Genomic DNA, 70,626 nt, shown 5'->3' on the forward strand with positions numbered 1-70,626 from the left:
GTTAATCATGAGTTTGTAATTATTGATAAAAATATTAATTCCTCCTGTAAAAATAATTATTCAAATGTGGCATTTGTGCTGCAATTATGATGATAATACACGAAGAACGTACGTTTAGTGGTAACAAGTAGAGTTCATAAGCTTCTTTACAGATGGGAGAGAACAAATATAGGGTTCCAAATCTACCAATATAATGTTATATATAATTAGAAAAAAAAGTAGATTTCTTGTGAGACGATCATACGAATTTTTATCTGAGAGACGAGTCAATCTATCGATATTCACAATAAAATAAAAAGTAATATTTTTTCATGGATGACCCAAATAAAATATCTGTTTTACAAAATATCACTCGTGAGATCGTTCACATAAATTTTTACAAAAAAAAAAAAGCAAACTATGACCTACTAGTAACAAGTTTTTGGAAAAAATATCTCTAATCAGTATTTACTCTATATATATATATACATATATATATATATATATATATACATATATATATATATATATATATTAAAAATAAAAATGTTAGGATTGTGTAAAAAGTAAAAGAATCTAGGATGATGCCATTTATGGTGCGAATTGACGGCTATAACCTTCTGAGTACTGACGTTTTTGATATTTTGGTAAGATTCCGTTGACATCAATTGAACTGACGTTGTTAAAAAAAGTCACCTTTCCTTGTTCACTGTAATACAATTTTTACTTTTGCAAACCATTTTTTCATCTGGGATTTCTGCAATATTAATTTATATATAATGTGACAGCAGTCGTACGTGAAGCAGCTCATTTGCAATCATATCATCAACCACATATGTATATATATATTATATATATATATATATATATATATATTATATATTCTATCTGTATGTGTGTATCATCCAGATGTCAATGACCCTTTTGGCTTTTATCCATTTGCATGATATATATATAGACACACACATAAAGCACAAGGATCTATTGGACAGAGGTCATCTGTCAAAATTTTGGATACATGAAGGTCGGGCTCGAACCACTTAATTGAAAAATCATGTCATGAACAAAACGATCCAGTATAGATACAAGTGCGAACTAATTTGGGCCACAGCCACTAGTGAAAAAATTTCGTTCATCTCCACGGTAGGCATGCTTATCGATTCCATCGGACCAGTTTCGGACCGATTCCTACCGGTTCTCGGTCAGGTGAGTTCGGAACCAGTCCGAACCAACCGATTTCAAACCGATTCCGGTTCCAAGATGAAAAACTTGGAACCAATCCAAACCAAGACTGGTTCGACTTCTAATAAACCGGTTCCGATTCGGTTTAAACCGATTCCGAACTCTAATTTATTATATTTTACTATATAATTAAAATTAGTAATATTAATGGATAATTTTTTATTTAGTATTTTGATTGCAAATAATTGTGATTACATAAAAAAAAATCTAACAGAATAACTTAAACATTTATTTTTACAATTGAACATCTAAAATTCATCACGATTTATTAAAATATATTTGGAATATTCTGGATCTTCGTCGGAACTTGAGCTTTGGAATTTGTTGATCGCGCCAGAGGTCCTATTCTTTTTTTCTGCTGCAAACCAATCTTGTAGGCACATTAGCATGGAAAGTGTTTCTGGCTTTAAATTAGTTCTTTGGTCACCAATGATCCTTTCACATACTGAAAATGCTGATTCGGAAGCAACACTTGAACTTTGAATAGGTAGGACATCTCTTGCAGTTGCAGATAATACTGGATAAAGTTTAGAATTTGCTTTCCACCAATCAAGAACATCGAAATTATCCGTAGTCTCAATATATTGACTTAGATTAATTTGGATCTCATTGTAATTGGTTGTTATCACCGATTTTCCTTTGAACTTTTGTCGTTTCAAACTTTGAAAGAAGTTCAGTGCTCCAATTTGCTCTTATATGCCGGCATCTCCTCCGGCTGCGCACTCGGTTCATCACATTGTTCACTAGCATACAAATCAAACAATTCTCGGAGAGAATGCATGATTGACTTCTTTTGATCGTCAACATTCTTCCCAAGAAATTTAGCATAATATTCAAAAAAACATGTCTAATCCTCCTTAATTTTGAGTAGGATCAAGTAATGTTGCTAAACCATGCACAATTGGGATAGTTTCTCAATATTTTAAAATTTTGTTTTCCATATTTGAAACAAAATCACGCATTACAGAATCATCGCGATATTCAATAAATTTATAAAACATATTGAAAAGAAAAGGTAGAAACATGGTTGAAGTAGGATAGTTAATGCCAGAAAATTTTTCAGTTGCTTCTTTAAAAATTTCTAACAAAGAAACACATTTACTCAAAATATTTCAATCATCGTCACTTAGCATTAAAGATTGTGTTGTAATATTATTATAATATGGAGTAACTAAATCTTGAAAACGTAATAAAGTATGAAGCAAGTGATATAAAGAATTCCATCTAGTTTCAAAAGGAAGAGAAAATTTTTTAAATTTAATTCCGGTTGATTCGACTAGTGTTTTCCAGTCACGTCCATATCTTCTTTCAAGTAATAATTTCCCACATAATTTGAATTTTTCTATTACAGTGGACATTTGTTCATCACATGCACATTTAATACATAAGTTGATAATATGACACACACATCTAACATGAAGCAAATTACCTTCTAAAATTGGTTTTAATGAATCTTTAAGATATTTAATTGCAAGAGTATTGGCACTCGCATTATCTAACGTTATCGGCATTATTTTATTTTGTATGCCATGAATCTTAACAACATTTAAAACATATCTGGCTATAGCGTATGCGTTGTGAGATGATTCTAAATGATCTAGCGCTAAAATTCTTTTTTGCATAGTCCAAGTTTCGTCAATCCAATGACATGTAACAACAAGATATGATTCATATCTTAAATTAGTTCAAATATCAGTTGTTAAACTAACTCTACAAGAAATATTTGAAAGATGTGATTTTAGTGTTTCTTTATATTCTTTGTAAATATCAAAACAATATTTCTTAAGTGTGTGCCTAGAAATATTGTGAAAACCAGGTTGAATAGTACTAGTAAATTCAACAAAACCTTCTTGTTCAGCTATTATAAAAGGCTGACAACATTTGGTAACAAACTTTACGATGGCTTTCCGAGAAATTTTTTTTGTATTGTAAAAGCTTTACCACTAAAAGGATTAATTTGTTGTTGTATTGGTTTCCTACCGAATGGTTGTAGCGTATCAGGGTCAAGTTTATGTACCTTAACTAAATGTTTTTTCAAAGTACCGGTACCACCACCCGTTTTGTAAGAATACCTCGTTTTGCAAATTTTACAAACGGCAAAAGAGTTATTCGTACCTTGTTGTTCAATATCAAAGTGATCCCAAACTTTGGTTCGCTTTGCACGGGCTGTCGTCGTGCTCGTTGACATTGTGTTGCTTGCTCGAGTAGACGATGGTGTCCCTGCATCTTTGTTGGGGAGTTCAATGGCTTCTTCATCCTCATGGCCAGGTTCGACTTCATCAAATTCGGGGATGTAACCAAAATGTTCACCAAAGTCGGGAGCGTATTCGCCACCACCACCACGACGGTTTGAAAATGATGCCATTGAAATTCGAATTATTTATTTGAGTAAATTGCGAGATAATAAATAAATAACAAAAAAAATAATACGGATTATAGATAAAATTATAACACAATTATTGAATATATTTGGAGAAATGATAGCAAAGAAATATATCGATTGTAGAGAAATGAGAAGTTGAGAGAAAACTGATATGTGAAATATAAAAAATGACTTGTATTTATAGATGATTTTGAGGGTTAAAAAAAAAAAATAATTGCAGTTTGTGGGGGCCAAATGAAAAAAAAATGGGACATTTCAATAGCCGTTGAACGGTTACTGAAATGTGCCCACGGTTGCTGTAAATGCAGCCGTTGGCTGCTGCATTTGGCAGCCTTTGGGCCAACGGTTGCATTTGCAACCGTTGGCCCAAAGGCCTTTTTTTATTTTATTTTTTAAAAAATTTCGGTTACCGGTATGGGTCCGGTTCCGGGTCGGTTCCGGATTCGTCCCGGAACCGGTTCGTAACCGGATCCGGAACCGTTGAATCGGTTCAAAAAAATGCTGAACCGGTTCAAACCACAATTTAATGGATTGTACATGGTTTCGGGTCCAGTTCTCACATACCGGATCCGGTTCCGGGCTTATATGACCGGTTCCGAGTCGATTCCGGTCCGTTAAGCATGCCTACTCCACGACATTGGCCAAGAGGTGTAAGAAAATTTCTGCGTCATGGAGTCGATGAACTATGCTTCGATTGTTTTTTTTTTTATGAAAAAAAACTCATCATGTATCTACGTGAACACCGACTGGAGTGACGTTTGATTACTAGATGCGTAAGACGTTACTTCACAATGCTCATATAAGTACTCACAGATTGCGTTCACCATATTAAAACTATATATATGAAATAATGGAGCGAGTTTACAAAATCTGGAGACGCATCCGAACCAGCTTGTAAACAAACTTAACTAAGTCTAACCTATCACCTAACGGGGCGGATTTGCTCTTATTTTTTCTTATTTGAATAAATTGAGCTAAAGAGTCATTTTTGTGAGCGTTGTCTCACATTTTCAATGTTTTTTGTTCATTACTTTTGAATATTGAAAAGATAGTAAATGAGATATAATTAATGAATTAATGAAACATTTAAATGATTATATTTTGAAAGAAACGAGGGAATGTAGAAAATAAATTTTTTCTATATACATTATCGTGGAATTAGATTGGACAGTATTTTGTTTCAATGTGAGGAGATATTGAAAAAATAAAGATTAGTATATTATTTTCTTTAACACTTAAATTCTGGATCTATGTTTTAATAAACACATATTATTTGCGCAAAATAAAAAAAAATATTTTAATGAATAAAAAGAAATTCAAAACAGGACGAATAATTTTAAAATAACTTCAAATATATGAAGCATATGAGTATTAAAGTTTGTTTATAAAATCTTAGATAGTGTTAAAATAACTTTAAATAAACCTAAGAATTTCAAATCAAATGTAATTACTAAAATCTTTCAGTACAACCTTCTTTGAGGAAGAATGAATGAGCGTATGAATATTAAAGTTTCCGAATATCCATAAAAATTCTTAGGTTTATTTATAATTTAGTTTATCTTCTCTTAACCACCCAAATTAATAGTAATATGTTCAAATCAGTTTCAGTAAGCCTATTTCTGCATATTTCACATTGATTGACTTGCTGAAAACTTTATCAACAAGAAGAAAATTTCAACATTGTTAACACAGTCGCAAAAAAAAAAAAAAAAAAAAAAAAACTTATTCACTTTCTCTAAATTTCGAATCTCGATTCTGACAAACCTATATTATATTCTTAAAACCAAGATTGTAATATTAGAAAAATAGATCGAAATAAATAAGTATTTTAAAATGGCTATTTTCGGGGATGTTTTTATCTTTTCTTAATGATAAAAATAAAATTTTGAGCAGTTGTGAGAATCCCATTTATGATTTGGACCAATCACCAACAATATATCAACAATAGCAAGTTGGCATATGAGTTTTTTGTTGATGCAAAGGGTGTTTGGCCGTGGAAGCCTCTCATCACAAAGAACTGCATACTACCGAAACACCGCTTCAGTTTGTGGTTGCTCGCACATGACAAGCTGTTGACAAGAGATAGATTGGGGCATGTCTTGGATCAAAGGTGCGTGTTATGCCTCAATGATATTGAATCTGTAAAACACCTATTCTTTGAATGCCCTGTAACTTCGAGTATTTGGGATGCTGTTCGTGAGTGGTTGGACATGAAGAAGTTAATGAAATCTCCGGCGAGCATTTTACGAGCGTTCAGAACAGTGTATAGAGGCAGATCGGTACTCAACAAGATGAGGATAACTGCACTATCGGCCACCGTTTATCATATCTGGAATCAAAGAAATCGTCTCATGTTCGAAGATGAAAAGATGAGCGCAAATGATATTCTCTTCAAGATCAAATTACATACATATCGTTGTGTGCCGGAAGCTACTCATGTTTTATATGAGTCGTAGTATGATGTATTAAGACTGTCTTGTTTGATTTTGTTTGATTATGGTTTTCTCCTGGGGATGCCCAGCGTATCTGTATTGCAACTTTTTTACCAATTTTAATGGAGTAATTCATTAAAAAAGAAAAGAAAAAAACAATAGCAAGTTGGCCCGTAAATATTTTTTAAAAATTGTAAAATATATATTTTATTTTATTTTATGTTATTTTATTTTTAATAACTTTTCACTTTCACAATAAAAAAATATTTTATAATATATATTTTATTTTTAATAAATTTTCACTTTCACGATAAAAAAATATATTATATAATATAGATTTTATTTTATTTTTAATAAATTTTCATTTTCACAAAATATAGTCAATGATCACTTAAAATTTTCAATAGATGGACTGCTTTCATGAACAAAACAATAATGTTGTGGGTACCTAATAAATTAAATTTGGAAAAAACTTGTGTGAAACGGTCTCATGGGTCATATTTGTGAGACGGATCTCTTATTTGGGTCACCCATGAAAAAGTATTACTTTTTATGCTAAGAGTATTACTTTTTATTATGAATATGAGTAGGGTTGACCCGTTTCACAGATTATGATCCGTGAGACGGTCTCACATGAGACCCACTCATTAAATTTTTAGCAACTTGTTTTCTTATTTGGAATTTAATAAATTTAAATTATGAGTCACGATAAGATAATAGTCGGTGGCCCTGGTGGTTATATAAAAATTAAGTATTAATTGCCCCATCTAATTTTCGTGTCAATCAATTAAATATTACAAAAAAGTTATATAATATCAATAATAACATCTACGTATGACCAATTGGTAACATTTTCTAACTCCTACCAAAATTTTATTGGACGAGTCTGTCACACAAAACTTATTTAATACAGTTTATTTGGTTGACTTGAGTTGTAGACTACTACATTTAGTATACATGTTTATCCACGACACAATTAAAGATAATGATTGCGGAATATCATTATCAAATAATAATTACCCAACACAGTTCAGAAAATAATTGTATATTTCAGGCTCAATATAATATCTCGAGTTCATCTAATTTTTAATATATTATAAAATATTAAGGTTAGCTCTTAAATAAAATAGTCTGTGTTTGAACTTAATACGAAAAACACATATTAATTAATAATTTATATGATATGGTTATCCATCCCTTGTTAACAAAAAGAGTAGGTTTCATGTGAGACCGTCTCACGGATTTTAATCTGTGAGACGAGTCAACCCTACCCATATTCACAATAAAGAAGTAATACTCTTAGCATTAAAAATAATATTTTTCATAGATGACCCACATAAGATATCCGTCTCACAAATACGACTCGTGAAACCGTCTCACACGAATTTTTGCCTAACAAAAAATAACTAAAATTTCGTTAATTTTTTTGTTTAAAAAAAACCTGATGCAAGACACGTCGATATATTTTACTAGATATGTAAACGATCAGACCTAACAATATATAAAATATATCATAATATTGGATTATTAATAAATCGAACAATTATCACACAAACTAAATGCACTGATAAATGGTGATTGTAAACTTTTAACGACATATTTAAATTCATTAACAGATAATTAATTTCACTACTTCCAAAATTATAGTTGATTAAATGGTAGTTAACAAGGCACGTGGCCCGTGGATACAGCACGTGACCCCAGCACATGCATGCAATGAAATTACAGTGCACGAATACACGGTGATTTCGCTGCACCTTACTTCATCCAATCAATCACATCCCTCTTTAATTAATATATTTGCAGGATTGTCCTTGCAAAGTCACAGCTCTCTACTGTGATTAAATACAGTAAAGTATTCTAATCTCAACGGCCGTTATCAAGTTTATGACATTCTTATGTCTATATTGTGTTGTCGACATGTTCGAGATCACGTCTAATAGTCTCGATACATTTTCGGGTCGGCTGTGTCCGAAGCTTATCATCCGACTTTGTTTTTCAAACATGAATTGTTGCTTTTTCTCTTGAAAAACGGTCTATGTACATTGTTGTATAGAGTAGATTCCAATATTCATAAAGGGGAACTCGATATTTTGGTGTGACTCTAGTTATTTTGAAATTGAGCCAATCACCACGTTGCCTATTGGGAGTCAAAACTCAAAAACACCAAAAAAGATCCAATCTTTTTGTATAAATTTTATTGTAATGTAATTTGAAATTTTGGTTTTTAATTAATATTTTTAATGAAAAATTGGTTGGTAGTTGTAACTTAAATCTGCCATCATCCTAACCCTACTGCCTATGGCCAACTCTAATAAACACCCTTTAAACATAATTAATTAAAAAAAGGACTAATATCTTTTTTCTAGTAACTTTTATATTTTTGGGTTTTGGTTAATTGGTTTTTCAATTTTTTGTCTTGATACATTATTTTTTCATATTTGACTATTTTGGTATATTTTCGTCAATTTTCGTTATAAAAAGTTGATTAGATATTTGATTAGATATTGATTGAAGGCAAATATTTGTCTGACACGGTTTCACGGGTCGTATTTGTGACACGGATCTCTTATTTTAGTCACCCATGAAAAAATATTACTTTTTATGCTAAAAATATACTTTTTATTGTGAATATGGATATGGTTGACCCGTCTTACAGATTATGATCCGTGAGACGGTCTCACATGAGAGTCACTCTTGGTTGAAATTGATGTGATTAAAAACTGAGTGGGTCTCATGTGAGACCGTCTCATGAATCTAACCTATGAGACGGGTCAACCATACTCATATTCACAATAAAAAGTAATACTCTTAGCATAAAAAATAATACTTTTTCATGGATGACCAAATAAGAGATCCGTCTCACAAATACGACCCGTGAGACCGTCTCACACAAGTTTTGTCTTAAAAACTTGAAATTATTTGATTTATTTCATATACATTTCCACAACGATGTCACTTGATATCTAAGACTAATCATTTTTTTTCTAGCAATAAATGATGATCATGGCAGAAAATAGATCAAAATAGACAAATATGAAAAAATAATGTAACAGAAAAAATGAAAAATTAGTAACCTAAAACCCAGAAATGATAAAATTATTGGAAAAATAATTAACCAAGGAAAACGGGCTGCTCTGTGCACATCTTGCCCTTAACTTTTAAAGAGAAGGAACCATTTTTGTCTCTGTAAAAAAAATGCTGTAGAAACACAGAGTTCAGGTCTACTTCTCCTGCTTGCTTTGATCGAATTCATTCGAGAAATCCTCATTTGTGGGGTACCCAGAAGGCCAGTTAATTGCATTTTCGGTCTTGCTTTATTTCAGGAGTTCGGTGGGCATTTTTGTTTACTTTTCTATTCTCGTTTTGCAGTTCCTGTAAATGGGTGTTTTCTTGGGATGGATCCGCAGATGGGTAGAGGAGGCAGCGGATGTGTCTGAGATTAGTTTGAATACATATTACATTTTTTAGTTTAATATATCTTGCTTGAGATTTAATTACAGCAATTGATTTTACGATATAAATCAGAGATTAGAGGATCCAAGATTTTTTTTTTGGGGTTTGTATTATAAGGAGTTGATGTAGTGAAAGTTTCGGGGAGTATAGTCATCCAGATTTCTTTTTTGGGAACAATTCATTTCCTTAGGTACATGCTTATCAAGGGTGGAATATAGTGATACAGTGCTGATTTGTTGCCGATGGAGTCAAGAATGGGCCAGTATGACATCATGGAGCAGATTGGCCGTGGAGCCTTTGGTGCAGCCATTTTGGTACACCACAAACTGGAAAGAAAAAAGTATGACCTACAATGAAAAAAGTTCATTTTATTCATATCCAAAATTTTTGCAGTAAAATTCTTTAATGCGTTATCCTCATACTTTTTTCCCTGTGATTCTTGGGAATGGAACACAGGTACGTGCTTAAGAAAATTCGATTAGCTCGACAAATTGAAAGATGTCGGAGATCAGCTCATGAAGAGGTTAACTAATGTCATTGCTTCATTTCTAAGGATTTATTGTTTGTGCTAATGGTTATCTTAATTTCTCTTTTCGTTGTGGATCATCGACATCTCTACTTTTGATTAGGTTTAGCTTAACCATTTGGAATCTTAACGAGTTTACTTTTGTATTTATCGTAGTTATTTCTTTGTTTGGTATATAATCATCTCTTAAGTTTTAATTTTGCTGTGAATTTCATCTTCTTTATGCAATCGAGTGTTATTAGTGTGCATATTGTTCATGGTGTCGTAGAACTTAGTCTAAAATGTGAAGATTCCTTTTTGGCTGTGCAAAAATCTAGATGGCATTAATTGCGAGGTTACAACATCCTTACGTTGTTGAGTTCAAGGAAGCTTGGGTTGAGAAGGTGAGTGGCCTGGAAGCTTCTAATTGCTAGTTCCATTATAGTCCCAGAATCCTCTTTCATGCAGTAAATATGAGTTATATTTATTATTTTCCTCCTGATCTCTTTGTTTCCCAATCCTAAAGCAGGGTTGCTATGTTTGCATAGTCACTGGGTATTGTGAAGGAGGCGACATGTGAGTTTTTGGTGATAATTTGATTGGGAAGTACTGTTGCTTATTTTAAGCTGTTTTTGCTTCCTTATGTTCTATGCGCTGTTGATATTTCAGGGCTGAACTAATGAAAAAAGTAAATGGGCAGTACTTCCCTGAGGAGGTTTGAGTTGTTTTCATTGGAATAATGTCTCATTTTTCTCTTTATTCATGTAACTCTCATTTTTTAATAATAGACGTGATCACACATCTGATATGTTCAGCTAACCATACATTTTCTCATTGGTAGTTGACAATAATGTGTTCATCATTTTACACTGTGCAGAAACTGTTGAAGTGGTTCACTCAATTGTTATTGGCTGTTGAGTACCTGCATTCCAAATTTGTTCTCCACCGGGACCTCAAAGTAGCAATCTAATTTGATGCAATCTTTGGTCTTTATTTCTCTGTTAAATTTTATGATTATTCGTATTAATCTTGACAGCACTTTCTTGGCAGTGTTCCAACATCTTTCTCACCAAAGATCAAGATGTCCGTCTAGGTAATTTGGATTTGTGTTTTTTTTTTCCTTTTGCCTTGTGTTTGGATGAAAGATTTTGCCATTGGTTTGAAATGCTTAAATTCATTTATCATTTTGAAATGACACACGTTTTTTTAAGATAACAACACGTTTTTTTTTAAGATAACAACACATGTTTTCAACAAAATGAAAATAATCAATTTCAAATATGTAGGCTACATTAAACTATTCATGTTATTCATATTGATATGATATGATGCTATGCAATGAAGGTTTTTTGAATAATTAACCAATCTTTGAATTAGAATAAAATGTTTGGATATGGCTTAGTATGACATAATCCCTTAGTTTTTACTTTTTAATTCTGTTTTGAGCAGGTGATTTTGGACTTGCTAAAACTTTGAAAGCAGAAGATTTGGCTTCTTCGGTAAATAGCTATCATGCAAACAATTCCCCTGGAAAATTTAATAAATTATGCTTATGAAGTGGAGCTTGTTGTTCGGTGCAGGTTGTTGGAACTCCCAATTACATGTGTCCAGAACTTCTTGCTGATATTCCATATGGTTTTAAATCCGATATTTGGTCCCTTGGTATGATATTGTCCATTTTCTCTTCTTCAATACCATCAAATGAGTCTAACTGGATTCTAATGCTGTCATTATACTTCATTAAAAGCCAAAGCCTTTGTTTCTTCTTTTTTTTTTCCGGGAGAAGACCATGGTAGTTCACCCTTTTTGAGTTTTGTGGGCTTTCTGTAACCCTGGAAAATGATTTTACCCTTAGTTGAATCATGTCACTGCCCTCAAATATGAAGTCCCTTCTTGCATTGTTTTCTTTGTAAATCAGGTTGCTGCGTGTATGAAATGGCTGCTCATCGTCCTGCATTCAAGGCTTTTGTAATATCTCACTACCTCGTTTCATTCTTTTTCTTCCCTCTAAGTTTATTTCTGTGCTTTTTCCCCATTTAATTCTTAGTACATCTGCAAGCTTAATAGCTGTATGAATGTTTCAGGACATGGCTGGCTTAATAAGCAAAATTAACAGATCATCTATGGGCCCTTTGCCTCCCTGTTACTCTCCAGTCTTGTAAGTCAATTCGATCTGTCTACGTAAATGGTGATTATCGATATGGTCTAGAAATTTGATATATTAGCTCTTCCAAATTCCTAAAATTTCAATTTCCTTTTGATGATAAATGCTAGAGTTATGATTAATCATATACTACATTAGTTTACAACGCTGGTGTACTTTAAATTCATTTCAGACGTGTTCTATATTACAGGAAAACATTGATCAAAAGCATGCTAAGAAAAAATCCAGAACATCGGTCAAGCGTATGAACCTTCAGATTTTGTTCAAATCCCTGAACTAATTTTTGGAGGAGGTCTAATTATTTGATATTTCAAATGTTTATCAGGCATCTGAACTTCTGAAACACCCGTATCTTCAGCCCTATGTTGACCAGTACCGTCCATCCTATAATACAGCTGCTGCTGTGTTACCAAAAAAACCTCTTTGTAGATCTCGTGAGGGTAGAAAGAACATGGCTGAAAGCCAAAGTAGCAACGGTTCATGTAGCGACAGAGACAGCTTGACACCAAGTGAAAGCAACACACAAGAAACTGAATCATTGCTCTTGAAAACCAAGGAGTCTGATGGTCAGAAGCAACTGCCAGAGGAACAGAGAAATGGTAACGAGCCTAAGCAGCCAAGGATGATTAAAACCAATGTGATGGCTTTGAAGGAAGAAAATATTAGAGAAAATAGTTCTCCTATTAGAAGCAACCATTCAAAAGTTAGTGGAGCTAGTACCAGAAGAACTTATGTCGAAGCATCTCCGAGGCTCTCCAAACCAGGTAACGTTCATCCAGGTCTCAAAGCCATTGTAGAGATGCCTCCATCTTCATCAGCGAAGCCCGACTCTGATTCCAGTAAGAGAATACAATTAACAGATGCTATGAAGCAACAGGTACTAAAAGTTTTAATATTTTTTCTGTAATAAAATCTGTTTCTCAGCTTGATTTTATGCCAATAACCTGTATTCATATTTACTTCTTGTGGAAAACCCCTCGAAGACTAAAGTTAGATATGAAGGAATCCCTCCCCTGGGTCCTTTAAAGCCAGTTGCTGAAGAAGGATTCTCTTCAAAAACAAGAGAAAAAACACCTCCTACCTTGTCTAGAAGGCCTTCGTTTCCTAGAAGAATGAGGCAAGAAGGATGTGACTCTCCAAATGTCTTGAATAATGACATCAAAACTTATTCTAGTGATGTGCTGGATACTGAAGCTATCAAACCAATAAAATGCAGTTCACTGGAAATTGGGCAGCATCTGAGGAAGCATGAAGAAGTTGGTTCCAATAAAATGCAGACAAATAGCAGCAATTCTGCTTCCTCTTTGGTGTCGTTTCAAGGATTCGAGGTCTGTGATGATAAGCCAACCCCTTTTATTAGCGTGTCAGAGCAGATACTTAACAATCACGTGCAAGCCACAAATTTGGAAATCTTTAAGCATGATCCCTCTACCTCGGAAAGGATAGGGAATTACCCTATGGAACAAGTCGCTAATTGCCAAATCGGTCATCAGCTACACACTGAAGTTGATATCACTGAGTCTAGACCAAGCTGCTCCACCTCTTCCTCATCATACTCTGAGGCCTTCGAAAATTTTCCTAAGGCCTGTCACCGGAATAAATATGACTCTTTCTTATGCGATGAAGCAATTAAAAAACACTTGGATGACAATGTTCCGGATGTGAGTGCTTGTGATGAGAAGATGAATTCCACGAAACTGAAAGAGAACTCATTTTCTCTATCTGAAGATTTACTCCTGTGTGAAGAAGATGCAGCCCCACCCATCAGTCCCAACAATAGGCGTGAAATGTGCGATCTTTCATCCATGGGCGATGACAAGTTCATGGTGAAGGAACTAGTTCACTCAGCAGAATATTATTCCTCTTTGACTGTCTCTCCTGTCTCCCCAATTCCGAAGAATTTGTTTTCAGACAATGGAATACTTGTGCAAGATGCAGTTGTTGAAAAATCAATTAACAGTCATCTCCCAACTGCCTCTGATGATGTGATACATGATGGTAGAGTCCGAGTGGGGACTGAGCATCCGTTACATGAAAATGTGGATAAAAACACGAACGTCAGGAAGCAGATACACATGGCCAGGGAAATTTTTGATGTTAATGATCCAGCTTCATTTACTTGCTCTGATGCTGTGGTTTCCTCTGAAGACACTGCCTCCTCTTCGAATCTATTTGAAAACTCTGTCACGAAGGAAATAAGTGTGGCAAGTACAAATCCCATTCCTACAGCTCCTAACCTTGATACTTCAAAACCAGAATATCCCATAGCTCCTCCTACACAGGGGGAAACACGAGAAAGGGAAGTTTTAGACGTCTCTTCTTTCAGGCAAAGAGCTGATGCTCTTGAAGGTCTACTAGAACTGTCCGCTGATTTGCTTCAGCAAAGTAGACTAGAAGAACTTGCTGTGATTTTGAAGCCGTTTGGGAAAGAAAAGGTGTCGCCAAGAGATACCGCAATCTGGTTAGCAAAAAGTCTAAAAGGAATGTTTCTTGACCAGAATGGACGGACTTCATAGATGCTGCTGTCCATTATGTTTCACATCTAATTTTTATGTAACTCTCATTGCATCAATTGTATAAAAAATATGTTTTCAGCTATTATGTCGACTCCATATATGTGGATACACACGTGTTGTTTATTTCCAAGATTTTAGAAAAATCTCAATATCTGAGTGTTGAAACCAGAGGATTATTACATAAAATGTTATAGTATTAATTTTCAATTGGGCGACGAAATTTGTTTGTCTCATCGGGTTTAAGTCGATTATCATCTATTTTCACAGATGCATCTTTTGATCAAGTTCCATGCAAACCCATAAACCAAATTCACCAGTAAATGTCATTAAATTCTGTTTGATTTGATATTTGGTACTGTAATGTTGACTAGAGTGAGATTTTGAAATACACCATTATTTAATTACAATAATGATATAATAATAAAGATTTATAAAAGTTTATTTAATTGTATAAATAAGAATTATGTTGTAAAGTGTAGAATATTTGAAAGAAGATATTTTTGGAAACCAAGAGATAATATTCATTTTTTATTTCATAGAATGAGAAACATGCATGCAGGTTCGAGTTGCTGACGATTTTCTAAATTTTCCGAATTAAATATTGTCCGAGACTTCCCGATTAGAGTTCGCTATCCAAGTTTATTTTTTTAAAAATGTCTTATGTAAAATTCTATGTGAGATTAGTATGTCCTAATACCAAATTTGGAACAATTAATACAACCTAAGGAAAATGACCGTTGAAAATTCAAAACATAGTTTCCATGCATCGCATATATATTCACCAATATATCACAAGTTTCGCTTCCCAACACAAAAATCTGCGGTAGAATTATTCCCATGCATGGAGGACCGCAATGGACCGATCACCGGCTATCCCGCCCCCACCCATAATGGCCCCTCCGCCTCTGCATATCCTTATGCCGCTGGCTCCGGTTGTCCTCCTAATCCCTACTCTAATTACCATCCCAACCCTTATTATCCCCAACAATATTACCAACCCCAGCCCGACTACGTCCAGCGAGCTTCTTGCCTCCGCTGCGTCTTCGCCTTTGTGATAGGACTCTGTCTCATCTTTGGTACAACCACCTTCATTGTGTGGCTCGTTCTCCGGCCTCAGCTACCCGAGTCCAGGTCGATTCGTTCTCCATCTCCAATTTCACGTTCACCAACGGATCCCGCGTGTTCTTGATCTCCGAAATCCAGCTCACGGAAAAGAACCCTAACAGGAAAATGTCGCTCTCCTACAATCACGTGGAGGCCGCCGTCTTTTACAAATTTGAGTCGCTTTCGAAGACTGCCATCTCGCCATTTTCACAAGAGACGAAAACCCAGACATCTCTGGTGGCGAAATTTGCAGGTGATGGGGATTTCGTGGAGAAATGGGTGGTGGATGGGGTCAATGGAGAGATAGGCAAGAATGCGGATGTTGGATTCAATTTCAGGTTGGTTTCGTGGATCAACTTCGAGTCTGAGTCGTGGAGTAGTAGGAATATTTTGAAGGTGTTCTGCGGGGATTTGGCGGTTGGGATCCCGAGCAACGGGAAGCCCGGGGGGTTGACTGGCGGGCCAAGTCCTTGTCGGGTCGGAATTTGATAAGGTGACGTTGGTTTGTCTTTTTGTCAAATAGATTTTGTGTACGTTGATTTGGCGAGGGAAGTGTTAGATTTGGTACTACTGGTGTGCGAGTTCGTAATCCGTATATTGATTATATTTAGAAAATTGATATTAAAATATATATTTGAATTAAATAACAAGAGGAGTTGAATAAATCAAATCAAGTCAAATTTTAACTCAAATAAATAAAGTCAAAAATTTGTGTAAGACGGTTTCACGGGTCATATTTTGTGAGACGGATCTTTATTTGGGTAATCAATGAAAACGTATTATTTTTTATGCTAAGGATATTAATTTTTATGGTGAATATGGATAAGGTTGACCCGTCTCTCAAATGAGACCTACTCATAAATAAAAGAAGGCACGGCACACCCTCCTATTTTCGAAATTAAACATATTTTTGGAAAACCACCATATATGTGATGTATTATTGGGTGTAGGCATAAACTTCGAGCCGACTGAAGATATCAATAATTTTTTTTTAATTTTTTTGGATTTATTTTGGAAAATTTAAGTTTATATATCGAGTATTTTCTAATTTTAGAGTTGAGTTATTCATTATTTGGATGTTAATTAAAATGCATTAAGAATTTTAAATGCCAATTTCGAAAATTATTAGTAATTATAAAAAAATTTCAGATTTGTAAAAATTTGAATATTTTGACTTTTGGGGTCATATATATTCAATATTTGGATATTGCGAGGACGTTGCGATGTGCAATATGAATTGTGAAAACTTTAACTCGAATTTTGAAACTAGTTTTGAAGATTTTGAACTAATTGCAAAGACTTGGACTAATATTGAGCCCATCTAAGGTATCATCAATAAATGTTTGAAATAAATATCAATTTTGAGAATTTTAGTTTAGGGAAATTGATTATTATAACTCATTTCAAAGTCATAATTTTAAAAATAGCCTTCTTTACTAATATTTACCATTATGTCTTATATAATTGAAATATCCTATATTACCCTTTTTCATTCTAAATTATTTACTCCAATTCTTTACTCCATAGTTATAAGAAAAAATTAATAAATAAAGATGCAGATTCACGCCAATTGTCATGGATTTCTTTCCCATTCTATGTTATTGCTCAACATTTCTATTCTTTATTTCAAGTAAGTTACTTTACAATCATTGTTCAATCTCTATTATCAATTTTTAATACATACAAATAAAAAAATTCAAACATATTTCAACTTCAAAATATTATTTTTGTATTCAATATATCGCGAATCATCCTTTCATTAATACATACAAATAAAATAATTCGCACATATTTCAACTTCAAAAAATTCACACATATTTCAATTGCAAAAAAATCACAAATCATCCACTTATTTCAAGTTAAAAATATTCTTAATTTAAAAAAAAACTTAAAAATGGAAAGATCGTGACAATATTCAAGTCAAATTTTTTAAAAAATTAAAATCAACATAATTTTTTTTATTGGAATCAAAATATTCAACAATTTGACAGAAAAAAACAGTTTTGTCATATATTTATGCATATATATTATTATAAACAAAAAATTAATCATTATTTGTGTAAAAAAATAGATTGACAAAAAAGTTGAAATTCATACATGTTTGAAGAACTACAATTGATGTTCTTTAAAACTCCCAAAGCATTGAATTGATGAGAGAAGAAAAGAGATTGAGAGAGAAATTGATGGTGGATAAAATTTTAAGGATATCTTTGTAATTTGATATAATAAAAAGATTATTTTGGTAAATTAACTTAATTGAAAGCTAATCTTGATTATAGTAATTTGGTGGAGGCTATTTAAGAAAATCTCCCTTTAGTTTACAAGTAGTAAGCTTTGGAAATTTTAAAGCCTAAACGGCGGATTTGAAATTTTATGCTAAATTGTTGGGCTATTGAAATATATGGTTTTGTAAAAAAAATTCTTGTTAAACGGTCTCACATATCTTAATCCGCGAGACATGTCAATCATGTCTATATTTACAATAGTGAGATAATTATGACATAAAAAGTAATAATTTTTTCATGAGTGACCCTAATAGGAGATATGTCTCACAAAATTAACTAGTGAGATCGTCTCACTAACGCTTTTGTGATGATTTTGCCACATGTTTGGTTTTTTAGAGAAGTCCTTAAGATTTTTTTATGGTAAATTAAGTGTTTAGTTAAGGTATACATTTATTGTTTTTATTAAGACGTTTATAACGATGTGAGATGATGTTAAATATTTTTTAATGAGCTGTGACGTACCTTATGTTTTTATGTGGATGATGTAATTTCATTTATATATTTACATTGATTGTTAATTTGTAGAGTTGAGAATAATTTCTAATTTATTTTAAAAATAAAATAAATTTTTACTTTTTTCAACTAGATTTTATTTTGGATGTTCGTTGACTAGTCACATTAACTGTCTTTGCATAGAACGTCGAGCTTTGAATCTTTTGATTGCTATTGATATTTATATGTTGAGATGTATTGAGTCATCAGATGAATGAATGGATATGATTTAGCCACATCTCATACGACAGAATGAGGACGAACGAGTAAATCCCGCGCCCTCGATGCAACATGCATGAATGAGCGATGACTTGATGTTATGTTTCTAGTATGGGTGGCCACTGTTATAGTTGTTAATGCGATTCTTTTGGACTCCGTTTGATATTCATTATTCATTTTGTTGGGTGCAATAATTGTTCTTGTTTCGTAGAGCGATCGAACCGTGGTACTTGAGCTGCTGTACGGTTTAAAAGATTTGAGTTGCACCACTACTAGCTATAGCTTATGGTAAAGCGACAAACGCTCGGTCCTACAATTAGTATCAGAGTCAAGGTCACGGGTTCGATTCCCATTGATTGCAAGGAGTGCAATTATTGGGAGGGAGATTGTTGGGTGCAATAATTGTCCTTGCTTGGTAGGGCGATCGAACCATCGTGCTTGAGCTGCTGTGTGGTTTTAAAGATTTGAGTTGCACCATTACCACTAGCTAGTAAAGCGACAAGCACTCGATCTTACACATTTATTCCATTTTACGCATTGCATTATATTTCATTGTGTTTTACTTAATTTTATTTCATGTTGTTATTAATTTTACTTGTTCATCGAATGTAACGGGGCTCGACCCTTATTTTCTTTTTATGTTGTGGTAGTTGTGATTCGTATATAGCCCCGAGACCCTAAGGCAGTGAGAGGGATACTTACTGATATTCATACACAAAAGTCCAAAATTATGTACTTGCCGAAAATTGAGGGCTTTTAAAATTTTCCCCTTCAAAAACTGTAATTTTAAGATGCAACAATATATTTCTATACTCAAAAGTTTGATTCCAACCTTGTCAATGTAGATTTATTCCCATGATGAACCGCGGAGTCCAACTGATCTGGCATGTTCATTGTCTATGAAATTCAGCTCACCACTCATAATCCCCACATCGAAATGTTTCATATCGACTATGATCATATTGTGGTTGAAAATGTTATATTTAATATAATATTAAGGATTGTGTGTATCAGATATAAGTGTAATCTCGAATGTTGTAATACTTCGTGACAACATGCAGGGAAATTGATAACTTAATTAGAAATAACACAGAAATAATTATGTATAAGTGAACACATTTCTGCGATGTCTCATGACAAAATAATCATTAGAAAAGAAATCGAGTTTACAAAACCAATACTAGTAAAGAAACAAAAAACTATTTTTCTTAACAAATCAAGGAAATAAATTACGTTCTAAAATATCAATAACAAAAAAAAAAGAGAAAAACACAAAACTGTAAATCTGTATGGCCAAAATTTGGAGTAACTGAAAAATTCTTCAATAAAACCTTGTACAAGTGTTGTCTTCGAATGATTTCAACATGTTACGACAATACAGTGAAACAACAATGCTTTGTCTTTGCGAGTTCTTCAGAAAAATATATATTTGTTCTCTCGTATCTCGCTTGTTTTTTTCGTGCAACAATTATTCTTATATATATATTTGTGTTGATCTTGATATGATTCCTTGAAAATAAAAAAAAAGTACTTTTGAAATAAATTCTTTTAAATATTTAAGATCGAATCTAAAGATTAAGAAACTCAATATTATAGAATGATGAAACTCTTATACAAAATTTCATTTGGTTCTTCATCCTCCATCTCATTATAACATAATAACTATTTATCGTATTTGTGAAACAAATTATTACTGTAGTGTACTTGAATAGAATATACTTCACGAGTATTTCGTTTCGTCATATTAAATCATCATACATTAACTCATTTTTTCTTTTATCAGATATAAGTTAATAGTTAGTTAGTTAGCTTGTAAAATGACAGTTAGAAGATAGTTAGCAGATTAGATATATACGCATTCCCTGTAAAGACGGTAGATAGAAAAATTCATTCTTCTCATTGAGCGATAATGAATTGAAATGCTCTCCACATCTCCACGTAATATCTTTGACAAAGTACATTTGTACATCATCGTTTCTTTTAGATTTAATAAAGTTTGAATGAAATAATGTTGTTGAATTCAAGAGAAAGCCCCTCAAATCCAAAAAGAGAAAATGGTCGGCTAGCTTTACCCATTGGTCATGCCATCCCATAAATATAACGTCGTCTTCGAAAGAGTTAAAAAATATAAAGACCCCAACCTAAATTTTTGAATCTTCTAACCTTCGACCTCAAGCATCTCTCCTCCCTAATGGATAAAGGGTTAAATTTTCTCCCTCTTGTTATTAATTTTGAGTTACAAAACTAATGTGACATTAACGTTCGATGCATCTTTGATCTATCAACTTTGACAATATTGTTGTATCGAACTATTTCAATACTTAAAACTAAATATCATACTAGTAACACAATCAAGACAAACCCTCGCTTATATATAATTTTTCTTACATTTATGTAACAAGATTGTAAAAATACATAACGTATTCATCCATTGTAAGTCTCTCCTTGTGTGCATATATATATATAACCCCGCCGCAAGAACCACCGAGACATGACGGCCAAGGAGTGTGGGCGCATCCACCACCACCGCAAAAAACTCTGTCGCCGCCTTCTTGCCTCCTTACTCGGCTTCTCAGTCCTCGCGCTCTTCCTCATTCTCCTCGTATATCTCATCCTCCGTCCGACCAAACCCCATTTCATCCTCCAAGATGCCACCGTCTATGCCTTCAACCTCTCCCCCGCAAACCTACTCACCACCAGCCTCCAAGTGACATTCTCCTCCCGTAACCCTAATGAAAGAATTGGCATTTACTATGATAAAATTGAAGTGTACGCTTCGTATCACAGCCAGCAGATAACTCCTCCGACGCTGCTTCCGTCCTCGTATCAGGGACACGAGGATACCACCGTTTGGTCACCGAATCTGAACGGAAACTCCGTTCCTGTGGCTCCGTATCTTGCTGCTGCCCTTAAACAGGATCGGTTAACCGGAACTGAGCTGATTAACGTGAGAGTCGAGGGAAGAATTAGATGGAAAGTGGGTACTTTTATTTCTGGGAAGTATCATCTGCATGTGAATTGCCCGGCGTACGTGAATTTTGATTCCAACAGTAACAGCGTTGTTGTGGGGCCGCCGATCAATTATCAATTGCTGAAGAACTGCCACGTTGATGTTTGAGCTTCGTCTGCTTCATCAATGGTTTTTTTTTATTTCCATCGTAATTTGTTTATAAATTTGGTCGCCTTGTTATTTTTTTTTTACAATTTTTTAATGAAAATTAACTTCCATTAAATGAGGTAAAAAAAATAGTATTGGTACAATTACACTGGGCATATCCAGGACTAATACGAAAACTTAGATACAATCACCGTACCACACTACAAACATGAAGCAAGCTAGAAAATACACAATGATATCATCCTATTACATTACATCTAGCATCATAACAGCACAAGGAAGTGATCTCAGGCAAATGATTTGGATCTTCTTCACAACAGCGTCCATATCTATTTTCTCAGTTTCGAACATCACCCTATTTCTTGTGTTCCAGATAGCGTGAACCGTGGCAGCTAGTGCAGCACACCTGAGCTTGTTAATAGTCGACTTACCTCGGTAGACAGTTCTAAATGCTTTCAAAACAGACGAAGAATTCGCCATTATCTTTTTCATGTCAAGCCATCCTCGAATTTTGACCCAAACAAGCTTAGAGAATTCGCAATTAAAGAATAAGTGCTCAAATGTTTCTGTTTTCACTTTACACAACACACATGATTTGTCAGACACATAACACTGTCTATCACGAGTCAGAAATTTTTGATGAGCAAATAACCAAAGGGCAAACCTGTGCTTGGGGATTACGAAAGATTTAGAGATGAGAGGTTTCCATGGCCAACGTCCCACCGATTGAGCGAAGAACCTGTAAGCACGGCTCAAACCTTCTACCCCCCGGAACCATCCATCTAAGCAACTGGATGCTTTCTCATTAGACCCATTCTCCATAATCAATATATCTCTAATCCCAAGTATTTGCTTAATCAAAGGAGAGTCATCTCTAGCCGCGTTCCAATTCCATATATCACCGAATCCACTGTGCAAATGTGCTACCCATTTAATCCAGAGGCTATCCTTCTTCGCATCAATGTTCCATAGTGTCTTACAAATTAAGGCTTTATTCCAAGCCTTCAAGTTTTTCAATCCCAAGCCACCATCTTCTATCGGTCGACAAACCTGATGCCATGCAATTGGTGGGTGCTTCGTGGGCCATACAAATTTTCTGCACAGGGAGTTAATCATATTAATAATGTTGTTCGGGATTGTTAGAATAGATAACCAAAAACATTCCACACCCTGAATCACCGAACGAAGTAACTCCAATTTCCCTGCATACGACAGAGATTTACTAGGCCATGATTTAATTTTATTGTCAATAGCCTCGATGAGTAGGCTATAGTCTGAGGTACGAAGCTTTCTAGATGCAAGTGGGATGCCAAGATACCTGAATGGTAGTTCACCACAACACATACCTGTGAGCTGAAGGATACGATGTTGTGTGTCTGAGTCAATACCAGCCATGAAGATATTGGATTTAAGCAAATTTACTCTGAGCCCCGCCATATCACCAAAATCATTCAAACATTTCATAACCATTGATACACTTTGTACATCACCACGAGAAAATAGTAGAACATCATCGGCATAAGCCAAATGAGTAATATGTAAGTTCTTACACTTTGGGTGGAAGCCAAACCTTTGAGATCTTGACATGCATTTAAGTGACCTGGACAACACTTCAAGGCACAATGTGAACCAAAAAGGAGATAGAGGATCACCTTGACGAAGCCCCCTCTTACCTTCGAAATGTCCAAATTATCCACCATTAATTGAAATTGAGTATGAAGCTGTAGACACACATTCCATAATCCAACAAATAAACTTCTTGGGGAAATTCAAGTATAAGAGTACCTCATAGAGGAAGTCCCAATCGAGAGTGTCGTAAGCTTTTTGAATATCAATCTTCAAGGTACATCGCGGAGCTCCTCGCTTACGAGAATATTTCCTCAGAAGTTCATGCGCAAGATGAATATTATCAACAATGGAACGTCCCTTAATGAAAGCCGCTTGTGCATCATCAACAAGGCTGCCAATAACTTGCCTCAATCTCTCAACCAAAATTTTAGAGATAATCTTGTAAAACACTGTGCAACAAGATATCGGTCTATAGTCATTCACATTCTCTGCCCCAGGAGATTTAGGTACCACTGCAATGATAGCATGGTTCCACAGTCTAAGAAGCTTACCACTGTCAAAGAATTTATTCACTGCATCGAAGACATCATTACCAATAATATGCCAAGCTGATTTGAAGAAATGAGATCCATAACCATCGGGCCCAGGAGATTTATCATTCTCAATATCAAATAATGCAGTCTGAACTTCCTCCTTGCTAACAGGCGCCGTCAAAATATGCCAATTATCAACTGAAACGCATGGCCCATTGGTAACAAGCTCACGGCTAATCTGAACTCTGTGTACCTTAGTTCCCAGAATACCTCTATAATGATCAATGAATTGCTGCGCAATAGTAGGAACATCTGTTGAAATGCTATCATCTTGTAACCGAATGGCTGAGACTGATTTCTTTCTAGTGGCACGCTTAATGAGATCATGAAAATACTTGGTACATCTGTCTCCTTGTCTGATGTAATCACATTTTGTTTTTTGTGCAATGAAAGATCTTTCGGCCTCCATCAGTAATTCAGCTGTTTTCCTCAAATCCTTATACCCTTCTGTCACCAGACCTGATGTGAAGATGGTAGCCTGCACTTGCTCAAGTTTATCTGTTGCTGCCTTAGTTCGAATAGAAATGTTGCTAAACTGCCTATAATTCAAAATCTTCATAGGTTTCTTGAGTTTACCAAAGAGTTGCTTCAGTCTGAACTGCTTAGTACCATGTCCATTAAAAAACCAGTTGTTGCTCACTGTATCTGCAAAGTCAACACTAAGTGTCCGCATGTTAAAGAACTTAAACGGTTTCTTAGTAGCAGCACACTGATCAAACAAGGAAACCATACACAAAGTATGATCTGATATACAGCCCGGAACCATATACTCTACCACAGCATTTAAATTAGATTGCAACCACATTTGATTAGTCATGACTCTGTCCAGCTTACTACAAACCGAGTGATTGGTCCAAGTTAATGGGCAACCCATAGAGCGCAAATCCATCAACTCAAGTGCATTAACACAGTCCACGAAGTCACTGATCTCATAAGTTTTAACTGGTAGACCCCCTCTCTTCTCATCAAAGGATAGCACATTATTAAAGTCACCTAAAAGAATCCAAGGAGCTAGAATAAAGCTCCCAAATTTCATTAAATCATCCCACAACTCCCTTCTACGAACTAGAGTGTTATGCCCATATAAGAAGGATGCAAAGAAAAAATGCTTTGTTTTCAAGCAAGTGACTCGAAGATGAATCACTTGTTCAATCATAGTCAACACCTCAATATTAACAGCAATCGGGTTCCAAATGACAACAATTCTACCTTTATTTGAAAGAGAGAAATTGTGGCAGGCTTTCATACCTTGAAAGTGGATCCGAAGCATATTCTGAAGAGCCTTATCATCTAATTTAGATTCTAAAAGGCCGAAAATATCAATCTTATGAGAGCACAACAATTTCCTTACACTCCTTTGTTTAAGGGGTTTATGAAGGCCCCTAATATTCCAACATGCTATCTTGATAAAGGAACAGAGGCAATTGTGGGTTGCCGCCCCTTGTTTTCATTCCCAAAATATCTGTTTCCCATGTCAGAGTTACCTACCATTCTTTCTATATTCTGTATCAGGCGAGTTAGTGTCTTCTAATTCCTCCAAGAAATTAGAGAACTCTATATTCTTCTTCCCTTTCCCGCTAACAGTTTTTTTCTTTGAGGACTTGATTTTCTTTTTCGATTTCTTGCTAGTAACTTCAATGAAAGGGACTTCTGCTTCATTAGGTAGTTTCGAAGTTTCCCCCAGCAGAGGGAATTCACTTTCTAACACTGAAACGGTCTTACAAATTAAATATTTTATGAAACGGATATTTGACTTGATCCAATTCATGAGAAAATATTATTTTTTTATATTAACAGTATTATATTTCATTTTATGTGTGAATCGGGTTGATCTGTATCATCAAACCGGAAATAGATATGTAAAATACTTAGTCATTTTTCTTTGAGCAAGTTGGATGTTAGGAGTTTTGGAAGTAGAAAAATAAAAATAAAAAACTGAAACATATACGTGTATAGTTGCGTTGTAGTACTTGTGATTCTTTTGAAATTTGTTACACTCTATAAATTTCTTGTAAATTAAATTAAATTATATACATGCTGACAATTCCCGATGGAGGGGAGATCGCCTGGTTCAATAGAAGACTTCAATAATTTAAAGATTTTTTAAAAACGATATAATTTTGAGAAAAAAATAATTATGATTCCTCATAAAATTGTTTCATATAAAATTTTTAAAGCAAAAACTTGTGTGAGACGGTCTAACAGGTCGTATTTCGTGAAATGAATCTCTTATTTGAGTCATCTATGAAAATTATTACTTTTTATTGTGAATATCGGTATGGTTGATTCGTCTCACAAATAAAGATTCATTAGACCGTCTCAAAAGAAACCTACTCAATTTTTAAATATTTGAATGACGTCCATATACACCATCATTTATGACCTAAGAAATTATTGAATCATACCACACGAACACATATATTATGAAATCATCCTAATTAAATTCATATAGTATTACAACTATTATTATTAATATTAAATATGAAATATTTTCTAGATTGATGAGTAGATTATTAAAAATGAATTTTAGTTTGATAATTTTTTGTAACTTTGTTCATTTCTTTAATGAACTAAATGAAAGAGTGAATGAAAAATAGAGGTAGATGCGTGTCTGAATGAAAGACTGCATCGATATGGAATTGGGCAGAAAGGTTACGCCAGCAAGCTCACAGTCTTTCAGGTTTGAAATTTGCCCATATATGTGCATTTAGAATCACTACACGAAAAATACTTTTCCGCAGCACGTCATCAACAGCGTGCATTAAAAGCACGCTGCGAATACTATTTTTCACGGCTTGCACTCATATATGCATCGTTAATAGTGTTGCACTTGAAGAGATAACGACGTGCATTAAAAGCACGCTGCGAATAATAATATCCGCAGCATGCATTTATGTGTGCTGTTAATAACCTATGTAATTTTCGCAGCTCACAATAAAAGCACGCCGTTAATATTATTATTAGTAGCGTGCATGTTTATGTGCGCTGTTAAAAGTAAATCATTTTTTTTTAAAAAAAAATCGTGTTTAGACATTAGCGGCGTACATTAATCATATGCCGTCAATAATATTATTAACGACATGTATATTATTAGTTTAATCACATTATTTAACGTATTTTAATATCTTGTATGATTTTTTTTATCAAACAATAATCTCTTTGTGTATATGTTTTTTCTTCTTTTTTGATCATGTGTTTATGCGTGTTGTATGTCCATTTTTTCTTTGGCCTTGTGAAAGATCAATCCAAGAATACGACGATCAAATGTAATAATATCACTACAAGGAAAAAGTCTAAAGACAATGTTTTTTTATGCATTGTTTATGTGGCTAAATTATTGTTGTTAAAAACACTTTTGTTAAAAGTTAGCTCAATGACAACGTTTTTATGCGTTGTCTATGCTAAAAAAGACAACGTTTTTTATGCGTTGTCATTGAACAGGCTTTTAACAACCATGAAACAACGCTTTTTCAGCGCATAAATAGAGTTGTCTTTTATATTTAAATTCTTTTGGGTTTATACCTTTTAATTAAAATATTAATTACAAAATCTATTTTGAATAGTCAAATATAGAAACATGCCAAAAAATTCTAAAAATAACAATTATTAGAATCAATAAATCGAAACAATAACTATTTTAAATATCAATCAACATTTAATCTACATAAAATTTAGATAAAAACTCCTACAGATGCTAAATATACATTATGAACAAAATACTACAAAAACCATAAACATAACAAACAAACACTTGGTGATATTTGCTATACAATTCACTAATCACTGCAACTATTGATTTCACATAGTAGTTATGTACAGAAGACCACTTTCCTCTCGTTCATGAAATTTCCTGCAGCAGATCATGCTAATTTGCACCACTAATGTAACCACATATTATCCATATTCATCCATACCCTGCAAAGATAAATCATCAATGTCACCTTCTTGCTCCCCTATTTCATGAAATTTCCAGCAGCAGGTGTCTCATTCTAACAAATATAAGATGACAATTAGCCATTTATTCCCTGAAAAACAGTCAATGAAATATCAGCTGAAATCTTCCTGTGCAAGCATCCATAATCCGCAAACCAATAGAGTGCATGAAATTAGGATTGGTAGACTGCATGGAATTAGGAATATCAATTCTCAACCGGGTCACCAAGCAAGTGAATTTTCTTCTGATTGGTAAGTATTACACGGGGACTGCACCGCATCATTCAGAAGAAATCCTACTTATATCATTCATGTTAAGAAAAATATTGACAAAGTTAAGAAAACGGACCTGGTTGTGATCAGGAAATGGTATGATTGATGCACAAACACCCAATAAGTGACATCATCAGCTATATGCACAAGAAGATGGACACTACAATCACCATCATTTATTATCATTTTCAGCTTATTCATATGCTCGATTTTAAGATCATAATTCATCTCATACTTATCCAAAATGCACTTATCATACATAATTGAATTTCTAACTCAATTTTCCCATATTTCATCAGAAGATATTGAATTGAAATTTGTTCGTTTTGATAGGGTAATTCGCACAAAACAGAAACTTTGTACCATACTTCTTAAAACGGATTTTAGATTCGTCAAATTAATATCTTGCTCATTTTTCACTCAAATCAAGATCCGCCAATGGAAATGAAAGAAAAATTGATCATATAATTTTTTTTAGTTGAAACTAAATTCAAAATCATAGTCGTTTACTCCCAGAATTCAGTAGAACACACTACATTCACACAAGGTCTTATACATTTTCAGAACATGAGCAGTTCCAGTAAAATATTCATAACTCTCTCAATTCTTCATAGAATTAAACAATTTTACTATCATTTCGAAGACAAAACATAGCTCTACAACTTTACTTCAGCCCATAATCACAAAATACGAACACATAACTCGCAGCAACCCCAAAACAAAAGGCTAAATTCGAGCATAAACATAATTACCGAATTTAACTCCAGGTTCAAAATTCTCTAAACCTACATCATAAATCCTATATATAAGTCAATATAATGCATTAAAATCGACGAAACAAATTTAAATCGGAGCGGTCAAAAATTCAAAAATCGGCAGCCTACTCAAATGAACCAAGGCTGGAATTTTTGAGCCCAATGTTTACCAAAATCGGAGCTTGAACTAATCGCTATCGGTTTCGAGTTTGTGACACGCCGGGATATCTCCGGAGTTACTATTCACGACTTGAAACAACCCAAAAATACCCAAGCAAAATTAACCAAAAACACACCAAAATCGGACAGAAACAGCGTGCGGTTCAGGTCGCAAAATCACCAACGATTCAAGCTTATTTGCTTCAATTCTACCTTAGATGCAAGCTACAGGTCCTGTGCTAGGTGTAGGGTGCTCGACCGACCCATTTTTGGTGGTGCAAGCCGTCGCAATTTGGAGACGGGGAGAGAATGGCCGACGAGATGGGGGTTCAAACACAATAGCTTTTTTAAAGTCATTGTCTTGGAACGAATTTTTTTTTTGCTCTATGACAAAACCGTTGTCCATAAATAGGTATTTTGGGTACAAACAGACACATAAAAAATAACACAGACTGATGGATATTAGTCTAGAAAGTGGTTTATTTTTATTAGTTGAGAGCAATTAAGAATTGATTAAGGTTGTAAAAATTAGATTGGGTAATTAATTATGGAGTAGGTCCAATAGAGAGCCCTTGTAGCATCAAGGGAGCCTATAAATAGAAGCTATCTCACCATTTTAAGGGAATTTTTCATATTGACTCATAATATGCTCTAAAAGCCTATAGCTTTTGTGAGTACATATTTTGGGGTGTTTGCTAATTTGAGTGTTGGAGGATTTTTGGTTGGGTATCCCCCGATACCTCTAACCCCGATTCGTGACGTAGGTGGCGACCCCGAGATTTATTGACGTGGACGCGAAAGTAGCGGATATTCTCTCATACTGACGTGTTCACCCGAGCAGACTAATCACCTAGATTTCTTGTAACATCAGTTTGGCGCCGTCTGTGGGAACCCTGCCACCTGATCACTGAGAATGCAAACACGGTCGCATGCAACTCATGACGCCCAGGAGGAGCATGGGCGCCCTCCTCCAGCTCGACCGCAGCAGGAGGAGTTCCTGATCACGTCTGAGGTTCTGAAGGCATTGATGGAGGAAGCAGCATCTAGGGCTGCAGCCGAAGCCGTGGAGCGATACCTCGCAACTCGGCAACAGTACAGCGAGAACAGGGGAGCACACGGAGAAGGAGCTCATTCGCATCATTCAGATAGAGTCTTACCAGAGAGAGAGGTAGTCGGGACCAACAACGTGCCACCGACAAACCTAAAGAAGGGGACTGCACTCCAAGATGACGAGGCTCATAGCCAGGCACCTCCTTCCTGTCAGAAACTCCTCGCCAAGAGAGGAGAAGAGGTTGCAATGGCATTTTCACCTGCACGACGTAGCCCTTTCACCGCAGCTGTACTAGCGGAAATGCTGCCAGTTGGATTAAAGATAGCAAACCTACCTGAGTATAAAGGAGAAGGGGATCCACAAGATCACCTCGACAAATTTTATGCAAAGGCAGACCTTTATGACATCAGCGACGCTGCTTACTGTAAAATCTTTCGAACTACCCTATCAGGACAGGCCCTTACTTGGTTCAACAAGCTACCCCCGGGGACAGTAGGCAGCCTGGATGAACTCACCAGACGTTTTCTTCAACAATTCTCCATTAATAGGAAGTATCCCAAGACAGCATCTTATTTGTTCACCATAGTCCAAAGAGAGGGAGAGAGCCTGAGAGAGTTCGTACATCGATTCACTCAGGCCGTTCATGAGGTCCCATACGTCAATCACGATTTACTGGCAAGAATCATGCAACAAAACCTTCTTCACCGGAGATTCAAAGAGTCGATAGCGGGAAAACCCCCTAACACTTTGGAAGAATTACTTGAAAGAGCAGAAAAGTACATACGCATCGAAGAAGCAGTAGAACCTCGTTATCTTGTAAAGAGAAAGAGAGAAGATGAGAAATTCGGGGTCAAGAAGGAAGAAAGACAGGTAACTCAGAGCCCTCATCTCCAGCACATCCCGCTAAACTCACGCTTGACAGACATACTAGTGGTAGCCGAAAAGCAAGGTCTTTTGCAGCCCCCTCGCCCTATGAAAGAGAACTCGAAAAGACAACAATCTGACAAATATTGTCGTTTTCACAAGGACAAAGGTCATACCACAGAAGATTGTTTTGTCCTGCGAGCAGAAATAGAGAAACTCATCAAGCGAGGATACTTGGGCGGTTTCGTGGATAAGTCACGAAATCAGCAGGACAGTAAGCGCCCGGAGTTCCAGCGCAAGCCCAGCCCTCTGAGAGAAACAATGACCAAGGGAAACGGCCCGAAAGGATAGAGGAGAACCTCCCTACTGGAGGGGTCATCGCAGTAATTTCGGGAGGCCCGGCATGTGGGGATTCGAATAGGGCGAGGAAAACTTTGATTCGCGCAGCATTGCAAGAACTTCCATCTGCTGCTAGTACCAAATCGCACACCGTACTCGAGATAGCCCAGTCGAAGGAAGGTATGGTGTTCGGTGACAGTGACCTGGAGTTCCCTCGTGGGGAACACAATGACGCCCTAGTCATCTCCGCCACCGTTTCCAATTTCTGGGTGAGAAAGATACTAGTGGATTCAGGGAGTTCTGCAGACATCATTTTTTATAGCGCTTTTGTAAAACTAGGAATCGACAATGCCCAAATGGCCCCGGTAAACACCCCTCTGGTTGGATTTGCGGGAGAGGTAGTTGAGGCATTGGGTGAGGTTGTGCTTCCCCTTTCCTTGGGGTCTTACCCACTAAGGACCACTAAGATGGTAAAGTTTCTCGTGGTGAAGTCTCCGTCAGCATACAACATTATTTTGGGGCGTCCTAGCTTAAATTTGTTTCAGGCGATAGGCTCTACGTATCACATGAAACTTAAGTTCCCCACACCCGGGGGAATAGGGGAGGCCACCGGTGATAGCCGATTGGCGAGAGAATGTCATGCCATCACCTTGCAGGGGACAGCAAGTCACCGAAAGAGGCAGGCTGCCTCAAAGGACTCGTCACCCAGAAATAAGCAGAAGTTGGAGCATCATCCAGGGAACAGTGAGATTCATATTGTTGAAAGCGAATCAGGAAGAGACGAGAGACTTAAAGCCGCAGAAGTACTGAAAAGTATAGAAGTAATACTAGGAAATTCCGAGAGCAAGGTCAAGGTTGGAACAGGTTTACCGACTAATTTGGAAGAAGCCCTGACAGCCTTTCTGAGGAATAATGCAGATGTATTTGCCTGGAAGGGTGAAGCATTGCCAGGAATACCCCAGGAGTATGCGCTCCACAATCTCAAAGCAGATCCAAAGATAAAACCAATCAAGCAAAAGAAAAGAACGTTTGGTCTCGAGAAGAGCAGACATATCAGTGAAGAAGTAGAGAAGCTATTAACAGCCGAGTATATCCGCCCAGTCATGTACCCAGAGTGGTTGTCAAATGTCGTACTCGTACCAAAGCCGGGCAACAAACGGCGGTTGTGCATAGATTTCACTGATCTGAATAAAGCATGCCCCAAGGATCCTTTCCCGTTGCCAAGGATTGATTCATTAGTAGACTCCACCGCCGGGTGCGAAATGCTTAGCTTCTTGGATGCATATCAAGGCTACAATCAAATTCGGCTAGCACCTGAAGATCAGGAAAAAACAAGCTTCGTAACTGATCGAGGAATTTACTGTTTCGAGGTGATGCCGTTTGGATTGAAGAACGCTGGGGCAACTTACCAGCGGTTGGTAAACAAGATGTTTGAAAAAACAATCGGGCGCAACATGGAAGTGTATATATACGACATGTTTGTCAAGAGCATACTGGCTTCAACCCACACGGAAGATCTCAAAGAATGCTTTGACATTCTGAGAAAGTATAAAATGAAGTTAAACTCAGAAAAGTGCACATTCGGGGTCGGAGGAGGGAAATTCCTAGGTTATATGGTGTCAGTTAGAGGGATAGAAGCTAATCCTGAGAAGATCAGTGCTGTTTTGAACATGTCTCCTCCGAAAACATTGAAAGGAATACAAGAGTTAACAGGACGGATCGCCGCCCTTAACCGGTTCATCTCTCGGTCGGCAGATAAAGGCCTTCCATTCTTTAAAGTGCTTAGACAAGGGAGTAGATTCAAATGGACGGGCGAGTGTCAACAAGCCTTCAGCAGCTTGAAGAAATATTTGACCACATCACCCTTACTGGTAAAACCATGCGAAGGAGATACGTTGTTCCTTTATCTAGCAGTCTCGGCCGAAGCAATCAGCGCAGTGATAACTTTAGAGGAAGGGCGCGAGCATAAGCCAGTATATTATGTGAGCAAAACATTGCAGGGTGCAGAACTTCGGTACACCATTATCGAAAAACTGGCCCTGGCGCTGGTCACTGCTGGAAGGAAACTACGTCCTTACCTCCAATCGCATCAGGTAGTAGTGTTGACCAACCATCCCCTGAAAAAGGTACTTTCCAGCCCCGAGGCATCTGGTAGGATGGTCAAATGGGCGGTGGAGTTGAGCGAGTACGGCTTGGAGTACCAACCGCGCCCAGCGGTAAAGGCCCAGGTTCTGGCAGATTTCATAGTAGAAATGGAGATAGTGGAGGCAGAATGTTCCAGCCCCACTTGGGCACTGTTTGTTGATGGATCTTCCACTGCATCAGGGAGTGGAGCCGGGATATTGTTAGAAAATCCTCAGGGAGACAAGTTTCAGTATTCCATAAGGCTTCAGTTTTCGGCATCGAATAACGAAGCAGAGTACGAGGCTATTATAGTAGGATTGAAGCTAGCCTTAGCCGCAGGATCAAAGAGGCCGGTAGCGCATAGTGACTCCCAGCTTGTGGTTAACCAACTTCAAGGGACTTACGAGGCTAAGGAGGAGAAGATGGCCAGGTATGTGCTCCGGGTTAATGAGCTGCTCTCACGTCTAGAGAACTATGAGATAAAGCAGATACCCAGGGCCCAGAATGAAGTAGCAGATAAGTTAGCCAAGTTGGCAAGTTCTATGACAAATATTAACAGTAGAAGGGTCACTTTTCTAGCCATTACTAAGGAAGAGGCGGAGGGACCAACTCTTGAGATTCTGTGTGCTGGAGAGGGTGAACCGAGCTGGAAAGATGAAATCATCAGTTTTCTGGTGCAAGGAAGCCTACCACAAGATCCTTCTACAACCCGAAATCTTCGGATAAGAGCCGCTCGATTTACTATAATAGATAATGAGTTGTACAAAAGGGGCTACTCTTTACCGTACTTGAAGTGTCTCGCTCCCAGTAATGCTAACTACGTACTTCGAGAGATTCACGAAGGAATTTGTGGGAATCATTTAGGAGGAAGGGCATTGGCCCATAAAGCTCTGCGACAAGGGTATTTTTGGCCCACAATGAGGCGTGACGCAGAAAAATTGGTAAGACACTGTCGTGCATGCCAAGAGCACGCGAATATCATTCACCAACCAGCTGCGCTCTTGCAACCTTTAGAAAGCCCCTTGCCTTTTGCACAATGGGGAATGGATATCGTGGGACCATTTCCCATAGCTTCTGGGCAGAGAAAGTTCCTTCTTGTGGCCGTCGATTACTTCACGAAGTGGGTAGAAGCTGAACCTTTAGCTAAGATAGCTGAAAGAGACGTAATAAACTTTTTGTGGAAGAATATTATCTGTAGGTTTGGAATACCACAAGCCTTCGTCTCAGATAACGGAGCACAATTCTCAGGTTCCAGATTAAGAAAGTGGTGCGAGGGGTTTTCCATCAAGCAATTCTTCACTTCCGTAGGAAACCCCCAAGCGAACGGACAAACGGAAGTTACAAATCGTACTATCTTGCAGCACCTCAAAACCCGATTAGGAGCAGCCAAAGGCAAATGGGTGGACGAACTGCCGAGTGCCCTCTGGGCTTACAGGACTACGTCACGCACCTCTACCGGAGAATCACCCTTTAATTTGGTTTATGGGGCAGAAGCAGTGGCTCCCGCAGAGATAGGAGAACCTTCCGTGAGAGTCCAGAATTATACTCTAACGGATAATGAAAAAGCGATGAGGTTATCTTTGGATCTCATAGACGAGCTTAGGGAAGAGGCATCACTCCGTGCAGAAAGGTGCAGGGCACAAATGGCCAGAACATACAATGACAAGGTTAAGCATAGGTCATTTCAAGTAGGGGACTTAGTCTTGAGGAGGGCAGAAATCTTGCGTCAGATAGGTAAACTTGATCCAAAATGGGAAGGCCCGTACAAAGTGATCGAGATAATCAAAGGAGGAGCCTATCGTCTTCAGCAACCAGATGGGAAAACCTTACCGAGGACATGGAACATTGCAAACTTAAAGAAATTTTACGTATAGACTACGTGTTTCTATTTGTTTTTACTTAAAGAACAGTCAGTGGCAAGATGTTGTTAACTGAGTTACGTTTATCAATAAATTTAATAGTTTTTTCTTGCACTTATCGTCTTATCGTTTCATTTAACTGGAGAACAAAAAAAAAATAAAAAAAAAATAAATATTTGTGTAAAGCGCGCAGAAATCATCGCGAGACCCGAGATGTCATAGAGAGCCACCCAAGCATAAGAGACTTGGCCAGCCCAGCGGGAGAGTGCTCAGACACTATAAGAGGTCACCAAAATAGAGTCCCGGGATACCCACACTAGGGTGATAACTTCCCGTCGAGACCACAGAGGCTTAGTAATGCCTAAATTCATATTTAACTAAGCACCAGCATAAAGTATGACCGAAATAAAAACGAAAATTAATACCCAGATGACATAGTAATCAAAATAAGCATCGACTAAAAAAAATAGTTGTGCAAAAATGCGATCTCAGAATTAAGCTCAGACAGGTCTAGTAGTAAAAGCAAAAATCATCCCTCCTCGATAGCTTCGTCAGCAGGGAGCAAGTGCAGCGCACCGATGACCTCGCAGTCAGCATCCCCTGCTGGGGGAAACTCTGGCAGAGGGTCAACCTGAGCAGTATCATCCAACTCTGCCACATGAGGTGAAATCCTCATAACCACCTCCTCAGGAACCAACCCTGTCAAACGGAGCTGGCGACGACAGTCTCGCACCACCTCATCACGGAGACCAAAAGCGTAACTATAAACCTCATCAGCATAGGCCGGAGAAGCACGAAAGGTTGCCAGTGCTTTCTCCTTAACACCCGTCACAAAAGACTTCCCCGTCTTAGAAGCCAAGAACATCCCGCCAGTCTTCACCTCGGTATGGTGTTTGTCATAGAGGGAACCAAGCTCTTTACGCAATTCCTCATCATCTCTGATCTTTTCCTCACATTTCTTTGTCAAGCAAGAAAGATCGTCTTGGAACTTCATGTTCTCCGATCGAAGGCGTTCATTTTCTTCCTTTAATTGGGAGAGTTCTCGGCGAAATCGAGCCTCCTCAGCTCGGCCTCTCTCCTCTCGAGCCTGGTAAGCACAGGCCAGAGACACAGCCTTAAAAGCAAGAAACAATTGGTTACATCACATAAACATCCCTGCGGAAAAGGCACTAAGGGGCAAGGAACGCACCTGGCAACCTATCAGGGCCAGACTGTGGGATAAAGCAGCAGGGGGTTGAGGGACCAAATGGGCCACGTCATGATCACATATCATCTCCCTCCCCTTTCTCCATCCCATATCAGGGTCGTCTGTATCCCAAAAAGACCCCACTCTCTCCTTAGCATTAACTCCTTCCAAGAATAGAGAGTTCTTCCGAGGGCCTCGAGAAGACGATATCGGATCTCCACGACCTTTCTTAAAATTTGGCGGGGTCGCCACTTCGCCTTTCCTCTTGCCATCATCATGTCCTCTAGTACACTGGTCCTTTCTTTTATCCACAACAGCTCCAGAAGCATGGCTGTCAGTAAACGTAGGATGAGTCCCCTGACGACCTTGAGAACTAGACCCTCCTCCACGACCAGACGGGGGATGCGACCCCGAAGTAGGGATAGAAGATCGAGGAGCGGGAGGGTAACGCCGGTCATCAGCTCTTTTCTTCTCTCCGGTAGGAAGAGGCCTCCCCATAGTGTCTTCGCGAGCTTGAAGGGTGGCCAAGTTCACGCACAACCCTAGAAAGACAATAGAGGGCAATGAAGCATCAAAAAATCATAATTCAAGTGTAAAAGTTAAAAATAACAAATATCAACGATGTGCAAAAAGACAATTAGAGCAACAAAAGAGATACCGCAGGCCAACAAACTCTTAGGATCGAATAAATCATCAAAAAACCCCAGGGTTTGACACTGAACTTGCAAATATCGATGAATCATTCTCATTTTCACAACACTACAACTAGAGCTCCAAGTTGAGGGCACGCCCCACCAACTATCCTTTACAAAAAGAAAATGGGACCGCCAATCCCCTCGAGTCGAGCGGAGTCTGACCATAAACTTGCAACCAGCATGAGGCTGAAAATAGACGGAGTAGTCAGGCTTAAGGCATCGTACTGAAAAAAGAGAATGAAACAGAGAAGTAGTAGCCTGAAGTTGAAACTTGTTTGCTCGATGACAGAATCCCAGAAAATAAGTAAGTGAGTTTGGGAACAATTGACTGAAGCTAACACCTAAGGTACGAGTCACCTCGACTAGTAAAGAATGAGGAGGAATGGAAAACCCGCTATTAAAGTGCGCCAGGGTCACGGTGAAATACCCTGCGGGTGGGTTGTGATAAGAATCCCCCAGTCCAGGAGCCTTAAACTCATAATCAGACGAAATTTCCAGTTTACCACTCAAGCGCTTCACATCCTGAGGAGTCAGAAGGCTCCGATCTAGGTCCCCGGGAATAACTTCTTGATCAAGATGATCACCTAACGAGGGATCATGAAGGCAAGATAGAGGCACTTGGGAGATGAGAAGGGAAGCACTCTCAAGATCGTCCATTAAATCATCATCACCCAAAGAACCCAAGTCACCAAAAAAGGTCAGGTCACCCAAAGAACCCAAATCACTCAAGAGGGACGGAGTGTCAGAGTGGTAGGAGCAAGTATCTGTAGCCTCGTCCCAACTAAAACCACTCGAAATGGGAGATTTGGGCATACGACTAGCCATTAGTATAGAGTACTCCTTACCGCGAGGCGCATATCCTGCAAGAAGTTTTAAAATTTATCAGCCAACCTGAGAGAAGTAGCATGAGGCGCACAACCCGCATAAGGTGGTAAAAATTATTCATTACCCCAACCCAAATCCAATACCCAAACCAACCCAAACCCAATCCTTAGCCCAACTCACCCAACCCAAATCCAATCCCCAAATCTACCCAACCCAATCCCTAGCCCAAATTACCTCAACCCAAACCCAATCCTTAGCCCAACTCACCCAACCCAAATCCAATCCCCAAACCAACCCAAACCCAATCCTTAGCCCAACTCACCCAACCCAAATCCAATCCCCAAATCTACCCAACCCAATCCCTAGCCCAAATTACCTCAACCCAAACCCAATCCTTAGCCCAACTCACCCAACCCAAATCCAATCCACAAATCAATCAAACCAAATCCATAACCTGCGGCGAAAAAAGCGAACAAGCTTGCGCCCTCCCATGACTGCACCACGTCAAGCAATCTACCTACCAGAATTCACAGACCAACCCCTGTACCAGCCCAGCCCAGTACCGTCGCCGAGCCAAAACGTACCATTAAAACCAGAAATACCATTTTCAAGCAAGCAAGTAAATAAGCAGAGAGAAGGGAAAATATTAAGTTTAGAAAGATTCATGCAAAATAAAAAAAAAAAAACGAACGAACGAGATAAAGAAATTGAGAGATGCAACTATATTCTCGAGTGAACCATAAGCACGAGGAACACATCAGCATGTGGCCATCACCATCCGCTCATGTAGTACCAGCTACCACGGTATTCATCGACATAGTCGATTCCAACATCTTCAAGGATCCGGGCCTCCACGAAATGGCCAATTCAAGCCTTAGCCGTAACAGGGAATGTGACCGCCTGTTTCATCTTCTTCGCTGAGGATCCAACATACGCGCCGCCGCGCCTTGAGCCATAATATCCGCCGGCACGTGTTCTAGGGCCATGCCAGCGCACCCACCTGCTTCCTCAGCAATACGGGCTTGCTCGGCGTTAACCACGTCCATGATGACGCCGCCGCAGAGCATCTAGGCAACACCCACAGTGACAGAGAAGGGAGTCTGTTTAGAAATCTCCGTAATGGCGCCGTTGCCGTAAACGATGAAGTCCCCACTCCCGGGCGTTTTCGTTCGATCAAAGTATGATAAAATCGCAGGGGCTGCGCTCGAAATAACGGGCAAGGCTAGAGCAGACAGAGATGTGGAGGTGCCTCACAAGATTGCAACAGTAGAGCAAATAGGAGGAAGGAGAGGAACGATGGTTGCATGGAGCACAAATTCATGAAGTAAAGGAAAAGCATTTAAATAATATATATAATGTAAAAGCAACAATAATGAATCATAAAGCAAAGAAAGCAAAGCAGGGAGCATACCTGACATGGCGGCGGATTGTCTGGAGAGGATTGAGGCGCATGGGACCCTTTTATAAAGAGGGAGGATTTAACCTAGTTGTAGGGTTACCATAAAGAGTAAAGTAAATGTATTGTTAAGTTATTATATTTTATTTTATTATGGGCATAGGAGGAAGCTTTTTCTTCTGATAATTTACTACTCTCGATCACCTTCAATAGAATGTAGGTGTTCGAGAGTGGGGGACTTATGATGGGTATTAGTCTAGAAAGTGGTTTATTTTTATTAGTTGGGAGTAATTAAGAATTGATTAAGGTTGTAAAAATTAGATTGAGTAATTAATTACGGAGTAGGCCCAATAGAGGGCCCATGTAGCATCAAGGGAGCCTATAAATAGAAGCTATCTCACCATTTTAAGAGAATTTTTCATATTGACTCATAATATGCTCTAAAAGCCTATAGCTTTTGTGAGCACATATTTTGGGGTGTTTGCTAATTTGAGTGTTGGAGGATTTTTGGTTGGGTATCCCCCAATACCTCTAACCCCGATTCGTGACGTAGGTGGCGACCCCGAGATTTATTGACGTGGACGCGAAAGTAGCGGATATTCTCTCATACTGACGTGTTCACCCGAGCAGACTAATCACCTAGATTTCTTGTAACATCAAAGACGACTGTTGAAAATCGTTGTTAAATGAAAAAAGACAATGGTTTTAACAAAAACCGTTGTCTTTTAAATGTTGTAAATCTATATTTTCTTGTACTGAATGATGTAAATATTTGATATTTGTGCTTCATTTACGACAAAAAAATAAGAGCATGAGCATATTTTCATTTTCACTAGACTAATTCTAAATGCACATGTTAATTGTTTTACATAGTAAAATCAGTTATTATGCAACATTCAAATTATAGATTAAAACATTGTTTAATTTAAATATAAATAAGAAACAAAAAGAATCATTGCACATCAATTAACTGAAAAAGAAAATCAATATTGCCATTACCAACAAATGAAAAAAAAAATTAGCAAAATGATTAAAAGTAAATTTTATGATAAAAAAATATAATCTCAAACATACAAAATATATTAAACTATACATTTGTTTAGTTGTTGGATCTAGATTTAACAATGATGATGTATACCATGTAATTTTCTTTTCTTCCTCTAACATTGAGAAGATTTTTTTATTAAAATGACAATCAGCAAAACATGATGTAAACACGCCGCATATCTGAGACTCAAGATATCAAATGATTGATGTGCTATCATAACCGATATAAATTATGATCTTTCTTTGAGGTCTCATTTTTGTTCGTTGAGGCGGTGCAATAGGCACATATACCATACATCTAAAAATTCTCAGATGAGAAATGTCTGATTCTATACCAAAGACAAACTGCAATGAGAAGTATTTATGATATGCTCTTGGTCTGATGCGAATTAATGCAGCACCATGTGAAATTGCATGTACCCATATAGAAAAAAAGAGTTTTGTTTTCATATCATTGGTCTAGCAATCAGTTGTAGATGTTTAATCAATGATTCAGCTAATACATTTTGTCTATGTACATGAGCAACATGATGCTCAACAGTTATTTCCGTTTACATACAATAACCATTGATAGTCTGGAAAGTAAATTCACCAGCACTATCAAATCTATTTTCTTAATTGTCTGATCAAAAAATTGATTCAACAATTTTATTATTTGAGCAAATAATCTTATAAATACCACATTTCGAGTTGATAATAAATATACATGTGACAATCCATTAGAGGTATCGATCAATACCATAAAATATTTAAATGGTCCACATGGTAGATGAATTAGCCCACAAATATCACCTTGAATACGTTCAAGAAACATGGGTGATTCAGTTTGGATATTAGCTGGTGATGGTCTTATAATAAGTTTTCCAAGACATACTTTACATTGAAACTTATTATTTTGAAAGATCTTCTTGTCTTTCAGTGGATGACTATGTGTATCTTTTCTATAATTCTCTGCATCATTGTTGAACCAAAATATCCTAATCGATCAAACCAATTGACTAAAATTGAAGAATATATCAACTACCATGTTTGATTCAATTGGACTTATATGTGTATAATGCAATCATGTAGGGAGCATTGACAGTTTTTCAACTACATATTTCTTTCATGATTTATATGTGGTAATACACATATATTTCTCATTTCCTTCATTTATTGTCTGAGTATCATACGCATGAAAATATATGTCAATAAAACTCAACAAATTTCTTTTCGATTGTAGTGAATACAAAACATCTTATTTGAAGTTTTGTACCATTAGGTAACAAAAATGTGCTTTGCCACAACCATTAATCAAGTTTACACGACCTGATATTGTATTCACCCTTGTTTTTTTAGTTTTAATTTCAAGAAATATCTTTTATCTCGGAGAATAGTATACGTTGTACCACTATCAGGTATGTAAACTTCCATGAGATTAGTTCTTTGTTTAACTTTGTTCATAGCATTTTCCAAATTTAAACTTCAAAAAAATTATGCAATGAAAAAAAATTAGTGACAATACATATGTAATTTATTGAAAAATATAACGCATATCATAATTATACTACAAAACATTAGCATATGAGCACATGAAAAATACAAAATTTTACATTTCTACTCCACCAATATATTGATCATTTTCAGATAAATATGCAGCATTCAAAACAATTGATTCACCCAAAAGATCATTGTATTCAGTGAAATTGGTCTCTTTTTCTTTTCTCTTTATTGAGTTTTTAACTTTTTATAGAGCTTACAAAGTTGCTCGGGGGCTCGACAAATATGAGACCAATGTCTTGGAGTGCCGCATCTAAACAAGAACTTTCAAATCGTTTTGAGTGATTTTCATTAACACTCATGTTCTCATCATACCTTTTTAGTGAGTGGTTCATGACGCCCTTTAGATATGAGTCATATAAGTAACTATCTCGATTATTTTAAAAACCACGGTCGCAACCACGACAACTTCCACGTCCACGATCACGACTACGACCTCGACCAAAACCTTGTTTTTGACTTTTATTTTGATTTTAAAGTTTAAATTTATTTTTATTTACAACATTTACTTTCTGAAATAATGTTGATATAGTGAGTTGAGACTTATGATTTCTCATTAGCAACTCGTTGTTTTTTTCCGCCACAAGAAGATATGCGATAAGTTCAGAATATCTCGCAAATCCACGCACTCTATATTGTTGTTGTAAAGTTATATTTGATGCGTGAAAAGTGAAAAATGTTTTTTTCAAGCATTTCAGATTCTGCAACCTCATGCCCACAAAATTTTAATTGCGAGATTATTCGATACATTGCCGAGTTGTAATAACCGAATTTCTTAAAATCTTGGAATCTTAACGTATTTCATTCATCACGAGCGATCGGAAGTATAACTTCTCTTATATGTTCAAATTTTTTCTTCAATAATTTTCATAAAGCCATGAGATTTTTTTAATGAAATATTATCATTTTAATCCTAAATCAAGATGTCGACGCAAAAATATCACAGCTTTTGCATTTTCTTGTGACCATGATGGTTTATTTCATCCTACCCATGTGGGCATTGCCCCCATGATAGGATGGATGGTCAAGATTTGCTCATGCATATATAGGACCCACTTTTTTTTTGAAATTGTCTGTGTGGCAAGATCTTACCTGTTGAAATGAAGTGAGGGTGGTGCTCACATAAGTAGGATCTCATCTACCACGATGAGATAACATTTTTTTTTAATGGTTTATGTATACCAAAAGCTATAGCTAGTGGTAATAGCGCAACTCAAATATTTTAAACCGCATAGCAGCTCAATTATTGTACCCAACAATCTTCCTCCCAATATTTGCACTCCTTGCAATCAATGGGAATCGAACCCATGACCTTGGCTCTGATACCAATTGTAGGACCGAGCGCTTGCCGCTTTACCAAAAGCTATAGCTAGTGGTAATGGTGCAACTCAAATCTTTTAAACCGCACAACAGCTCAAGCGCCACGGTTCGATCGCTCTACCAAACAGGGACAATTATTGCACCCAATAGCCGCATTAAGATCCAATGATTCAAGATGCGTTTCTACATCGAGAGTTCATGACATATAATTTTTTCCCGTAATATCGAGCGCAAAAAATTCGAGTTTTGCCAAATTTGACATTATGGTACTATAAAAATAACAATGCATTTTATTAGTAAGTTTTAAATCTATTAATGTGAAAATACAAAGTAACATATAAATTATAAGTACAAGCATTCTTAAAAATAAAGAAAAAAATGTGAGGCGGATATTCTCCGTTAAATACAAGACTAGTGAGTATAATAACAAAAATAATTATACAAAATAACGTTGAAAGAATCATCTTCTTCTTCGAAAATTTTGATGAAGAAATTTTTTAGGGAGGAAGAGTAAGTTATGAGTAATTTCATGTGTTTGTAAAATCATATTTATAGGGTAAAAACTAACAGTTTATGACCATTTATAACCATTACAAAATCTTAAAAAAAATAAATGTATGTATGTGTAATTTTATGGTAATAATATGATGTATATAATGTTTAAATAATTATATATATCACATCACATTATTATACTGAGTTGTCAGGGACTCCTTTTATATAATACTGTGACATTATACAAATATATATATATAATTATTATATAACACAATAAAAATATATAAACAGTGAAATAATCACATCACATTATTATAATGAAGTGTCATAGACTTCTTTTATATAATAACATGATATTATATATTAAATATATATACAGTAAAAATAAATAAATAGTAAATTTGAATATTATTATATTTTTATTGTGTTTTGGAGTTTTGCCAAAATATGAAGATTCTTCGAGTATCATGTTGATAACATGTTAAAAGTAAAAAATTACGATAAAAAGTTAAATCTCAAACTCACAGAATATATTAAACTACACTTTTTATAACAAAATTTCCACTCAATTGTATTTTTCTTTCTATTTATACAATTTCTTTAGAAATAATCAAAAATAAATACATCATCATACACTTATTTTCAATATTTACTACTCTTATTTTCAATATTTAATAATTTTAACTTTTGTTTTCAACACTAATAATATTGTAAGTTCATAAATTCAAGAGTAATGAATTAAATTACAGCAAACAGTATTCTTGAACGAGGAACACCGACGTCGAAGGTTATCAATAAAGTATAATTTTCTGAACATTTCGAAATAGACAAAAACTCGAAGATTGAGTGGATAAAATGGTTCAAATTACTTGAAAATTAACTAAAAGAACTTGAAGTTATCCGATATAGACAGAAGCTCGAATCTTGAGTGGACAAAACGCGAAGTCCAACATTGAACTACGGCGGCGGCGACTGAACTACGGCGGCAGCGTAATCATTTCTTCACTGTGAAAACTGAGCACCCGAAATCTCAAATCTCAAATCTCAAATCCAGAACATGAATGGAATCTCGAACGGGGGGTGATTCGAAAGATCGAGAGAATTTTTACCCTTTCTTTAATGTGAAAATTGACGTTCCAAAATCCCAAAACCAAAAAAAATTATCACCAGAAAAAAATGTCAATCATGGTTGGGTTTGGGATTTTCTCACATGGGTTCAAACATGCTCAATTAAACAAACGAGTTGGTAATTTGTATACAAATGACGATCAACGAGTTTGTTCAGACACTGCCCGAACCCGTAAGATCGAACATACCGTCTCAAAGAGTTATTCTAGCTGTCATTTATTTATTTTAACTTTATTTTTTTAAAATAAAATTTTACAAATTTATCCGGATGCGTAAATGAATTAACTTTGCTCACAGTGCCTCATCATTTCTATATGTTCGGAACTTGAACCTCGTAGCTTTATACACGTACACACTGGAAGTTGATAAGTCACAAGCTTACAGATTCAGTTCGAAAACTGAGGAAGAAGAAGAATGGGTGTGCCTTCGTTTTACAGGTGGCTGGTTGAAAAATACCCTAAAATAGTTGTCGACGCCGTAGAAGAAAGAGGAGATGACGTAGACAGCAGTTCTCCGAACCCGAACCAGCTGGAGTTCGATAATCTGTATATTGACATGAACGGGATCATTCATCCGTGTTTCCATCCCGATGATAACGTCTCTTCACCTTCCTTTTATCTTTTTGCATGTATATCGCTCTGTGCTTACGTCTCTTTGCATACAAATTTTCTTGAAATGCCGTTTTCTATATACGTGTGTTTTTTTGAGTTTTTCTGGTGTTTAGTTGATTTGTACTGCACTGGTACGATTGATGATGTCGGTCGGCTTTCTGAAAGTCGAAGGTTTTATGTTTGTTCAGCTTTTCCCGCCGACGACATTCGACGAGGTCTTCAGCAATATATACGACTACATTGATCGACTTTTTAACATAGTCCGGCCTCGGAAGCTCTTGTACCTAGCCATTGGTACGTCGTTTCCACCATGAAATTTTGTAAGAGTTGGATGGATTGTTTGGCACATTATTATGTAAAATGAACATTTCGATAAACTCAACTCAGATGGTGTCGCGCCACGAGCGAAAATGAATCAACAGAGGAGCCGGCGATTTCGGGCTGCAAAAGATCTCCAAATGGCCGTTAGATATTCACCTCTTTATATTTTGTCTTTTGTTGTGGTTGTGAATCACTATCATTGAATATTTGTTTATTTATTTGTTATCTCTCTGTGTATTCTCTAGGAGGAAGTGGATGATAAGTTTAGGAAAGAGTTTGAAATGGAAGGGAAAGTTTTATTACCCAAGAAAGAATCCCAAGTCTCTGATTCGAATGTCATCACACCAGGGACAGAATTCATGTACACATTGGCGAGGAAACTTAGAAACTACATCAGGCAGCGGATTAGTGACAGTGTAGCCTGGAGAAGGATCAAGGTTATCCATGCATGGAAATATGTTGTTAAAATTAACCTTTTACACAACATATATGCATGACATTGTATACAATATTTATCTTAATTTGCAGGTGATTTTGTCAGATGCCAGTGTTCCCGGTGAAGGAGAACACAAGATAATGTCATATATACGAGCTCAGCGGTCGGCTCCAGCATATGATCCAAATAATAGGCACTGCCTATATGGATTGGTATGACCTCCAATCATTGAAGTCAGAATGATCAATTTTAAAAATTGCTTCGTTTTACTCGAAACTTGCCTGCTGTCATTTGATCCAACTTTGACATCTTACTGCAGGATGCGGACCTCATTATGCTCGCCTTGACAACACATGAAATCCATTTTTCTATTATCAGAGAGGTTTTGGTTAAATGACACTGTCTTCCCTTAATTTGAAGATTTTTATTTTCTAACCGAACTTCTTATTATTGTGTTGGATGTTATTAAAATATAGTTTTGAGGAGGATGGTTAGTTGAGACTTATGTTGGAAAACCTACGGATTTTTTTACTAGCCTTTTTTGTAACCTTGCTCTTTCTTTAACAGGATGTACGATCAGCCTCAGAGAATAGTGGACATGAAGCTGAGACTTGTATCTTGAAGTCGAGTGGCTGGTCTAAGAGGGTACTAATATGAATCTTTGCTTTCAGTCATGTTAGAATCTCCTTTAATATATTCGCTATGATGGAAATTATATGAAATTAACTCATGCTTGGGTGTATTTGTGTTGGAATAGGATCCATTTCAGCGAACAAGCTTTAGTGACACACATAAATTGGCATCACAAAAGGAAACTGTTAATTCAATTGATACAAGTTTGAAGAAAAAGCCTTACCAGGTACAATGTTGTTTACCAATAATATATGTTTATTCATATGCTGACGTTATTCTTAAATGGATGAAGTTTCTCCATGTCTGGATACTGAGGGAATACCTGGCTCTGGATTTGGAAATCACTAATCTTCCTGAGGAACTTTCCTATGATTTTGAGAGGATCGTTGATGATTTCATCTTGATTTGTTGTTTTGCTGGAAATGATTTTCTTCCCCATATGCCATCCTTGGAAATCCACGAGGTTTTTTCATTTTCTGTTTCCAAGCAATGTTCACTGAATTTGTTACTTAAAGATGATGGCAATTGGGAACATTTTCTGATGCTGCCACAGGGTGGAATAAATTTGTTGATGCATGTTTATAAAAATGAGTTCAAAAACTTGGGAGGTTATTTAGTTGACATGCAACAGGTGAATTGCTCAGAATTTCTTCAATTTTTTTGCTTTTGAGAAATATTGATACGGCCATATTGAATTTTCTTACCATGGTCCTTGAAACAGGTTAAGGACAGACATGCCCGCTATATAAAGTTAAAAAGAGTAGAGAGGTTCTTGATTACTGTCGGAGAAAAGGAGGATAAGATATTTGAGAAAAGGGCTCAGATCAGAGACAAGAAATTGAGGAGGATCCTGTTAGAGATGACCGATGCCAATAAGATTGAGGAAAATATAATTTATAAGAAAGATTATGACAAGAAATACAATAAAGAACATGAATTAGCATCAAGTGTAAACGTATCTGATGATCAGGTATGACTACAACAACTTTTCACTTGATAATTTTGAGATATTTTTACTTCTGCTTCCATTTTGTACATAAAACTTTTATCATTTGCAATTAGTACCAAGTGTTTCCTCGGTTGATCACGATCATTTTGATTATATCAGTTTATTTCTGATAGATGATATGAATTCTGCGGTTATTTCAATTGCCTTTCAGATTTTGAAAAATACAAAAGAGCTGAAGCAGAAGGTCAAAGATTACATGCATAGCCAATCGGATTTGTTCAAAGTTGGTTGTTTTGGCACAGATAAAGTCTGTAACTGTATTATACATTCCAAAATTGGATATTACTTGGTACTTTGTATCATTCTTCATCTAGTAATTGTTAAACAAAACATATCCTTCTTTATGCCTATTTGCACAGGTGAAATTTGGCACAGCTGGCTGGAAGGAACGGTACTACAAAGAAAAATTCGGTGTTGAAAGCTCTGAAGAGGTTGAAGCCCTGAGAAAAAATGTGGTGTGTTGAAATCCCAAAGATTCTCGAATAGAAGGCCGTTGTATTTTTCCTCTTATTTTAAGTACTAAAAAGCCTCATTCCATGTATAAAAGTTACCATCTTTATGAACAAATTAACAAGAAAACAATTTGATTAAGCTCACTTCTCTTCACCAAGGATTACACAGCATTGTTTTATCATATCATGTTTGATATTTTCTTCATTTTTCAGGTTACCAAGTACGGTGAGGGACTTTGTTGGGTCCTCTTATACTATTTTTCTGGGGTACCTTCATGGACCTGGTATGTCACATTGTACATTTTTCCTTGTGAGATGAATCCCTTGAGTTATTGAACTGTGACAGGTTTTATCCCTATCACTATGGTCCCCTAGCCTCGGATTTCAAAGGTCTCACGCAGACACGAGCTAAATTTATGAAAGGTTCACCCTTTAAACCTTTTGACCAGCTAATGGGTGTCTTCCCTCCGCAGAGGTAAATTTAGTGTATTCTTCTCATATCTCTTGCTTATGGATGGATTTTTGGTTTCTGAAATGGTCATCTAAAGATTAGAAGGACATTTTACAGTGCTCATGCACTTCCTGAGGCATACCAGAGACTCATGATAAATGAGGATTCATTGATAATCGACTTCTACCCAACAGGCAAGTCTTGTTTATGCTATATTCTTGAAATAAACTGTAGGGTTGTGAAAAATGATGCTGACTTTAACTGATTTCAATTAATTGCTTGATTAGAATTCGAGACAGATGTAGATGGGAAGCGATACTTGTGGCAGGTTTCCCCACCTTCCCTTGAATATGTTATCAAAGTATTAGCTTTTTACATCCTTCAGTAATGTTCTTATTTCTTTTACCTCCTCGAGCTAGGGTGTAGTGAAGCTTCCATTTATAGATGAAAAACGGCTTTTAATTGAGTCAAAGAAAGTTGAAGAGGAGCTAAAGGTGTGATTTTTGTTCTGTATAGCACTTGTTTTTAAACTGACACCATAATTTTTTTTTTACTGAAACGGCTGTTTCTCCATATGATTTTCCATGAGTGCAGGATAATGAGAAATTGAGGAACGTACAGAGTCTGGATTTGCTGTTTGTCGCATCCTCAGAGAAACTAGGGAATAAAATCATTTCATGTGCCAGAAATGGTGACAGTGAGACTGATACTTCAATAAACATTGACATTGCCGAGTAGGGTCTATTAATCAACGAAATTTGAACTAACGTATTTTTATTTAACTTCTTGAAATTGTTGTGTTCTTTGAGTTTAACTTTGGAATTTATCAGGTGGGGAATTGACGGGACCGTGCGTTCTGATTCGGCGGATGAAGATAATGGTGTGGACCTCTTTAAAGATGTCGTGTAAGCTAACAGAAATTGTATAACTTTGTCTATACACTTTTATCTTCTCGTTGGCTTATAACTCTCAAAATTTTACGATTAGGTGTGTGCTTTATGAGAGTCATCAGGGTTTACAGCACGTTCCTCGGCTTTTGGAAGGTGTCAATATCCCAGAAAAGGTGGAAGAAATTCGAGTTTAGACCTGATGTATTGTTAGTTTATTTACTGAAATATGTTCGTTTCTACTTGTAGACTGTGGATAAAAATGATATTCCCGAAACTAAACTTTGGCATGAAGAACGAGGCGGTAATGCTACTAATTTCAACAGGTATGTATGTCCATTCAGCGGAATTCTTAAAACTATTTTGTAGTAGTTCTCCCTCAGCATTGTTTCATGAAACCATGAAGATTAAAAATTATAATCAGGTTTCAAGTATCAATCAAGATCTGGAAAACAAGAAAGCAACTCGGGATCACGTCCAAGAACCTCCTATGCCCCTAATGCTATAATCAAAGGGGCTGGTTCAGGATTCATAGGCACAGGTAAAACATCCATGACCACCCAAGAATGCAACTCGGAATCACGTGCAAAAACCTCCTATGTCCCTAACTCTCCTTATGCAATAATCAAAGGGGCTGGTTCAGGATTCATAAGCAGAGGTAAAACAACCACCACCACCCTTCCTGTTGAAGGATGCAGCAGTTTCTCTGAACAGGCTCCCAGGAGAGTAATTGGTGAACTTATTCCAACTCAACATGCTCCAAGAGCATCCGTCTGTTCAAGATCAAATACATGGGGTTCCAGAACAAGGGTCTATTACTCATCTGTTACAAATCGTGCAACGCACAATAATAATGGAGGAAGATCAAAATTAGGATTTGGTAGAACTGAAGAATGGCACGGTTTGGATACATCTTCATCAATAGACAGACCTCAGCAGAGTGTCACACCGTGGAGCAGCAGCGGGCAGAGAGGATATGGTCAGGGGTCTTCTAGCCAAATAAGGAAACATAATTTGTGGTCTTCGACATATAATTTCAGTTATGGCCATGGTCATGGAAGAAGCGAGCAACTCCCTGAAACTTCCTATATGTCGTAGTTGAAACGCTGGTGGAAATGGTACCGTTTCTTTGATTTTTTGTGTGTATCAAGAAACATTGTAGCCACCAAACTTTTGGGAATGCTCGACTCTGTAAAGTCTATTTTTGCAACGAAGGACGTGTTTTCAGCAGATTTTAACGTGGAATACAAGACAGGGTGGAATGCAAGGAAACTGGGGAAAATACACTTTAGTCCCGTACTTTCTTACGAAGGCAAAAACACCTATTAACATTTTAAAGCGACACTTTTAGTTCTCAAATTTTATTTTTTTAAAATTAGTCCTCGATTAATTTGAAGTGTTATAAAACTTCGGGAAAAAAAAATTTAGTTCACACAATTTATTTTATAGTTAATTAGTATGGAGTAATTTCTGATATTTATTAAAATGTAGATATAAAAAATTCAAAATTAGTAACTAAATATTACGAAAAGATCCATTCGGTAAATAATCACAAATTTATCATATGAATATACTTATCTTGTTATATTTTTATTATATATAAATAAAAATTCAATAATTTCTTGAATAAAATAAAAATAATAATATAGTCAAAAAATTTATACTAACCAACTGGATCGATATAAATCTATTTAATTATGTTTAGAAGTGACAAACCAAATTAGATATAATTTTTGTAATACTGAAGTTTCAATTTATTTATATCAAACAATCATTTCAATTTTTATTTTATATCAAACAATCATATAAAAAAATATCTTTATTAAAAAAATTAGCTTGATTACTTTGATTTAAAAACAATAAAATTCTAACATCATTTCTTAATTTTAATAAATTTGACAATTTTAATACTCTCAAATTAATATTTAAACAAAATTGACTTTATATTTATAAAAAGTCGATAAAATTTAATATATCAACTAACAATTATTATTTATGAAAATATTTTCTAAAATAATTTATTATATAAGTTTCTAACTACAAATTTATATATTTTTGATCTTTTAATTTGATTTTTATAGAGATAATAATTTATTAAAACAATTATTATTAAAATTTATAGAGTAATTATAGTAAGAGTGGGTCTCATGCAGATTCTAATATATGAGACGGCCGTTATGTTTAACCATAAAATTAACGATGATGATTAATTTTGTAACATTTTTAAAAGTTTAGGGAGTAGAAGTGTTGAGTTGAAATGATTACGGACTAAAATTGTTTTGGTAAATAAGAATGAGGATTAAAAATGTATTTTTTCCCCCAAGAAAACTCTATTGTCTTGTAAAGACGGAAATTTTGGTATTGAACCAGATGATGAGAACTCAAACTTTACAAGCACAATTCCGAAGAGTAAGGCAAGAAATCATCCAAAAGTTCGCCAACACTAATAAAGTTGTGAAGCCAACCGAGGAACAAACTAAAGAGAGATGTTAGACGACGACTCTGAGTATGATGGTCGCTGTTCTCGAAGCCCAACATTCTATTTGTCAATAGAATTATTAAACTTGGGCCATAATGTGTGCCTCTTAGACTTTACATGTTTCCATTAATATTGAACCTTGGATTTCTTTCGTGCTAAATACCGTTGCTTAGCCGCAGTAAGCGAATCCTCGTTTCTTTTATGATGATCCGGTTTCAGCTGGTCACCACTAGCTGATGCCTTGTCAACAACTTCATCTTGCATGGAAGCATCAGAAACAGTTTTCACAAAGGTTGGTTCAAGCTTTTGATCTGGAGAAAGATTCTCTACAGTCTCATCTTGATGCCTCGTCACCAAGCTTGATGATTCTGGATTTGAATGAGTATCCGGGGGGGAGACTTCTTCTGGAGATAGAACACCCACCTCTTTAGGCTGTTTCTTAAGCTTCTGCGAATCAGCCTCTCCAGCACCAAATGCAACATTTTTTGCTAGGTTGAAGTAGAAGTCACTGAGGTCCGTCTTCTTGGTAACCTAATCATGTAAACGCATCAAACATCACTGCATACGCATATATAATCGATTTCACACGGGAGAAAACAAGAAAATAGAAGGTGATGGAAGAAAAAGACTTCACATCAGTGCTTCTATCAAACTTAAGTCCCAAACTAGAGAAGTCCATCAGAAATGATAAGTTAGTTGAACAAAGATCCACAAAGCAGAAAAAGCAAGTTCAACTTACGTCTTCCTTCTCCTCTCTCATTTCACGTAGCCGCTCCTCATCCATCCATTTAGCTTGCTCAGCTAGTTTCTTTTTGTACGCACCAGTAACAAACTTATCCTTGTCTACATAGAGGTGTTCATCTTTACCTCTTTCTTTAGCAAGTTTTCTCTCATAGATTACCTCATGTTCTCTTTCTCGTTGTTTGGCTTTATCCATTAGTGCTTGAATATACTTGGGCTGCAAATCCAAACAGACAAAGGCTTGAGTATTTACTTGGAATACTGGATTTAAACATCAAGTTACTCTTTTGACAAACAAATAACCAACAAACTCAGATCCTTAACCTGATTGATATCAAGAATGCGAGCTTGCACTTCAGATCCTTATACTTTTGACATACTTTGTCTTTATGTAACATATACATTTACTTTTAAAAATACTTTAGATGATGTCTAATGATGAGTCATAAAGAGACAAAAAGGGTATCGAGTTTACTTGGAGGAATAAAAACTTGTCAGACAACAACCAATCACCCTCTCACATTCTCATTGAAGTATCACACCAAAATATGAATTCTTCATTTGCTAATTAAAAAAGAAACACACCTTTCTATCTTGTCGATCCTGCTCTCTGGGACGGACTTGTTTCTCCTTCATCTTATCATATACTCCATCATAATCAAATGCCAAAGGATCTTCTTCAAGAGCCTTCTTATGCTGTTCTTCAGCCTTTCATAGAAATGAAAAGAAAAAGCTCATTACATCTGCAATTCTGCTAACAAAAAATTAAAGATTAAGCCATATTATTTTCATGCATATGCACAGTGTTACGTCTTTGAGAGACTTGTTTTTGCTGGCTTGGCGCAGAATTTCTCTTTCAACATTATCGTCGTCATCTTCAAAACCAAGTAGTGTAGAAATTGGCGGTTTTGGGGGTTGTTTTTTCTGTTGAGTTGGAACCCTAAGTTGCAACCCATACTTTTTCATTTTTTCCCCGCTTCGACACTTTCCTTTTCAAATCTCCAAACTTGATATTTAACCTAGTATAATCATTTACAAATCAGCAATATACATACATTGAAAGCCAACTGAATCTACAAAAATGTCTCAAATGTTACGAAAAAACATAGCTAGCAATTGTATCAAGAATTCTACAAAACAGATTCATTAATTATGAACATCAATACCAATCCTAACCCTAATACGAAAGGCACATGCTGATAATCAACCCTGATGGTAATACTAAATTTTGTACTATATCAAGACTTGGTCACGGGAACTTGATACAGAAGAAAAGAATTTGTGGAAATATTTCCTCATTTGATTACAAAAAACGACATTGTACTGGTTGTGGTGGCAGTCGTTGAATGCCTGATTTTTCACAGATTGCCAGGTCATGGTGCTAGAGCAAAACTCTACTGAGAGCGGATTTGGACTTAAAAAAATCAGCCCAGGTAACATCTTCTGGTGAAGGCATAGTCCCACCTCGGCCAAAGCTACAGAATTGAGGCCGAGGAAGAAACATGGGGCTCTGTCATTTCATTACTGGCAGCCATAGCAAAAAATGTGAAAGCAGAAAAAAACTATTAGGCACCTGTCCCCACGAAGATTCAAAACCTATCCAATTCTGAGAGATTAGATTAATCACATTTTGCAAACTTGATTGCAAATCCCTTCCCAAAACGACTGAAGAGTGGAAGTGGTACAGCAACTTTAATATGTAGCCATAAAACAAATCGTTCGTAGATTAATATCAAATATATAATTTCAATATTTAGTCCGATTTAATATTTTCTGTAATTCCTTAATTCTTGGAATAGACTTCCCACTGGTGTTTATCTAAAAGGTGTGATGCAATTCAGAAATAAATACAAGAAATTCTCCTTTGTTCTTTTCTGCATGGTTTCATGAGCCCGTGTTCTGTTCCATTTCACCGCTTAAATTTTCTCTTCCTTGTCGCCTACCATTCTTTAAAAAATGTCCACCAAGTCTTCGATGCCTTCAAAATCCTCTAGTGAAGAGCTGATCAAAAAAAATTCTGAGCAAATTGTTTATCTTTCCGAAAACAACTTGTCTGCCCCACAAATTACCTCTCATCGGCTTAAAGGAAAAATTTATTTGTAGTGGACATAATCAGTCAAAATTGTGATATGTGATCATGGCAAATTAGGGTATCTTACTGGTGAATTGAACCTGCAAGACCTGGTTGGCGAGAATTCAATGGTTCTCGCCTGGCTAATCAATTCCATGGAGCCCAATATCAGTCATCGCTATTTGTGGTTTAAGAATGCCAAAGAAGTCTGTGATGAGGCGCAACAGATGTATTCCGATCTCGGAAATGCTTCCCAAATTTTTGAGCTTCGTTCAAAGCTCAAGGAAATGAAACAAGGGTCAAATTTTGTGACTTGGTATTTCTCTGATCTTCAGGATCTATGGCAGGAACTAGATCGATTCCTTGAGACCTCCACCACATGGGCTGACTGATTGTGAAACTACAAGCCGATGTTGAAAAAGAAAAGGTTTTTGATTTCCCGGCAGGCCTTAATAACAATCTGGAAGATGTGCGAGGGCGTATGGTGGCGCACAATCTCTTTCCCTCACCTGAAGATGCTTTTTCAGAAGTGTGGCATGAGGAAATGCGTCTAAAATATTCTTGGAAGTTATGTGAAGGAACATGGGATCATACACCAGAGTTTTGTGCATACACCACAAAAAAATGGAATTTCTGAAAGAAAAATCTCACTTGTTAGAGGTTGCCTGTGCTCTCATGTTTGCTATGAATCTTCCTAATACCTATGGGGGATGCCATTCTCACAGCTGTTTTTCTCATAAAACGTTTACCCAGTCGGCCATTAAACTTTGTCACACCACTGTCACTTCTTGTTACTCAATCCCAAAACGTTTCTACGCCTCATCTTTCCATTAAAGACGTTTGGGTGCACAGTCTTCGTCCATGTTCATTTCCAAAATCGTGGCAAACTTGATATCCTCGAGCCGTCAAAATTGTCATTGTTGGCTACTCTCCCACTCAAAAAGGCTACCATTGTTACTGTCCATAAACAAATAAAACTTAGTTTATCGTGATGTAACATTTTTCGAGGACACACCATAATTTTCTCCAACTTCGCTTCAGGGGGAGAAATCTGATCAAGTTTGTTGGAAATTCCCACCTCTTCTTGGTGAAAATATTCCTAATCCAAATCCGACTACCTCTCTCATGATTCAATTCGATCTTTCCTAAATACAAGAACCAACCAAGGGAAGAACCAACTTCCAAGCCAGAATTACAAGTCTACTCACGACGAAATAAAACTCAAAGTAAAAAGGACATTGCAACTCCAGAGCACAACTTAGAATCTGACCCGATGGTAGATCCAAATACAGGCACAATTCTTGATCTCAACGTACCTATAGGCTATAGCCATAATAAAAGGTGTGAGGTCCAACACTCAACATTACATATCTGATTTTGTCTCATATTCACTTTTGTCTTCCTCATTTCATGCTTTTAATTCAAAGTTGTCCAGTGTCATGATCCCCAGGACTATTCAAGAAGCCCTTGATGCACCTGAATGGAGAACAATTGTTCTTGAAGAAATGAGGGTCTTAAAAAAAATGATATGTGGAAATTGGTGGAGCTTTGACAAGGAAATAACGCAGTGGGTGTAACTGGGTGTTCCCAATCAAATATAAAGCAGATGGATTAACTGAAAAGTACAAAGCACGGTCGGTGCCGAGAGGATTCATTCAGACATATGATATCGATTACACCGAAACGTTTGCTCCGGTTGCTAAGCTCAATACAGTCGGTACTATTTTATCATTACCAGCTAATCTTGACAAGCCCTTACACCGACTTGATATAAAAAATGCATTTTTCAATGGAAAACTCGAGGAAGAAGATTACATGAGTCAACCTCGGGGTTTTGAAGAAACTTTGGGAAGACAGGCTGTTTGCAAACTCAACAAATCTCTGTATGGACTAAAGCAGTCTCCACGTGCTTGGTTTGATAAATTCTCCAAGGCCATAGAGAGGTTTGGATATGTATCGGGACAAGCAGATGACACACTGTTTGTTAAACATTCAGAGAAAGGAAAAATATTCTCATCATATTATATGTCGACGACATAGGAGATGACAATCAAGAAATGCAGGATATTAAACTTATAAGGGCAAATGAGTTTGAAATAAAAGAACTTTGAACACTGAAATACTTTCTAGGCATGGAAATTGCTAGAAGCAAAAAAGGTATCTCTGTTTCTCAAAGGAAGTACACTCTAGATCTACATGAAGAAACATGAATTTCGGGTTGCAAACCGAGTAAGAAGCTAGTTGAACAAGGGAATAAAGAAAAAATGTTGGAAGGTACGCCAGTGGAAACCGGAAGATATCATTGTCTTGTTGGGAAACTCATCTACCTCTCTCATACTCGCCAAGACATTGCCTTCGCAGTGAGCCTTGTAAGCCAGTTCATGCACGCTCCTTGTCAAGGTCATTTGAATGCAACATATAGAATATTGAGAAACTTGAAACAAAATTCCGGGAGAGGTCTTTTATTCACAAAGGACGATGATCGACGAGTTTGAGGATTCACCGATGCAGACTGGGCATGCTCTATCACTAATTGAAAATTAACATCATAGTATTGTACCATCGTCTGGGGAAAGTAAAAAACAACACGTGGTCACAAGAAATAGTGCAGAAGCAGAATACATTGCTTCGGCAAAAAGATTGTATGAACTTATCCGGATAAAAAGAGTGATCCGGTAATTAAAAATCAAGTGTGAAAGTCCAATGCAACTATATTGCGATAATCACCCGCAATTTGCATAGCCCGCAACCTTGTGCATTATGATCGAACTAAACACGCTGAAGTGGATCGACACTTTATCAAGGGACAGGTGGATGGAAAAATTATCAGCATTGAATATGTTCCTACCACTCATCAACTCGCAGATATCATCACAAAAGGACTTTCGGAGCAAACACACGAGTTTTCTTTAGGCAAGTTTGGTCTCTTCAACATTTACTGAGAAGCTTGAGGAGTGTGTGTGTGTGTGTGTGTGTGTATATATATATATATATATATATATATATATATATATATATATATATATATATATATATAAATCAGGAAGAATAATATTCTGATATTACGTAGTTCATTAATTCTTGGGATAGAGTCCCACCGTGGGGTATTTAAAAAGTGTAATGCAATTCAGAAATAAATACAATAAACTCTCCTTTGTTCTTTTCAGCATCGTTCAATGTAAAAAGACAAATGTTCAAGAGATTGAAGATTAATAACAAATGCCAAACAAGAAAATTTCACCTTTTGCTTATTAGAAAAAATCTTAAAACTTCTGTTTTTTAAAATTCCGAATTAACAACCAAATACTCAACTAAAAAGGCAGCCTTCTGACTGTTTAATCAAATCAGAATCATTCGTAGTTGATCAATGAGCAGAGGCTTGACAAAGGTTGCTTTCAGAGACAGACCTCTCAAAAATTTTCTTACAAAAACTAGAAATTTCAACGGAAAACCCATTAATTGGTCCCATACGAATTCTGATCCCTTATTTCTTCCAAATTACAAATCTAAACATTCAATTTTGGTTCAATTTCCTCTAATTCATCATCAAGTTACAATCCACACCCAAAAAAGCCGAAAATTCGCACTAGAGTGACGTATGCCACAAAAAGAAAAATAGAAAACAATGAACAAAACCTAAGAAATTGAGGCTAACTTCAATAGAATTTAGAAGAGAGAACGCACCTGGTACGAGAAATGCGGGCAGCCAGGGTTTATGTTAGAAATTAAGATCAACAAATGGGAAAAGAGGGGTGTCATCTTTATCAGTCAAATAACCAAAATATTCTTACGTCGCACTTGACCAGAAAAATAATATTTTAATTTTTTTACGTGTTAGCTCGAGTCGAATTTAATGGGGAAAAAACATAATAATATTTTATTTTTTATTTGTTAGATCGGGTCGGATTTAATAGGAAAAAATACAACTGGGGATAGTATTGATTTGTGCAAGAGTTGAGACCAAAATAAAAAATGATGTCTCTAATTTATATTGATGAGATGAGTCAACTCGAGTAAAAAGTAATATCTTTTTATAAATCAAATCAAGCAAAATTGACGTCTCATGATAGTTTTTGTGAATTCGATTTCCAACTCAATCGAAAAAAATTGACGTCGCATGCTTGAAGTTGATGAATATTTAATGTAGGCAGTAAATTAAAATTACTCTCTTTTCTTTTGTATCTAACCCACTTTTCAATGTTTCTTACAAATTCAAATTTCTAAATCCATCTGACATTTTTAAAAGATAATGTTAAATTTTACCAATTTGCAGAAAAATAAATAAATAAAATTAAAATTTGAAATTATAACGATCATACTAATAATTAATATGGCACACACTCATACATTCCCTCGTTTCCCTTCGACTTCCACTTCCTCTCTTCATTCCTCATCCATCTTCCTCCCATTCAATTTAAATTCCATTTTCCATCTCCCATCCACACCAAGAAGAAACATAAAAAACCTTTCTGAACCAAGATTCAGATAAAGAAAAATTAGATAAAGAAACTCCTAGATGTTTTTTCTTCTTTCATGATTGCCGGTTTCAAGAAAAGACTAAATCATGGAGTAACAGCAAGACTCGCAGCAGAAGACTTCAAGAAAACATTCTTCTTCTATGTCAAGGAAGCCCGGTACGAGTACAAGGAGAAACTGGCCGTGACCGCTGCCACCCTCATGTAAGTCTTTAGTTCTTCTGAACTATTGTTTGTGTTTGGTGCAAGCATGGTCGTAGGAAGAAAAGTGATTAATTGATTAGTTCGGCTTGGTTTCTTGGTTTGTGTCGTCTTGAATTTTATGTGAAGCTTCTGTGGACAATTCGGTATGCAATCTTGAGAATTGCTGTAAAGACTATTGTTTTTAGATGATTACATGCGTTCAGTCCTACACATGTTCATGCGATTTCTTTCCTACATTTACTTTTGCTTTTCAGGAAGAAACACGAACTCTGAAAATCGAAGAAACCACACTAGACGAGAGTATAAGGTCAGAACTCAATCACTACAAAAAAAAAAAAAAAACGGATTTAGCGACGGTCAAAACAGTCGCTAATATAAAACCGTCGCCAAACGTGTAAGGCGATGGTTTTAACGACGGTTTCCCGATCCGTTACCGGAGTTTGCGACGCATTCTAAAAGCGACGGTTGTTCAACTCCCGTCGTATCTAGCGACGGTTTTCTTGAAGACGACCATCGCTATATTTGCGACTGTTTTATAAAACCGTCGCTTAAAACCGTCGCTTATATTAAGCGACGGTTTTTACAATCCGTCGCTATATTAATCGGCGTTTTTTTTAAAAAACCGCCTTTAAGAAGCGACGGCCGCCGATTAATATAACGACGGTTTGTAACCATAAAATTTATAAAAAACCTACCACGCAAAAATTAAAATTATGTATTAAATTTTCTGTAAAAAAAAGCTTTAAAACCTGATTTGCGCAAAGATAACGCTGGAAGATTGCACCGACGAGCAAATCTACGAAATAAACACGAAAAAATGTAAGTACAAAATAAAAAAATCGAAATTTCGAAAAAATTGATAGATTTCGCTACTACGAGATAGGTGAAAAATCGTTTAAGGAAATGTTCGTGAAACTTGGTATATATAGAATCATAGCGACGATTTTTGAAAAAACCGTCGCTATTTAGCGACGGTTAAAGCATAACCGTCGCTATATAGCGACGGTGAGAGCACAACCGTTGCTAACATAGCGACGGTTTTTGAAACACCGTCGCCGATCTAGATGGACGACGGTTTATGCATAACCGTCGCTATTGTAGCAACAGAATTAGTTAAACCGTCGCGATATAGCGACAATTTGATTAAAAACTCTCGCTCAACAAATTAAGCGACAGCTTACTAAAAACTGTTGCTATAATAGCGACGGTGGTCGACATACCCGTCGCCATTTTGTGCGACGGGTTTTTTACCCATCGCACAATAGCGACGGTGCGACTGGTCGACATACCCGTCGCCATTTTGTGCGACGGGTTTTTTACCCATCGCACAAATAACGACGGGTTATTCGAACAGTCGCAGATCGGCGACGGTTTAACTTTAACCGTGGCTAAAATTAACGACGGTTTTTTTAAAACCGTTGCTATTTAAAAATTTAACGACGGTTTAAATAATCCGTCGTTAAATATAGCGACGGTCATGTATTTCAACCGTCGCTATTATAACGACGGTGTTTAGATGCACCTATAAGTTGACGTGGTTTTTGGAGCATGTTATTCTTGTAATAAGTTTTCTTGTTCCAGAGAAATGGAGGAAAGGTTAACGAACCAGCATGAAGATGAAAACAATCAAAGAGAACTAAATCGACTTGATTTCATCCAGATACCAAAAATTCCATTGAATCTTTTCCAGTCGGCTTCATGTTACTCGAGAAGACATCATAAACTTACCTTGCTTCCAGGTACCGATGTGCCAATTGACTTGCTTAATTTGATAGGTGATAAATTTTGAAACCATGGGCATTTTCTACTACAGAATGAAACTCTTATGGTCATTAAATCTCCTCAAGACGTACTGATAAATGTCATCTTTCTCTGTGCAGCTAGTAACTTGTATTTCGAACTAGTTTTAAGGTACACGGATAAGGTATACTACCTAGTTCCTTGGATATTTGGCAATCTAATGTAAGTTCTAAAGCGGGTATTTTTGGTAGCCGTACATTTTGTGTGAACTGTTAAATTAGCCCATACGAGGAATATCTAGAGACTACGAATCCAGATGGCGAGGCTCAACCAAGCATACCTGAACATCTAGAGTAAATGAGAATCATTCGGCATCCCCACTTGCGGAGGAGATTAGAGAGAGGACTGGTGAAGCAGATGCAAGTCCTCAACGGGACTGCCGGACCGAACTCTTCAACATTAATTAGGACAGATGATGTGAGTCACGAGCTAGCAAGAATGGTCGAATAATGCTTTAGAAGATGGGGATTTTTATGTTCCCTCAATATTTACGAAACTCCCACTTTATGATTTGCAGAATGCTGATGGTGACATGCCAGCTCCAGATAGGGAGGGATACAAACATCGAAGCCGTCCAAGACTTGTGGAGGAAACGTGTCCTAAATTTCCTTTTCTTCCAATTTCTTCATAAAATGTTATTGTAAATGTGGTATTTGGCTCCATGACTATGTACCTGCCACAGATGAACGTGACTTCGACTTCGTGAATGATATATGACTCAATACCTTGCTGGATTTCAGCACACCACCTGCCCAACCTCCGCAGAGTGCAACTTTGATGTGTTCCAAATCCGATGCGATAGCTGGGTATTGCTGGGAATCAATGCATTATGACTCTACCACCGCTAGTACCAGTACACTACAAGACCAGACCCTGCACCAATTAGTAATGCAAAGCCATCTGTATTGAACAAGATAGCTGGTACTGACAGGTATAACTTGGAAATTATAGACAGAGACAATCCATAGCTGGTATCAGTACGCCACAACCGCAAACTCCACCACCAATAAATAATGCAATGCCTTTTATACCCAACACAATAGCTGACATCTGTTGGGGTAGCATGGAAATGATACATAATAAAGATGTCACGCCTAGTATACAGCACAAGCACAAGCACAAGCACAACCTCAGCCACCAATTGATACCGCAATGCCTTCCGTACCCAACACGATAGTCGATATTGGCTGGGATAGCTTGGAATGATACATGAAGATAATGTCACAGCTCGTATCAATGCATCACAAGCCCAAACACAACCGCTAATTAATACTGCCATGCCTTCAGTACCCAACGCACTACCCGACATGGGATGGGATTGCATGGAAATGACACATGAAGACAATGCCATGGCTAATATCAATGCATCACAAGCTCAAACTCCTCCAGTTAATACCGCGGTGCCTTTTGTTTCCAAACTGATAGCCAATAGTGACAGGCATAGCTTGAACATAATACATGAAGACAATACCATGACTAGTACCAATACAACACAACCCCAAACCACAGAGCCCAGTGTGACTGCAATGTCTAAAGTATCCAAAACAAGCGGGAGTAAAAGTGAATCTGTTACGAGAAGTATGGCAGAAGTGAATCCAAATTCTGAAACAGCAGGGGCAGCTCCGGTAGCACGTGAAAGATGCCCCATCCACAAGGTTTACAAAAGAAGGGCCAAGCTGTCAAGGCAAAAGCGAGAAAGGAAACATTTGGTCACACAGCATGCGTGGGGAAGGAATAAGGAGCAGAGGAGCAATGCAGACATCCAGAGAGAATATGGTGCTTCGAGTGCAAGCTTGGCTATAGGGCAAGAATAGAAAGAATGAATATTCCTCTCGACGTTTTTTATTTTATCTTCCTATTTGTTCAAAAAGAAGAGAGTAGCATGGAAGCCAAAAGAGTGCCATTAAAGTTGAAAGCGAGGATAAGGTTAGTTATTCAAGATTATTTTGCAGCACTTCAAAGAATGTAAATGTTCCAGTGAATGAAGAAAAGCGATGGGGTTCTAACATACTTGGTTTCTGTTTGGAAAGATAACTGTACCACCGTCAATAATAAATTAGCGTCTGTATTCTGTTTAATCCATGGCTACAGTGCCCTGAAGATTTTTTTTGTCTTTTTCGTAATTTTCAAGCAACACACCAGTACAAGACCGGCTTTCATCTTCAGAATTCAGCTTGTGATCTGTTTATGAAGTTGAAACAATTTTTATTCGTCGAGAAGTATACGAAATGAATTCAGTAACATTGTAACAAGTGTATTTTTCTGTATTCTAAGTTATGGACAAGGTACTGAAGTTAATACATAACACATCAGCACAAAATAATTGTCCAACCAAATCGCGACATCGGGTGATCATTTCTCTGGATCGACTTTCTTTCCAATCCAACTAGCAACAATGGGTGTAAGAGCTACCGTGGGAGGAAATCTGATGGGGGAAGCAGCCTTATGAGCCGCATAGGCCAACGCAAAAGTCCCAACTTTCTCCCCCGTTTCGTTAGTTGAAATTCCAACCTGCAATAGCTACCAGACATGAATGCTGCATCCTACAAAACATGAAGTTTGTTCACAGGGAAGCTGTACCTTCTGTAGCAATGCTGACACATCAACTCCAGCGCTGATTAAAGTATAACAGAGGCCAAAGGATATCAAGGAAAGGGTAATTGAAGTGGCTAAATATGCTCCTCCATATTTTGCCAGGAGTTCTTTAGCTTGATTTCCCTTTGAATTGCTTTCTTTGTTTTGTTCATTTCCATCTTCTTTTGCAGAGAATATCTGCATATTTCAGTAGAAATTTAACACATGATTAGGTATGTAAAACACAGACATCTTTGCCACGACAGATGAATGTTCTCCACTGCTCAAAGAAGAAACTCGTAAGACAGATGACATCCAGAACCCACTTCCCGCCAAACAATCTTTTATCAATCGAGTTGAGCTCCTAGCAAGCATAATTAACAAACAAAACACTGATAAAATCGACATATACCACAAGAAAAAAATAAGTGGGCTACCTTCCAAAGACCAGCTTCAAGGCCGTACTTCTTCGTAATTTCTTCCGGAGAAGACGGAGCCTTGATTTCCTCGGTTTTCTCCTGCACTGCTCTTACACTTAACCTCCTCAAGCCAGACTTGGAGTAGCTCAATCTACTGGGCTTCCCATTTTTGGGTAAAATAGTGGAAGAGTGAGCATGGCTAGTAAACAACTGAGAAGGAACTTGAAGAAGTGCGGCGGCCATGGATTGTCAGCCAACGAGAACTCTCTCTTATCTTCACATCGGCTTTTGTTCCTTTTTTAGCGTAGGAGAAGATGGACATGATAGAATTCTTTGATGGAAATAGAGACAGGTCGCACATTTTTTTTTACCGTGTTTTAATCCTACCCTTCTATAACTAGCATCGCACGTGTTGCCACGTGATAATTAGGTTATATAAAATATTATATAAATGAAATAAAGAATTATATGAGAATATTCCTTTCAATAAAATTGAAATACGAAACATATACAAATGTTTGACTAATTATTTGAGGTTCCATCTTGGGTATTATATATTATATATATAATACCCAAGATGGAACCTCAAATAATTAGTCAAACATTTGTATATGTTTCGTATTTCAATTTTATTGAAAGGATATATATATATATATATCCAAGATGTCCCGGAGCAGTGAGCCCTGCAACACCTGCCTGACTCTAAATTTCCACAGCACATTTTGTACAATCTCTTTTAAAGATTCACACAATCAAAATCCAAGATTTTTCAAACAGTACTACAAAGAGCATCAGGCCGCGCCACCCATCAAACCACTACTCCACCGCCGTAGCACGTCTCTCTGTTTGATACACAGATCGAGCTTATGTCTTCTTCGGGAAAGAGATGGACGAGGTTCAAGAACTCTCTCAGAACAAACGGAGTTTGGGGGTGCGGACCAAAGACTACAGACGTGATCGAGGCCAAACACGTATCTAACTCCTCCTCCGATCAGTTTCGCCGCCACGGCCCCTCTTCTTCCGCCAGCTCATGGGAGAGACACGGCGGACGGAGGTCCATCATCGGCGCCGACGACGAGGACCACACATCCACAACATTCTCCCTCAACATCGACACCTCATCTCAATACTCTCCTGAAGGCTACCCCGATCATCCCAAATGCACAAAAACCGTCAGCTCGTGCCGGAAAATCCACGACAGCCTCGCTGTAGTCAAGGATTCCGAGGACCCTTTAAGCGATTTCCGCAAATCCATGCTTCAGATGATCTTCGAGAGGGGAATATATTCGAGAAGCGATCTTCAGCAGCTTCTCGACTGCTTTTTGCGCCTGAATTCGCCTCAGCACCGTGAGATCATCATCCAAGCATTCATGGAGATATGGAACAAAGGTGGCGGCGGCGGCGGAGGCGCGTAGAAGGTAATTAGCTATAGATAGTTGGGTGTGTGGGCACGGGAGATTGATGTGGACATGTGAAGGCCTTGATCTGATCTGCTGGTAAATAAAAAATAAAAAGTAGAGCAGAAAAAGGAGGAAGGAAACAGGCATCTTATAAATTACACGATTTTCAACTTGGTCATGGCATATATACAACGAGCGAGTGGCTGCTTGTTTTTGTTCACGCAATGAGATACATGATTTGAGCAGTCTCTCTAGTTGATCAAATGTAATAAAATAAATAATTTTGTTTCATCGATGGTATGTTTGACAAAATTGATCTGTGAAACGATCTAATAAGAGTTTTTGTGATACGACATCAAATGTTATACCTGTGATTGGCCTTCACCGTATATGAATATACCTGTGAATTGGCCAGATGCCTGATCACTCTTTGTTGTAGGCTCTAACTGTAAAAGTAAGTGTTCTCCACCATGTATGATATTATTCATTTTTTATTTGAACTTTTTTAGATTAGATTTTACCCAAAAATATGGTATCATTATAAAGATATCATTTATCTTATTAACATATGATGTTTTTCATATATTTTTATTGTAAGTCGTTAGTTGAATTCTCTACATATTACATACTCTTGCTTAGTGCCGTATTTTTTATGAGGTCAAGAAAGCCATTGTCTTAGGACCTGGTCTTTGAACGGGTTCAACATATTATATATCTTAAGCTAATGACTTGTTGAAATAATTTTTTTTTGCCAATATTAAATAAAAAAAAAGAGTAATATGATTATTTTTTGTTTATAATTAATCAACCTCGATTTTTTCTTCGAATTCGATTTGAACAATTTAAATAACAAGAGACTTTGGGGGTATTTTTTGATTTTGGAGAAGTTAGCAAGTTAGTCTTTAACTATTTTGATGAATTATTGTATAGAACTTCGACAATTTTTTAATATGTTATACTGTTTAACAAAACTGAATTATTTATTCTTAAATACTTACATTAACTATAAGATTTTGTTAACTATCCTAATAACAGTTGCATAAGTAGAAAGAATTTTATTGAAGTTGAATTTAATAAACAATCTTCGATCAATAATGTCACAAAATAAGCTAAATGAGCTAGCTATATTGTTAATTGACAAAGAAATGATCCGAAATCTGGATTACACAAATTTGATATATAATTTTTTCTCTAAAATAGCTAGAAAATTATAATTTATGTAATTGTTTCAAATATTTATTGACTTGTTTTTTTATGTAATATATTGTTTCTTATGTATTTATTGTTTTTTTTTATTTGTTAACTGAATTTTATCATTATTTATAGTAACTAGATAACTCATTTTAAAATTTTCGCTTCAAACTCCATCGAACACATGTACGGCCCTGCTCTTGCTCGATCCTATATTTGTTTGGCTCTCAAATTATTTTATTTTAATTTACAAGTGATAATAGTGCATAGGGGTGTAAACGAACCAAACCGTCCACGGACTCTTCGGAGCTCGACTCTATAAAAAGCCTGTTTGAGTTGTTTGTTAATCATATCAAACCAAACTCGACCTCGATTTCGAGCTCCACAATTTAATCAAACCAAGCTCAACTCTAAAATATTCGGCACGTGAGCTCGCAAACATGTTCGTTAATAAGCTCAAGCTCGGCTTGTTTAGGTGGTTCGTAACTTGAGTTCGTTTAAGTTTTTTTAAGTTGTTATGTTTGTCGTTTGGTTATTTACAAATGAATTTACACTTTTATGTCTGATTCAAAATTATTTCATATGTATATTTAATTTTTATCAAGCTCGAATCAAGCTCAAAATCGAGTTCAGTTGTATGTTTTACGAGCTTAAAAACGATCATAATTCAAGCTAGACTTGTTAAAAATGACAAACGATCTATTAATGAACCAAGTTCGAGCCCTGCTTGATTAACATGATAAACAACAAACTGAGCTCGAGTTTTTCATGAGCTTAATTAATAATCTCAAGACAAATAAAGCAAGAGTCTGATGATAAAATCTCAAATCAAGCTCGAGCTCTTTATCAATTTTAAATAAAACCAAACTCAAACCTAATATTGTTTAGATCTTTTAAATCCCTCGTAGTACACAAGTGTTTTTGAGTTAATTTGGCTTCCACAGCTTCATTACTTTCTACTTCGGATTCATTTTCCTTGTTAACCGAACAGACTCTGGGATTCGATAATTGTGTTGTTGCTTGTCGGCATTTAGTTCCATATAATAATTGGTGAAGACACTAAAGAAAATCCCCAATAAAAATTTCGCAAAAGAATAAATTTAATTATTTTTATTGATAACTTCAATTTAGTAAACTTCTAATCCATACAACAGACCGGCATGTTTCTCGTGACCCTGCTCCACGAAATATACATCCCTCATTTTCTGAAAAGCGTGCCACGTCAGCAAGCTATCCGAACCGGCTTGATGACATTTCCCCACAACCCGGTCCACGTCCAATGCCCGGGCCACTCGATCCAACCCGCCGTACAGGCTCTGGCAGAACCGCATCAGATACTTGACGTCATAGATTTTGTTTCCAAAAAACACCCTCAGCACATCAAGAAACTCGCTCAGCCTGCCGGGCAGCTCCCGGCGCGTGAGTACCTTCACAAGGTACCCGAAGTCGTACGCGCTGTGGAAGGTTACCCAGCTGACGGCCTCATTGCACACGACGCCGGAACTCATCATCAACTCCGCGAAGCGGGCTGAGTCGATGCCGGAGTCCCTGTTCTTCTCGAAGTCGATCCCGTGGGCCTTCAGCAGATCGATGGATTCCGGAGCGTGGGGATCGCGTGACGGGTCGAAGTCGGAGAAGTTGAACTGCCAGATGTAACGCTCGCCGGAGCCCAGATCTGGTAAGTTCCCCGCCGCGTCGGAGAGGGTGAGACCGAGCTGGATGAGGTTCAAAGCGTCGACGTTGGACTTCAGAGTTAGATAGTGATCTGAAGGAGATAGCCTCGGACGAGGGTGGCGAGTGGGGTTGAACTGCTGGTGCTTGTAGATAACCCCCGGGAACTCTGTGTCCATCGACAAAAACGGGTAACTGTCGACGAGATCCGATATCAATTCAAACTCCGACTCGAGGTTGTCGGACCATACTTCTCGGATCTTTATAGGTTTATCACAATCAGGTTTAAGGTCGTCGGAAGTCATCACCTTGCAGATTCAGCCGAAGTTTAATTTGAAATAACAAAAAATTGACCCAATTTAAGACCCCTGATTTTGGGTTTGATTGTATGTTTGGAGTGAGTAAAAGAAAGTATTGAGAGCATTCTTTTATATAGAAAAGAGGAGAAAGGAAGAGAGAGAAGGCGCCCGCTGGTTCTTGGAAGTAGGGAGAGGGGAAGAAGAACGTAATAAAATATTATATTATGGTAATATTTGATATTTTTCCTGAAATATTGTATTAAAAAATATTAATATACATCTGTTTTTTGATCTTTTTTATTTATCCTAACAATTTTACAACAAACAAAATAATTTTAGAAAAAAATCTCGAAAAACAAGAAAATATTTTTTGAGTAAAATCCTAAAGAAGGAAAGTGGATTAAAATACATATGATGAGATAAATGGCGTTTCCTCTTGGTCAGTGGCTAATAAGAATGACAATGAACCGGATTAAAACTTGAATTTGCATCAAACTTGTCTTGTTCAAGATGACCCTAAACCCAATCAAACAGGTCACAGAAGGGGCGTAGACTTGGTAAGGGGTAGTGGCGAGTCCCTGGTTTGCATAAACTCGTAATGTATGTGTGTGTGTATATATAATAATAATAATTATAATAATAAACGATGTTTCATATTTTATAACAAACTCGTAATGATGTTTCATATTTTATAACAATAAACGAGCCCAATTGTGATTTTCCAAGTGTAGATCCACACGAGGCGTCGCTCAATCTCCTAACTCGCCTCTCCCTCTCTCTCGCATGGCGATTGTGAATTTGCGAATTTCTAACCGCCATCTATCCGTGCATGACCATTTAGTCTTCTTTGTGATGAACATCTTTTGTTTTTTTTTTTTTTTTTTTTTTTGGATTGTTCACTTGTTTTTTCTTTTTAAAATGCTAATTTATTTATTTTTATCTAATTTATAATGTCTTGACAAATCTAATTATTAGACCGGTTGGGTTTTTCATGAGGTTGAGCAAAACTAAAAAAAGGACGAGATGGGTAGCTAGTCCAGCTTCCACTTGGAGAAGCGGATCTCATATTTGTGCAAACTCATCTAAGATTTTTTGGTTTATTTCATCATATTCATGTGGGCATTATCCACATGATAGATACTTATTTTTTTTTTTTGAAATTGTATGTGTGACAAGATCTTACCCATTAAAATGAAGTGAGGATAGTATCCATATAGATAGGATCTCATCTACCGGAATTTTGAGACCGAACGGGGCTAACAAGAGCGACGAGCCGGTCAAGTTTCCTCTTGCGATCCCAGGACAACTAGTCCCGTTGTCATCATGTGGATACAGTTTTCTTTAGTCAGACACGGGTTTTAGGGCTCTTTTATTAATTAAAAAAAAAAATAGAGGATTATCCTCGTGTTCAACGCGTCTGATAAGAGTTTGACTGGAAAAATGAAAAAAGTTGT

The 70,626-nt window shown here is 36.8% G+C and overlaps 7 protein-coding genes, 1 long non-coding RNA gene and 1 pseudogene across 14 annotated transcripts; 4 read left to right on the forward strand and 5 right to left on the reverse strand.

Annotated features, from left to right (window-relative positions):
- The first annotated feature begins 9,165 nt into the window (after positions 1-9,165).
- LOC140834228 (serine/threonine-protein kinase Nek5-like) lies at positions 9,166-14,762 on the forward strand. Of its 3 annotated transcripts, XM_073198983.1 has the most exons (15): positions 9,166-9,325; positions 9,409-9,832; positions 9,949-10,015; positions 10,336-10,401; positions 10,524-10,573; positions 10,667-10,712; positions 10,875-10,955; positions 11,048-11,090; positions 11,447-11,496; positions 11,578-11,659; positions 11,916-11,965; positions 12,082-12,155; positions 12,352-12,403; positions 12,487-13,038; positions 13,145-14,762. In XM_073198983.1, the coding sequence occupies exons 2-15, from the start codon at positions 9,735-9,737 to the stop codon at positions 14,675-14,677; spliced, it is 2,844 nt and encodes a 947-aa protein (XP_073055084.1). In that variant the 5' UTR covers positions 9,166-9,325; positions 9,409-9,734; the 3' UTR covers positions 14,678-14,762. The 3 variants fall into 3 exon arrangements, with proteins under 3 accessions (XP_073055084.1, XP_073055077.1, XP_073055092.1); XM_073198976.1 differs by having other exon boundaries at positions 9,177-9,832; XM_073198991.1 differs by having other exon boundaries at positions 9,178-9,832; positions 10,527-10,573.
- A 756-nt stretch (positions 14,763-15,518) lies between these two features.
- On the forward strand, positions 15,519-16,270 carry LOC140808927 (NDR1/HIN1-like protein 3; annotated as a pseudogene).
- A 4,921-nt stretch (positions 16,271-21,191) lies between these two features.
- LOC140813052 (NDR1/HIN1-like protein 1) lies at positions 21,192-21,947 on the forward strand. Its single transcript, XM_073171469.1, has one exon. It carries the CDS (start codon positions 21,269-21,271, stop codon positions 21,893-21,895), a length of 627 nt encoding a protein of 208 aa, XP_073027570.1. The 5' UTR covers positions 21,192-21,268; the 3' UTR covers positions 21,896-21,947.
- Positions 21,948-27,675: 5,728 nt separating this feature from the next.
- On the reverse strand, positions 27,676-29,541 carry LOC140834245 (uncharacterized). 4 transcript variants are annotated; one of them, XR_012118696.1, is made up of 3 exons: positions 29,016-29,541; positions 28,340-28,400; positions 27,676-28,260 (listed from the first exon to the last, which is right to left on the reverse strand). It is a non-coding gene; the product is annotated as an uncharacterized lncRNA (long non-coding RNA). The 4 variants fall into 4 exon arrangements; XR_012118697.1 differs by having other exon boundaries at positions 27,676-27,972; positions 28,340-29,541; XR_012118695.1 differs by having other exon boundaries at positions 27,676-28,082; positions 28,340-29,541.
- A 6,357-nt stretch (positions 29,542-35,898) lies between these two features.
- LOC140813060 (uncharacterized) lies at positions 35,899-37,136 on the reverse strand. Its single transcript, XM_073171479.1, has 2 exons — positions 36,604-37,136; positions 35,899-36,528 (listed from the first exon to the last, which is right to left on the reverse strand). The coding sequence occupies exons 1-2, from the start codon at positions 37,096-37,098 to the stop codon at positions 35,944-35,946; spliced, it is 1,080 nt and encodes a 359-aa protein (XP_073027580.1). The 5' UTR covers positions 37,099-37,136; the 3' UTR covers positions 35,899-35,943.
- An 8,287-nt stretch (positions 37,137-45,423) lies between these two features.
- Positions 45,424-51,067, forward strand: LOC140813068 (5'-3' exoribonuclease 3-like). Of its 2 annotated transcripts, XM_073171488.1 has the most exons (23): positions 45,424-45,645; positions 45,848-45,953; positions 46,047-46,123; positions 46,226-46,417; positions 46,509-46,628; positions 46,736-46,798; positions 46,984-47,061; positions 47,174-47,275; positions 47,342-47,512; positions 47,603-47,680; positions 47,771-48,019; positions 48,210-48,305; positions 48,418-48,513; positions 48,724-48,794; positions 48,857-48,985; positions 49,079-49,155; positions 49,249-49,289; positions 49,381-49,455; positions 49,556-49,695; positions 49,792-49,866; positions 49,949-50,024; positions 50,098-50,389; positions 50,480-51,067. In XM_073171488.1, exons 1-22 carry the CDS (start codon positions 45,463-45,465, stop codon positions 50,215-50,217), a joined length of 2,415 nt encoding a protein of 804 aa, XP_073027589.1. In that variant the 5' UTR covers positions 45,424-45,462; the 3' UTR covers positions 50,218-50,389; positions 50,480-51,067. The 2 variants fall into 2 exon arrangements, with proteins under 2 accessions (XP_073027589.1, XP_073027599.1); XM_073171498.1 differs by lacking the exons at positions 50,098-50,389; positions 50,480-51,067 and having other exon boundaries at positions 49,556-49,700; positions 49,949-49,975.
- A 1,152-nt stretch (positions 51,068-52,219) lies between these two features.
- LOC140834257 (uncharacterized) lies at positions 52,220-58,943 on the reverse strand. The gene is made up of 5 exons (XM_073199014.1): positions 58,824-58,943; positions 53,879-54,087; positions 53,654-53,776; positions 53,067-53,285; positions 52,220-52,858 (listed from the first exon to the last, which is right to left on the reverse strand). Exons 2-5 carry the CDS (start codon positions 54,032-54,034, stop codon positions 52,454-52,456), a joined length of 903 nt encoding a protein of 300 aa, XP_073055115.1. The 5' UTR covers positions 54,035-54,087; positions 58,824-58,943; the 3' UTR covers positions 52,220-52,453.
- Positions 58,944-63,808: 4,865 nt separating this feature from the next.
- Positions 63,809-64,960, reverse strand: LOC140834265 (uncharacterized). The gene is made up of 3 exons (XM_073199024.1): positions 64,630-64,960; positions 64,199-64,390; positions 63,809-64,129 (listed from the first exon to the last, which is right to left on the reverse strand). The coding sequence occupies exons 1-3, from the start codon at positions 64,852-64,854 to the stop codon at positions 63,971-63,973; spliced, it is 576 nt and encodes a 191-aa protein (XP_073055125.1). The 5' UTR covers positions 64,855-64,960; the 3' UTR covers positions 63,809-63,970.
- Positions 64,961-68,284: 3,324 nt separating this feature from the next.
- LOC140834275 (probable CCR4-associated factor 1 homolog 11) lies at positions 68,285-69,362 on the reverse strand. Its single transcript, XM_073199034.1, has one exon. The coding sequence runs from the start codon at positions 69,176-69,178 to the stop codon at positions 68,330-68,332; it is 849 nt and encodes a 282-aa protein (XP_073055135.1). The 5' UTR covers positions 69,179-69,362; the 3' UTR covers positions 68,285-68,329.
- Positions 69,363-70,626: the final 1,264 nt, after the last annotated feature.

This window comes from Primulina eburnea, chromosome 1 (genome assembly GCF_022965805.1).
Source record: "Primulina eburnea isolate SZY01 chromosome 1, ASM2296580v1, whole genome shotgun sequence".
NCBI lineage: Eukaryota > Viridiplantae > Streptophyta > Magnoliopsida > Lamiales > Gesneriaceae > Primulina > Primulina eburnea.

Bases quoted from the DNA above. Each gene is read 5' to 3' on its own strand.
- LOC140813052 (XM_073171469.1), top strand. From the start codon at position 21,269: ATGACGGCCAAGGAGTGTGGGCGCATCCACCACCACCGCAAAAAACTC.
- LOC140834275 (XM_073199034.1), bottom strand. From the start codon at position 69,178: ATGACTTCCGACGACCTTAAACCTGATTGTGATAAACCTATAAAGATC.
- LOC140813060 (XM_073171479.1), bottom strand. From the start codon at position 37,098: ATGGGGAGGCCTCTTCCTACCGGAGAGAAGAAAAGAGCTGATGACCGG. The intron at 36,529-36,603 runs GTGCGTTCCTTG...CTTGCTTTTAAG, and splicing joins TGGCCCTGATAGGTTGCCAG to GCTGTGTCTCTGGCCTGTGC.
- LOC140834228 (XM_073198983.1), top strand. From the start codon at position 9,735: ATGGAGTCAAGAATGGGCCAGTATGACATCATGGAGCAGATTGGCCGT. The intron at 9,833-9,948 runs GTATGACCTACA...AATGGAACACAG, and splicing joins CACAAACTGGAAAGAAAAAA to GTACGTGCTTAAGAAAATTC. The intron at 11,966-12,081 runs GTAATATCTCAC...TGAATGTTTCAG, and splicing joins GTCCTGCATTCAAGGCTTTT to GACATGGCTGGCTTAATAAG.
- LOC140813068 (XM_073171488.1), top strand. From the start codon at position 45,463: ATGGGTGTGCCTTCGTTTTACAGGTGGCTGGTTGAAAAATACCCTAAA. The intron at 48,795-48,856 runs GTATGTCACATT...GAACTGTGACAG, and splicing joins GGGGTACCTTCATGGACCTG to GTTTTATCCCTATCACTATG. The intron at 49,290-49,380 runs GTTTCCCCACCT...TCCTCGAGCTAG, and splicing joins GGAAGCGATACTTGTGGCAG to GGTGTAGTGAAGCTTCCATT.
- LOC140834257 (XM_073199014.1), bottom strand. From the start codon at position 54,034: ATGAAAAAGTATGGGTTGCAACTTAGGGTTCCAACTCAACAGAAAAAA. The intron at 53,777-53,878 runs GTAACACTGTGC...TTTCTATGAAAG, and splicing joins AAAACAAGTCTCTCAAAGAC to GCTGAAGAACAGCATAAGAA. The intron at 53,286-53,653 runs GTGTGTTTCTTT...TTGGATTTGCAG, and splicing joins AGGATCGACAAGATAGAAAG to CCCAAGTATATTCAAGCACT.
- LOC140834265 (XM_073199024.1), bottom strand. From the start codon at position 64,854: ATGGCCGCCGCACTTCTTCAAGTTCCTTCTCAGTTGTTTACTAGCCAT. The intron at 64,391-64,629 runs GTAGCCCACTTA...TGAAATATGCAG, and splicing joins TTGAAGCTGGTCTTTGGAAG to ATATTCTCTGCAAAAGAAGA. The intron at 64,130-64,198 runs GTACAGCTTCCC...TAGCTATTGCAG, and splicing joins TGTCAGCATTGCTACAGAAG to GTTGGAATTTCAACTAACGA.